The following is a 65,338-nucleotide window of genomic DNA, read 5'->3' as shown; positions in this document are numbered from 1 at the left end:
GCTCTCAGGCTCCCAACCTCCCAGGAGCTCTCAGGGGCTCCCAGACTCTCAGCAGCTCTCAGGGGCTCCCAGACTCTCAGGAGCTCTCAGGGGCTCCCAGCCTCTCAGGAGCTCTCAGGGGCTCCCAGCCAGTAACTGACAACAGTCACACTCACTATTTTAATTCCAACACTTCACCTCTGTATTATTCACAGATCTTTCCGGCGCAGCCCGCCATGTTGTTTAGTGGTCTGCGTCCCGGCCACGCACTCGCGTCTTCCCCAGCGGCTTCATATCGCGGTATCTTGATAATAGTCAGAGAGAAATAACACAAACGTGGCTGCATCAATGAGAAAACCAATTTTCTCATTGATGCAGTCACGTTAGTGTGATTACTCTCTGTGCCTTGAAAGAGGAGCATCAGAGGGAGTATAAGTCCTAGATCACAGAGCCAGAGTGCGGGGGGGGGGGGGGATTGTGTGAAAATCATGGTCCGGGTTCAGTAGAAGCCTCAGGGAACCCTCGTGTGTTCAGTAGAACTCCAGGTTGTAGTCCTTATACCATGTTGTGGTCTAGTGGCTAGAGTGTGTGTGTGGGAACACCCACAGCATAGGTTTGAACTCTCATATCTTATCTTGAGATGATTTCGGGGCTTTAGTGTCCCCGCGGCCCGGTCCTCGACCAGGCCTCCACCCCCAGGAAGCAGCCCGTGACAGCTGACTAATACCCAGGTACCTATTTTACTGCTAGGTAACAGGGGCATAGGGTGACAAACTCTGCCCATTGTTTCTCGCCGGCGCCCGGGATCGAACCCGGGACCACAGGATCACAAATCCAACGTGCTGTCCGCTCGGCCGACCGGCTCCTCATCACGGCTCCTACGGATTTTCTCAATAATAATATTATTAATATTATTATTATTATTATCATCATCATACCAGCGTTTTATTATACCTAATAGTTTTGTCATCTTTCTTTTTTGTTGTTTGAGTGGTGTGGTGCAGTGTTACTGTTGAGTCCCTCGCAACAACACAACACCGCCCCATTGTATTGCCTTGAAACGTAAAACTTGAGTTAGGCAAGAGACTAATGACTGGTGTTGGGGGGATGCAGGATAAAGGTGCTTTCACTTGTGTTTGTCATATCGTAACAAGAGCCTCGTCAAATTAACTGGGAATTGTAAAAAGCTAAGGTTTAATTCATTACTGGTATGTGGAGACATTTAAACGTGGCAAGGTGAGCCCGTAGACTTATATGTTCGATAAATGACAGACTGTGTGACACAGTGGTTGCAAGGATCAGGTTGGGTTACCGTTACCTGTGGCAGGTGGCTGCAGGTGACGGGTCTCCCAATCCTGAGCACTCCAGTTGCAAACTCTGTGAGCAGGAACTACGGCACGATCTCCCGCACTACATCACCGAATGCCCAGTTATTAGACCTTTCAGACCAGTTGGCATGAGGTACCTGGAGCTTTGCAATTACTTTATTCACTCTCGTATTCTTGAAGATATCCTCACAGTATACCCAAAATTTGCCAGTGCAGGCTACTAAACACATGGCTCTGTATGACTAACCATCCTGCGAGATGGGGACTTGTATTACCACTGCTACCTTATTCAATCTTGTGTTGATGATATCCTCAAAATGCATCCGGAGTCTGCCAGTGCAGACCGCTTATCACTTCCCTCTGTATGACTAACCATCCTGTGTGATGGGGATTTTTAGCATCACCTAGTTAGCTTTTTTGACACACTGTACTCCACTTCATATAGTCTAGGGTAGCTGCACTAATGCAGATATACCTCATATCTTAATAAAAAAAAATGTCGTTATCTCAGTCTCAGTCCGCCTCAGTCCTTTTCAAGGGGGGTCAAAAGTAAACTTTGTTCACCCTTTGAGTTGGGTACACCCCAGGGTGGAGTGCTAAGTCCCACACTGTTCAATGTTCTGATGCACAAATTAACAATTGATATTCCCACACTACCTGACGAAGCCGTCATCTGTTATGCCGATGATAAATGCATTGTTGCAAATTCCCAAACTAGACTGCAAGCTCTACTTGATTCACTCGCTGCTAAAAGCATTGAATGTGGTCTTGTTATCTCTATAACTGAATCAGAGCTCTCTATCCCCAAGAGAAAACTCATGTCCCTATAGCTTTCAAGGTCAACAACCAGAACATTGAAACGTGTGGGCAGCACAAATACCTTGGAGTTGGTATTAACAGTGACATTGTAAATGATCTACACCGTAGGTTAAAAGAAAGACTAATACCATTGAGAACACTTACTGGTAAGAATATTGGTATCAATATTAAATATGCTAGACTATTCTATATGATGTTTGTTAGATCTCTCGTTGATTATAATGCTCTGCACTTAATTAATTTCCCCTCCTGTGTTGGACAAACTTGAAGTAGTACAGAATGAAGCTATGAGGATAATTCTTGGTGCTCCAAGATGCACAAGAAACATCAACATGAGGGAAGAACTGAAGCTTCCAACCATACTAGAGAGAATAATGCAAGTTAACACCACCTTTTGTCTTAAAGTCATGAGAGATCCTACATCTCCTGCATTATTCAGAGACAAATTATTTAGTGCTGTTAACACCCTATTGACTGGTGCCGACATACCAACTCACTCCTTTTATGATAAATGGCTGAGCAAAAATGCTTACAATCTCATTAAACTTAACATTCCTTTAAATGCAATCTACCTGTCTCTCATATTCCTCTTTATCTGTTCCCCACCATTCAAGTATCATACACACCTGTCACCAAGAAAGATAATGAGAATCTTGCTCAAAGCTTGCTTTGAATCTCAAAGCTGTCACCCTTGAAACTATTGCCTCCTCCATCGAGAGTTTAAGATCTCACGAGCACTGTGTGTACACCGACGGCTCAGTCCAATCCTCTACTGGACGGACTGCAGCAGCATGTAGGCTTTATAGAAATAATATTTGCACAAAGACTGTCAGTGTCAGGTTAAACAACTGCCTGACCTCCACACAAGCAGAACTAGCAGCATTACACCTAGCTACTAGTACATTAACAAACATTGGAGGAGGAATAATATTCTGTGATTCAAAGTCTGCTCTTCAAGCAATCTAAAACTTCTCCTGGAAGATCGACAGCATGAACCTCATACTCCCAATTATAAATGACCTAATCGTTGCACAGAGTAAAGGGTCTCTAATCTCCTTTGTATGGATACCTTCACACATAAATATAACCCATCATAATGAGACAGACATTGCAGCCAAACTAGCCTGTAGCAAAGATGAAGTTGAATTAGATCTAGGTATCCCCATCTCTGCTGTCAAAATTGTATTGGTCCAAACACTCAGGTCTGATAGGAGAGAAATTACTGACTCCCAACGACCTGAAAGCACCAGTATAAAAAGCTATCATTTGTTCAGATCTGAAACCATGTTTATGGGCAGCACAAAACGTGGACCAGACTGTGCGACACAGTGGTTGCCAGGATCAGGTTGGGTTACCGTTACCTGTGGCAGGTGGCTGCAGGTGACGGATCTCCCAATCCTGAGCACTCCAGGTGCAAACTCTGTGAGCAGGAACTACGGCATGATCTCCCACACTACATCACTGAATGCCTAGTTATTAGACCATTCAGACCCGTTGGCATGAGGTACCTGGAGCTCTGCAATTACTTTATTTACTCTCGTGTTGATGATGATATCCTCATAATGCACCTAGAGTCTGCCAGTGCTGGCTACTGAACACATGCCTCTGTATGACTAACCATCCTGTGTGATGGGGATTTTAGCATCAAGTAGCTAGCTTTTTGACACACTGTACTCCCCTTCATATAGTTTTAGGTACAACTGCATTTGTGCAGCTGCCCTAATGTGTTAATAATAATAATAATAATAATAATAATAATAATAATATTATATATATATATATATATATATATATATATATATATATATATATATATATATATATATATATATATATATATATATATATGTCGTACCTAATAGCCAGAACGCACATCTCAGCCTACTATGCAAAGCCCGATTTGCCTAATAAGCCAAGTTTTCATAAATTAATTGTTTTTCGACTACCTAACCTACCTAACCTAACCTAACTTTTTCGGCTACCTAACCTAACCTAACCTATAAAGATAGGTTTGGTTAGGTTAGGTAGGGTTGGTTAGGTTCGGTCATATATCTACGTTAATTTTAACTCCAATTATAAAAAATTGACCTCAAACATAATGAAATGGGTAGCTTTATCATTTCATAAGAAAAAAATTAGAGAAAATATATTAATTCATGAAAATTTGGTTTATTAGGCAAATCGGGCCTTGCATAGTAGGCTGAGAAGTGCGTTCTGGCTATTAGGTACGACATATATATATATATATATATATATATATATATATATATATATATATATATATATATATATATATATATATATATATATATATATATATATAACTGAAAACTCACACTCCCAGAAGTGACTCGAACCTATACTGCCAGGAGCAACGCAACTGGTGTGTACTATATGCAACTTCAGTTGCCCTCCACCAGTCAACCACCACCGCCCTCCACCAACCAACCACCACCACCCTCCACCAGTCAACCACCACCGCCCTCCACCAGTCAACCACCACCGCCCTCCACCAGTCAACCACCACCGCCCTCCACCAGTCAACCACCACCGCCCTCCACCAGTCAACCACCACCGCCCTCCACCAGTCAACCACCACCGCCCTCCACCAACCGCCCTCCACCAGTCAACCACCACCGCCCTCCACCAACCAACCACCACCGCCCTCCACCAGTCAACCACCATCGCCCTCCACTAGTCAACCACCACCGCCCTCCACCAGTCAACCACCACCGCCCTCCACCAACCAACCACCACCGCCCTCCACCAGTCAACCACCACCGCCCTCCACCAACCAACCACCACCGCCCTCCACCAGTCAACCACCACCGCCCTCCACCAGTCAACCACCACCGCCCTCCACCAACCAACCACCACCGCCCTCCACCAGTCAACCACCACCGCCCTCCACCAGTCAACCACCACCGCCCTCCACCAGTCAACCACCACCGCCCTCCACCAACCAACCACCACCGCCCTCCACCAGTCAACCACCACCGCCCTCCACCAGTCAACCACCACCGCCCTCCACCAGCCAACCACCGCCGCCCGCCACCAGCCAACCACCGCCGCCCTCCACCAGCCAACCAACCACCGCCCTCCACCAGCCAACCAACCATCACCCTCCACCAACCAACCACCACCGCCCTCCACCAGCCAACCAACCATCACCCTCCACCAACCAACCACCACCGCCCGCCACCAGCCAACCACCGCCGCCCTCCACCAGTCAACCACCACCGCCCTCCACCAGCCAACCAACCATCACCCTCCACCAACCAACCACCGCCGCCCTCCACCAGCCAACCAACCATCACCCTCCACCAGTGAACCACCACCGCCCTCCACCAGCCAACCAACCACCGCCCTCCACCAGCCAACCAACCACCGCCCTCCACCAGCGAACCAACCATCACCCTCCACCACCCAACCAACCACCACCGCCCTCCACCACCCAACCAACCACCACCGCCCGCCACCAGCCAACCAAACATCACCCTCCACCAACCAGCCAACCACCACCTCCCTCCACCAACCAACCACCACCGCCCTCCACCAGCCAACCACCACCAACCACCACCACCAACCACCACCGCCCTCCACCAACCAACCACCACCGCCCTCCACCAACCATCCACCACCGCCCGCCACCAACCAGCCAACCACCACCGCCCTCCACCAACCAACCACCACCGCCCTCCACCAGCCAATCACCACCGCCCTCCACCAGCTAACCACCACCACCCTCCACCAACCAACCACCACCGCCCGCCACCAACCAACCACCACCAACCACCACCGCCCTCCACCAGCCAACCACCACCACCCTCCACCAACCAACCACCACCGCCCTCCACCAGCCAACCACCACCAACCACCACCGCCCTCCACCAACCAACCACCACCGCCCGCCACCAACCAACCACCACCAACCACCACCACCAACCACCACCGCCCTCCACCAGCCAATCACCACCGCCCTCCACCAGCCAACCACCACCGCCGTCCACCAACCAACCACCACCGCCCTCCACCAGCCAACCACCACCGCCCTCCACCAGCCAACCACCACCGCCCTCCACCAGCCAACCACCACCGCCCTCCATCAGCCAACCACCACCGCCCTCCACCAACCAACCACCACCGCCCGCCACCAACCAACCACCACCAACCACCACCACCAACCACCACCGCCCTCCACCAGCCAATCACCACCGCCCTCCACCAGCCAACCACCACCACCCTCCACCAGCCAACCACCACCGCCCGCCACCAGCCAACCACCACCGCCCTCCACCAGCCAACCACCACCGCCCTCCACCAACCAACCACCACCGCCCGCCACTAACCAACCAACCACCACCACCCTCCACCAGCCAACCACCACCGCCCTCCACCAGCCAACCACCACCGCCCGCCACCAACCAACCACCACCGCCCTCCACCAGCCAACCACCACCGCCCTCCACCAGCCAACCACCACCGCCCTCCACCAGCCAACCACCACCGCCCTCCACCAACCAACTACCACCGCCCGCCACTAACCAACCAACCACCACCGCCCTCCACCAGCCAACCACCACCGCCCTCCACCAGCCAACCACCACCGCCCGCCACCAACCAACCACCACCGCCCGCCACCAACCAACCACCACCAACCACCACCACCAACCACCACCGCCCTCCACCAACCAACCACCACCACCAACCACCACCGCCCGCCACCAACCAACCACCACCACCAACCACCACCGCCCTCCACCAACCAACCACCACCGCCCGCCACCAGCCAACCACCACCGCCCTCCACCAACCAACCACCACCGCCCTCCACCAACCAACCAACCACCGCCCGCCACCAACCAACCAACCACCACCACCAACCACCACCGCCCACCACCGCCCTCCACCAACCAACCACCACCGCCTGCCACCAGCCAACCACCACCACCCTCCACCAACCAACCACCACCGCCCGCCACCAGCCAACCACCACCGCCCTCCACCAACCAACCACCACCGCCCGCCACCAGCCAACCACCACCGCCCTCCACCAACCAACCACCACCGCCCTCCACCAGCCAACCACCACCGCCCGCCACCAACCAACCACCACCGCCCGCCACCAACCAACCACCACCGCCCTCCACCAACCAACCACCACCGCCCGCCACCAGCCAACCACCACCGCCCTCCACCAGCCAACCACCACCGCCCGCCACCAGCCAACCACCACCGCCCGCCACCAACCAACCACCACCGCCCTCCACCAACCAACCACCACCGCCCGCCACCAACCAACCACCACCGCCCTCCACCAACCAACCACCACCGCCCTCCACCAGCCAACCACCACCGCCCGCCACCAGCCAACCACCACCGCCCGCCACCAGCCAACCACCACCGCCCTCCACCAACCAACCACCACCGCCCGCCACCAGCCAACCACCACCGCCCTCCACCAACCAACCACCACCGCCCGCCACCAGCCAACCACCACCGCCCTCCACCAACCAACCACCACCGCCCTCCACCAACCAACCACCACCGCCCGCCACCAACCAACCACCACCGCCCTCCACCAACCAACCACCACCGCCCTCCACCAACCAACCACCACCGCCCGCCACCAGCCAACCACCACCGCCCGCCACCAACCAACCACCACCACCCTCCACCAGCCAACCACCACCGCCCGCCACCAGCCAACCACCACCGCCCGCCACCAGCCAACCACCACCACCCTCCACCAACCAACCACCACCGCCCGCCACCAGCCAACCACCACCACCCTCCACCAACCAACCACCACCGCCCGCCACCAGCCAACCACCACCGCCCTCCACCAACCAACCACCACCGCCCACCACCACCTCTTCACGACCCGCCCATAAGAAACTATCATCACCTGAGGAGCCAAAAAGGAAGTACTTTAAGTCTAAAACTAACTTTTAGGACGGGAGCAAAGGCCAGCGGGGAAAGTCCGGACCACCCGCTGCCAGTCCGCACTAAGTCTTAATTGGCTACACCATCAATACCCCCTCGGAGACGCTGAGAGGGAGAGAGAGGGGAGGGAAGAGGCTGAGGGAAGAGAGAGTAGAGTAACTGATGGGAGAGAAAGGGAGAGAATAGAGGGCAGAGGGGTGCAAGGAGTGGATGAAACATGGATGAATGACACGAGGGGGGGGGGGGGTGGTTTACGCCACCACTATGCTCCTCTAGCTGCCCCCTTTCCTGCCTATTCCTCTCCCCCTCTCCCATTAACCCATCCTTGTGCCCCTTTTCCTCTAAATAAGCTCATCCTCACCCTTGGCGATCCGTCCGATTTCCTGAAGTGATCTCTCGTCTCCTTCGTGGCTTATGTCTCCTTCTCTTGTCCTCCTCTCTCTCTCTCTCTCTCTCTCTCTCTCGACCTCTCTCTACCTCTCCCTCTCTCTTCCTCTCCCTCTCTCCCACTTCCCACTCTCTACCTCACCCTCTCTCCCACGTATCTCTCTCTCTCCCTCTCCCTCTCTCCCACGTATCCCTCTCTCTCCCTCTCCCCCACCACTTCCACACCATTACCCCCCCCCCTCCTGTTGTTCAGATAGTACACCGTGTAACTATGGGGCCCCTCTGCCACACCATTACCTCCCCCCCCCCCCTCCTGTTGTTCAGACAGTACACCGTGTAACTATGGGGCCCCTCTGCCACACCATTACCCCCCCCTCCTGTTGTTCAGATAGTACACCGTGTAACTATGGGGCCCCTCTGCCACACCATTACCTCCCCCCCCCCTCCTGTTGTTCAGACAGTACACCGTGTAACTATGGGGCCCCTCTGCCACACCATTACCCCCCCCCCTCCTGTTGTTCAGACAGTACACCGTGTAACTATGGGGCCCCTCTGCCACACCATTACCCCCCCCCCTCCTGTTGTTCAGATAGTACACCGTGTAACTATGGGGCCCCTCTGCCACACCATTACCTCCCCCCCCCCTCCTGTTGTTCAGACAGTACACCGTGTAACTATGGGGCCCCTCTGCCACACCATTACCTCCCCCCCCCCCTCCTGTTGTTCAGACAGTACACCGTGTAACTATGGGGCCCCTCTGCCACACCATTACCCCCCCCCCCTCCTGTTGTTCAGACAGTACACCGTGTAACTATGGGGCCCCTCTGCCACACCATTACCTCCCCCCCCCTCCTGTTGTTCAGACAGTACACCGTGTAACTATGGGGCCCCTCTGCCACACCATTACCCCCCCCCCCCTCCTGTTGTTCAGACAGTACACCGTGTAACTATGGGGCCCCTCTGCCACACCATTACCCCCCCCCCCTCCTGTTGTTCAGACAGTACACCGTGTAACTATGGGGCCCCTCTGCCACACCATTACCCCCCCCCCCCTCCTGTTGTTCAGACAGTACACCGTGTAACTATGGGGCCCCTCTGCCACACCATTACCCCCCCCCCCCCCCTCCTGTTGTTCAGATAGTACACCGTGTAACTATGGGGCCCCTCTGCCACACCATTACCCCCCCCCCCCCCTCCTGTTGTTCAGATAGTACACCGTGTAACTATGGGGCCCCTCTGCCACACCATGACGTAATGGCCACTAAGGCAGCAGACTCTGGTGATACTCGGTAATATTCACGTGACACACCACGGAAAAATAAAGTCCAAAAACAAACTTAAATATTCCTAGGCCTAGTAGAGTAAATATATGTACTTTACTAGGCCTCAGATAGCGTGCACGAGGCCCAGGGAAGGTCAGGTTATCTTGAGGTTATCTTGAGATGATTTCGGGGCTTTAGTGTCCCGCGGCCCAGTCCTCGACCAGGCCTCCACCCCCAGGAAGCAGCCCGTGACAGCTGACTAACACCCAGGTACCTATTTTACTGCTAGGTAACAGGGGCATAGGGTGAAACTCTACCCAGTGTTTCTCGCCGGTGACTGGGATCGAACCCAGGACCACAGGATCACAAGTCCAGTATGCTGTCCGCTCGGCCGACCGGCTCCCTCTGCAGCGGTTAGATTTTATAAGAAACATAACTTATATTACCCCGGTTTGTTCAAATTCAATAGTCCGAAATTGTACTTTGTATTCTGCATTACCTGTCACCAATGTCCACACGTCAACACCACCACTCCCTCAGCACAGTGGTGGGGCCTCCAGGGGCCATATTGTGCCCCGGGAGGTGTGGTTAAGGTGAGAGACACAGACAACGGTTAAGGTGAGAGACAAGGGTTAAGGTGAGAGACAAGGGTTAAGGTGAGAGACAAGGGTTAAGGTGAGAGACAAGGGTTAAGGTGAGAGACAAGGGTTAAGGAGAGAGACAGAGACAAAGGTTAAGGTGAGAGACAAGGGTTAAGGTGAGAGACAAGGGTTAAGGTGAGAGACAAGGGTTAAGGTGAGAGACAAGGGTTAAGGTGAGAGACAAGGGTTAAGGTGAGAGACAAGGGTTAAGGTGAGAGACAAGGGTTAAGGTGAGAGACAAGGGTTAAGGTGAGAGACAAGGGTTAAGGTGAGAGACAGAGACAAAGGTTAAGGTGAGAGACAAGGGTTAAGGTGAGAGACAAGGGTTAAGGTGAGAGACAGAGACAAGGGTTAAGGTGAGAGACAAGGGTTAAGGTGAGAGACAGAGACAAGGGTTAAGGTGAGAGACAGAGACAAGGGTTAAGGTGAGAGACAAGGGTTAAGGTGAGAGACAGAGACAAGGGTTAAGGTGAGAGACAGAGACAAGGGTTAAGGTGAGAGACAGAGACAAGGGTTAAGGTGAGAGACAGAGACAAGGGTTAAGGTGAGAGACAAGGGTTAAGGTGAGAGACAAGGGTTAAGGTGAGAGACAAGGGTTAAGGTGAGAGACAAGGGTTAAGGTGAGAGACAAGGGTTAAGGTGAGAGACAAGGGTTAAGGTGAGAGACAAGGGTTAAGGTGAGAGACAGAGACAAGGGTTAAGGTGAGAGACAGAGACAAGGGTTAAGGTGAGAGACAGAGACAAGGGTTAAGGTGAGAGACAGAGACAAGGGTTAAGGTGAGAGACAAGGGTTAAGGTGAGAGACAAGGGTTAAGGTGAGAGACAAGGGTTAAGGTGAGAGACAAGGGTTAAGGTGAGAGACAAGGGTTAAGGTGAGAGACAGAGACAAGGGTTAAGGTGAGAGACAGAGACAAGGGTTAAGGTGAGAGACAAAGGTACAGGTGAGAGACAGAGACAAAGGTACAGGTGAGAGACAGAGACAAAGGTACAGGTGAGAGACAGAGACAAAGGTACAGGTGAGAGACAGAGACAAAGGTACAGGTGAGAGACAGAGACAAAGGTACAGGTGAGAGACAGAGACAAAGGTACAGGTGAGAGAGGGAGACAAAGGTACAGGTGAGAGAGGGAGACAAAGGTACAGGTGAGAGAGGGAGACAAAGGTGTTTACAGAACTAAACCACAATGAGCGTGTAGTGTCCGTCCCCGACCGGCCAGACAAACCTGTAACGTGATCAAGGTGACTGTTATGTCTCTACTGTAAGCTAGTACACACCACGACCCAGATTCACGAAGCAGTTACGCAAACACTTACGAACCTGTACATCTTTTCTCAACCTTTGGCGGCTTTGTTTCCAATTATTAAACAGTTAATGAGCACCGAAGCACCAGGAGGCTGTTTATAACAATAACAACAGTTGATTGACAAGTTTTTATGCTTGTAAACTGTTTAATAAATGTAACCAAAGCCGTCAAAGCTTGAGGAAAGATGTACACGTTCGTAAGTGCTTGCGTAACTGCTTCGTGAATCTGGCCCCATGTGTGCCCGGACAATATGTAGCAAGAATGACTGCTCAACAGTATCCGGTGTAGTCCAGTGTGTGACGAGAGACAACAATGGATCAATCCATAGTTGGAAAACTGAAAGGGAAGTGAAGGGAACTATCAGGAGAAGCACTAAGCCATTACGACTATATAGCACTTGGAAGGGGTCAGGATAACGATTTGGGATGGGATGGGTGGGGGGGGAAGGAGGAATGGTGTCCAACCACTTGGACGGTCGGGGATTGAACGCAGACCTGCATGAAGCGAGACCGTCGCTCTACCGTCCAGCCCAAGTGATATGGTTGTAAAACTGAAAGCAAACTCATATTAAATGGAGTCAAATCAAACAAATATTGTGGTTAGTGTGACGTGGATCCACTGTTGTACCGGCCCTGTTGGTATTCAACAGGACAGAAAGTACTGATGCTGAACGTTAGGATCATAGTCCAGTCGGCAGCGTGTGCCGCTGGCAAGTCCAGGGACGCGTGTTCGAACCTATTGTACAGCCCCAATATTGTTCTGAGAGATGCAGCACGCGCCTGCGCGCGCGAGCATTAACAAACACACTGGCGACCCTCTAACACCAGCACGGTCCTTCAACCACTAACACCACACTAAGATCACGGTGTTAGAGCCTCTAACACCAGTCCTTCAACCACTAACACCACACTAAGATCACGGTGTTAGAGCCTCTAACACCAGTCCTTCAACCACTAACACCACACTAAGATCACGGTGTTAGAGCCTCTAACACCAGTCCTTCAACCACTAACACCACACTAAGATCATGGTGTTAGCGCCTCTAACACCAGTCCTTCAACCACTAACACCACACTAAGATCACGGTGTTAGAGCCTCTAACACCTGTCCTTCAACCACTAACACCACACTAAGATCACGGTGTTAGAGCCTCTAACACCAGTCCTTCAACCACTAACACCACACTAAGATCATGGTGTTAGAGCCTCTAACACCTGTCCTTCAACCACTAACACCACACTAAGATCACGGTGTTAGAGCCTCTAACACCTGTCCTTCAACCACTAACACCACACTAAGATCATGGTGTTAGAGCCTCTAACACCTGTCCTTCAACCACTAACACCACACTTAGATTAAGAGAAAGGACAAATCATCACAAACGTCTCAGAGACGTTCGTGATGATTTGCAGACACTGCATATCATAGTTGCTCTATTTAGGTCCAGTCTCTTCAAGGGAAAGTCTTCAGGGTCCGCACTCTCCAAGAGACAGCCTTGAGGGCCACCTTCTTCAAGAGACAGCCTTGAGGGCCACCTTCTCCAAGAGACAGCCTTGAGGGCACCTTCTCCAAGAGACAGCCTTGAAGGCCACTCTCCAAGAGACAGCCTTGAGGGCCACCTTCTTCAAGAGACAGCCTTGAGGGCCACCTTCTCCAAGAGACAGCCTTGAGGGCCACTTCTCCAAGAGACAGCCTTGAGGGCCACCTTCTCCAAGAGACAGCCTTGAGGGCCACCTTCTCCAAGAGACAGCCTTGAGGGCCACCTTCTCCAAGAGACAGCCTTGAGGGCCACCTTCTCCAAGAGACAGCCTTGAGGGCCACCTTCTCCAAGAGACAGCCTTGAGGGCCACCTTCTCCAAGAGACAGCCTTGAGGGCCACTTCTCCAAGAGACAGCCTTGAGGGCCACCTTCTCCAAGAGACAGCCTTGAGGGCCACCTTCTCCAAGAGACAGCCTTGAGGGCCACCTTCTCCAAGAGACAGCCTTGAGGGCCACCTTCTCCAAGAGACAGCCTTGAGGGCCACCTTCTCCAAGAGACAGCCTTGAGGGCCACCTTCTCCAAGAGACAGCCTTGAGGGCCACCTTCTCCAAGAGACAGCCTTGAGGGCCACCTTCTCCAAGAGAAGAGTTGTGTGCGAACATACTGTTGGGCTGCTCCCTCCTGGTACTGGAGCGTGTAGTTGTTGAGAGGAAGGGGGCGCCGTGCCCCTCCAAGGGAAGGGGGGACCAACCAGGGGCCTCGACCCCATCTCGCCCCCTTCAAGGGAATGACTCGCTGCAACACCCTAAAGTCACACCTGAAGGGTCATCACATCCGGTTACAAGATAAGAGGAAGCAGACAGGTGATACCTCAGACACGACAACAAAGCGTACACCCAACAGTTTACAAAGGTCAATTTACCCGAATGTAAACCAACGTTAATGCCAATCATGCCAACTTTGACCGAGATGAGGGGGGCATCTTAGGTCGAGATGAGGGGGGCAGAACTCATAACTATTTCCAGGGAATCAGATCATTACACTCCAGTTTCTGTAAATGAATGTAAATTATACAAATTTACATCTAGAAAATAAAATAAAAACCCCATTAGGTATTAGGGTATGGGGTCATAATGAGCGTGAGGCGTCAGAAGTGGTTGGGGAGGTGGGCAGACATTATGGTATAACCTGGTGGACACAACCCCGCACTTCTCTCTATTACACTATTTTTTCCACCACAGACGTAGCCACACATTTACAATGCTAACCAGCATATATACATTTTCTTCAGTCCAATAAAAAAATAAATAAAATTAATAAATTTATTACATTATTGTTGTTCCAACTGTTAAAGTGTTCTGTAGGAGTTCATGCTTGAGCAATGATGTTACTGGTATATACAGAACAGTGACATACTTTGGTAATGATGTTACTGGTATATACAGAACAGTGACATACTTTGGTAATGATGTCACTGGTATATACAGAACAGTGACATACTTTGGTAATGATGTTACTGGTATATACAGAACAGTGACATACTTTGGTAATGATGTCAGTTGCGTCAAGAGAACAGTGACAGACTTGAGCAATAATGTCAGTGTCATCACTCTTAGTCTGTCTGCTATCCTTTAGCCAGCAAATAGACCTTACCATTGCGTCTGACACTTGGGTGGGTGAACACACCCCCTCACGGGCCGCGCCAAGCAACAGCTTATTGGACCAGGATATGACGAGTCAGGCGTGGCCTAGGGCCGGCACTAGCGAGTAGTCAACATCCCAGAACCAGTTCCCGGTATACTCCAGGTATACTGATGGTATACTACTGTTATACTGATGATATACTCCAGGTATACTCCATCGTCACAGGAGGGAGGGGAGGGGGGGGGGAGGGTCAACGGATCACACCAGACACAATGATGGAGCGGAGAGGAAGAGTCAAGTTCAGCCCCGCCCTCTAGGCGGGGTGCAGGCAACACACACACACACACACACACACACACACACACACACACACACACACACACACACACACACACACACTCACACTCACTCACTCACTCACACTCACTCACTCACTCACATATACTCATACACATACATATATACATACACACTCTTACTCGCACACTCTTACACACACTCTCTTACACACACACACACACACACACACACACACACACACACACACACACACACACACACACACACACACACAACGACGATTGGATTGGATTCACTCACCTATTGTGTTAGCAGGACGGTAAGATACTTGGAACCCCTGTGGGTAAGGTTGCATTATGGCAATGACTAAAGGTCAGGAAGGGGGTCTAGGTCCAACAGTATTATGATTGAGGAAGAAGATAGGTTTGTGGAGAAGATGATTGGGAAATTTGTAGACAAGAGGGATGTTTGGATAGGTGATCTAATCCAGGGGATTAAAAGTGAAGTCTTTAATAAGATACAGGACGAGGTTCAAAGACTCAAACAAGAGTTTATGGATTATATTCAAGAGGAAATCAGGAAGAGCAGGGTAGAATGGCAAGGAGAAATATCTAGGCTTACTAATGAATTTGGCAGGAATAAGGGAAGCTTGGCAGGGGAAGGGGGAGTAGTAGTAGGTGGAGTAGCGGGTGTGGGAGGGGTGGGGGTCAGCCATTGAGAGGGCCACCAGCATGACCCTGAACTGAGAAAGAGGACAATCATAATCCATGGATTACTTGAAGTCAGGGCACCATCGAGGCAGGAAAGGATGGAGATTGAGGATTTGGAGCTACAGGGGATCTTGAGAGACATGAGAGCCCAGATGGCAGGGAATGAGGTGCAAGTCCACAGACGCATTGGGCCATACAACTGTAACAGGAAACGACCTGTCCTGGTACAGTTCACTAACGAAGAGGCAGTGGATTACATACTGCATCACAAACACTTACTCAGAGGTAGCGAAAATTACTACAACGTATATATTGACAAATTCATGTCGAAGGAGGAGCAGATAGCCCACAGAGCAAGCAAACAACAATACAACTCTTCCCATTTGAGCGTAGCTACACACCCCAATGCTAATCCACCCCATGCTAACCAGCTCACACTTGCTTCTCAGGTCACCCCTTCCCCAAATCAGCCGCCCCTGCTTATCTCCCCAACACATCCCTTGACCCCTCTGACCCCACTGGAGTCAAATTCATCCCACATTCCAAGGACCCCCTCATCACCTCAACCCCCAAAACCCGTCCAGCCCTCATCCCCTCAACCCCCAAAACCCACCCAGCCCTCATCCCCTCAACCCCCAAAACCCATCCAGCCCTCATCCCCTCAACCCCAAGAACCCACCCAGCCCTCATCCCCTCAACACCCAAAGCCTACCCAGCCCTCACCCCTCCTCATCCCCTCTCCTTCCATGTGACCCCCCACCCTTGCGAGGGGGGTGGGAGGTTCCCCCCACCCCCTCTATCCTTCCCCCTCCCAACCTCTCAACCTCTATCTGACTCCCAACCTTACGCTATCTCCCAACCCCTCTATGCCCTCCCTAATCTTCAGACCCAGTATGCCCTTCCTACTCCAGACCTACCTACCCAGGCCCTACCCCAGACCCTCCTACCTACCTTCCTAGAAGCCCAGCCCCCAGTAGCCCCCCAAGCACCCTTCCTGATCTCTTTCACCCCCCGGACCCCCCCAGACACCCCCCGGATCCCCCCGGACATCCCCCGGACCCTCCCCGCCCCCAGTCATCCCCCAGACACCCCCCAGATCCCCCCTGCCCCCAGTCACCCCCCAGACATCCCCCAGATCCCCCCAGACCCCCAGAGAAAGGGAGAACTCTGGTACAAGAGTTTCCATGAAGAATCTCAAGGTTTGGTACACCAATGCTGATGGGGTATCTAATAAAGCAGAAGAGATAAAAGAAAGAGTGAGTGAAGCAGATCCTGACATAGTTGCAATTGTGGAAACTAAAATTAATGACATGATCTCAGATGCAATCTTTCCTGAAGGGTACCAGGTGATACGAAAAGAGAGGACACAGAGACAGGGAGGGGGAGTAGCACTCCTAATAAAGCGGAAATGGAAGTTTGAAGACCTGGGAAATCGAGTTACCAATGAGTGCACAAGCTTCATACATGGAACTTCATACATTGTGATCTTGGTAATCTACAATCCCCCACCAAACAGTAGAAGACCCAGGCAGGAGTATGATGACAACAACAAAGCATGTATAGATGAACTGCAGAAGGCAGCAACACTAGCCCACAGAATGAGAGCGAAGCTGCTGATCATGGGGGACCTAAATCATGGAGAGATAAATTGGGAATCAAGGAATCCCCATGGAGGGGACGAAACGTGGGGAGCAAAATTAGTAGATGTTATAGACAGGAATTTCCTGACACAACATGTGAAGAAAGACACAAGGGAAAGAGGAGGAGATGCACCGAGCCTATTAGACCTGATTTTCACCCAGAATGTAGAAGATATTGAGAATTTAGAGCATGAAATACCTCTAGGGGCCAGTGACCATTGTGTCCTAGTCTTTGACTACATGATGGAATTCAAACTTATGACCATGGGACAAGAGATCTGGGAAAGGAGAGCTGACTACAGGAAAGGGGTCTATATGAAGATAAGGGACTATCTGGGTGAAGTGCAGTGGGAGGAAGAAATTAGAGGAAAAACAGTCCAAGATATGATGGACCTAGTCATACAGAAATGCCAGGAGGCCGAAGAGAGATTTATACCAACGGTAAAGGGAAAAAATAAGAAGGAATATAATAACCCATGGTTTAATAGACAGTGTCAGGAAGCAAAAATGGCCAGCAGGCGGGAGTGGAGGAAGTACAGAAGACAAAGAACAGAGGACAACAGAAGCAGATACAACAGAGCTAGGAACGATTACATTAACATAAGACGAACATCGGAAAGGGACTATGAGAACGATATTGCAATCAAAGCGAAAAAACAACCTAAGTTACTACACAGTCATATAAGAAGAAAAATGTCGGTGAATGACCAAGTGACAAGACTAAGGAAGACAGAGGGGGCATATACTGAAAGTGACAAGGAAATCTGCGAGGCACTGACTGCCAGTTTCCATGGAGTTTTCACTACCGAGCCTGAGCAGCTCCCATTGTTGGAAGGGGTTACCCTAGATGAAAGACTATCAGATATAGAGGTGACAGCAGAGGAGGTAATGGAACAGTTGACAACTCTAGATGCAACTAAAGCAGTTGGACCAGACAAAGTATCACCGTGGATACTAAAAGAAGCAGCACAGGCCCTCAGCGTGCCTCTGGCAATGATCATTAATGAGTCACTTATGTCAGGAGAATTGCCCAGTTGCTGGAAGAAGGCAAATGTCGTGCCGATCTTCAAGAAAGGTGATAGGGAGGAGGCACTTAACTATAGACCTGTATCACTGACAAGCATCCCCTGTAAAATACTGGAAAGAATAATTAGGCTACGACTGGTTGCACACCTGGAGAACATTAGGTTTGTGAACAAACATCAACATGGGTTCTGGACAGGGAAATCGTGCCTAACAAACCTTCTGGAATTCTATGATAAAATAACGAGGATAAGACAGGACAGAGATGGTTGGGCAGACTGCATATTTCTGGACTGCCAAAAAGCCTTTGATACAGTACCGCACATGAGACTGCTGTTCAAGCTCGAGAGGCAGGCGGGGGTGGGGGGAAAGGTCCTAGCATGGATAAGGAACTACCTAACAGGAAGGAGCCAAAGAGTTACGGTAAGGGGCGAGAAGTCGGACTGGCGAACAGTAACAAGTGGAGTACCACAAGGATCGGTGCTGGGACCAATTCTATTTCTTGTATATGTTAACGACATGTTTACAGGCGTAGAGTCCTACATGTCGATGTTTGCGGATGATGCAAAGTTGATGAGAAGAGTTGTGACAGATGAGGATTACAGGATCCTCCAAGAGGACCTGAACAGATTGCAGAGATGGTCAGAGAAATGGCTACTAGAATTCAACACGAGCAAATGTAAAGTTATGGAAATGGGACTAGGAGATAGGAGACCAAAGGGACAGTACACAATGAAGGGGAACAGCCTACCTGTAACGACGCGTGAAAGAGACCTGGGGGTGGACGTAACACCTAATCTATCTCCTGAGGCACATATTAATAGGATAACGACAGCAGCGTACTCTACACTGGCAAAAGTTAGAACATCATTCAGAAACCTAAGTAAGGAGGCATTTAGGGCGCTTTACACTGCCTACGTAAGGCCAGTCTTAGAGTATGCCGCCTCATCATGGAGTCCCCATCTGAAGAAGCATATAATGAAAATGGAAAAGGTTCAGAGGTTTGCAACGAAACTCGTCCCAGAGCTACGAGGGATGGGGTATGAGGAGCGCCTGAGGGAACTGTGCCTTACGACACTAGAAAGAAGAAGGGAGAGGGGGGACATGATAGGAACGTATAAGATACTCAGAGGGATTGACAGAGTGGACATAGACGAAATGTTCACACGGAATAGTAACAGAACGAGGGGACATGGATGGAAGCTAGAAACTCAGACGAGTCACAGAGATGTTAGGAAGTTTTCTTTTAGCGTGAGAGTAGTGGGGAAATGGAATGCACTTCAGGAACAGGTTGTGGAAGCAAATACTATTCATAATTTTAAAACCAGGTATGATAGGGAAATGGGACAGGAGTCATTGCTGTAAACAACCGATGCTCGAAAGGCGGGATCCAAGAGTCAATGCTCGATCCTGCAGACACAACTAGGTAAGTACAACTAGGTGAGTACACACACACATACACACACACACACACACACACACACACACACACACACACACACACACACACACACACACACACACACACACACACACACACACACACACACACTCCGGGCATAGGACCAGATTCACGAAGCAGTTACGCAAGCACTTACGAACCTGTACATCTTTTCTCAATCTTTGGCGGCTTTGTTTACAATTATTAAACAGTTAATGAGCTCCGAAGCACCAGGGGGCTGTTTATAACAATAACAACAGTTGATTGGCAAGTTTTCATGCTTGTAAACTGTTTAATAAATGTAACCAAAGCCATTAAAGATTGAGGAAAAATGTACACGATCGTAAGTGCTTGCGTAACTGCTTCGTGAATCTGGCCCATGGCCACCATCAGGGCCATACACCCAGGGCATGGCCACCATTAGGGCCACACCCAGGGCATGGCCACCATCAGGGCTACACCCAGGGCATGGCCCACCATCAGGGCCACACCCAGGGCATGGCCACCATTAGGGCCACACCCAGGGCATGGCCACCATCAGGGCTACACCCAGGGCATGGCCCACCATCAGGGCCACACCCAGGGCATGGCCACCATCAGGGCTACACCCAGGGCATGGCCACCATTAGGGGCCACACGCAGGGCATGGCCCACCATCAGGGCCACACCCAGGGCATGGCCACCATTAGGGCCACACCCAGGGCATGGCCACCATCAGGGCTACACCCCGGGCATGGCCCACCATCAGGGCCACACCCAGGGCATGGCCCACCATCAGGGCTACACACCCCGGGCATGGCCCACCATCAGGACCACACCCCGGGCATGGCCACCATCAGGGCCACACCCCGGGCATGGCCACCATTAGGGCCACACCCCGGGCATGGCCACCATCAGGGCCACACCCCGGGCATGGCCACCATCAGGGCCACACCCAGGGCATGGCCACCATCAGGGTCGCACCCCGGGCATGGCCACCATCAGGGCCACACCCCGGGCATGGCCACCATTAGGGCCACACCCCGGTCATGGACACCATCAGGGGCCACACCCCGGGCATGGCCACCATAAGGGCCACACCAAGGGCTTGGCCACCATTAGGGCCACACCCCGGTCATGGCCACCATCAGGGCCACACCCTGGGCATGGGGACCATCAGGGCCACACCCCGGGCATGGCCACCATTAGGGCCACCCCGATCATGGTCACCACCAGGGCCACACCCAGGGCATGACCACCATCAGGGCCACACACCCCGGGCATGGCCACCATCAGGGCCACACCCCGGGCATGGCCACAATCAGGATCACACACCCCGGGCATGGCCACCATCAGGGCCACACCCCGGGCATGGCCACCATCAGGGCCACACCCCGGGCATGGCCAGCATCAGGATCACACACCCCGGGCTTGGCCACCATCAGGGCCACACCCCGGGCTTTGCCACCATCAGGGCCACACACTCAGAGCATGGCCACCATGAGGGCCACACCCAGGGCATGTCCACCATCAGGGCCACACCCAGGGCATGGCCACCATCAGGGGCCACACCCAGGGCATGGCCACCATCAGGGGCCACACCCCGGCCATGGCCACCATCAGGGGCCACACCCCGGGCATGGCCACCATCAGGGGCCACACCCCGGCCATGGCCACCATCAGGGGCCACACCCCGGCCATGGCCACCATCAGGGGCCACACCCCGGCCATGGCCACCATCAGGGGCCACACCCCGGGCATGGCCACCATCAGGGGCCACACCCCGGCCATGGCCACCATCAGGGCCACACACTCAGAGCATGGCCACCATGAGGGCCACACCCAGGGCATGGCCACCATCAGGGCCACACCCAGGGCATGGCCACCATCAGGGCCACACCCCGGGCATGGCCACCATCAGGGGCCACACCCAGGGCATGGCCACCATCAGGGGCCACACCCCGGCCATGGCCACCATGAGGGCCACACACTCAGAGCATGGCCACCATGAGGGCCACACCCAGGGCATGGCCACCATCAGGGCCACACCCAGGGCATGGCCACCATCAGGGCCACACCCCGGGCATGGCCACCATCAGGGGCCACACCCAGGGCATGGCCACCATCAGGGGACACACCCCGGCCATGGCCACCATCAGGGGCCACACCCCGGCCATGGCCACCATCAGGGGCCACACCCCGGCCATGGCCACCATCAGGGGCCACACCCCGGCCATGGCCACCATCAGGGGCACACCCAGGGCATGGCCACCATCAGGGTCGCACCCCGGGCATGGCCACCATCAGGGCCACACCCCGGGCATGGCCACCATTAGGGCCACACCCCGGTCATGGCCACCATCAGGGGCCACACCCCGGGCATGGCCACCATAAGGGCTACACCAAGGGCTTGGCCACCATTAGGGCCACACCCCGGTCATGGCCACCATCAGGGCCACACCCTGGGCATGGGCACCATCAGGGCCACACCCCGGGCATGGCCACCATTAGGGCCACCCCCGATCATGGTCACCACCAGGGCCACACCCAGGGCATGACCACCATCAGGGCCACACACCCCGGGCATGGCCACCATCAGGGCCACACCCCGGGCATGGCCACAATCAGGATCACACACCCCGGGCATGGCCACCATCAGGGCCACACCCCGGGCATGGCCACCATCAGGGCCACACCCCGGGCATGGCCAGCATCAGGATCACACACCCCGGGCATGGCCACCATCAGGGCCACACCCCGGGCATTGCCACCATCAGGGCCACACACTCAGAGCATGGCCACCATGAGGGCCACACCCAGGGCATGTCCACCATCAGGGCCACACCCAGGGCATGGCCACCATCAGGGGCCACACCCAGGGCATGGCCACCATCAGGGGCCACACCCCGGCCATGGCCACCATCAGGGGCCACACCCCGGGCATGGCCACCATCAGGGGCCACACCCCGGCCATGGCCACCATCAGGGGCCACACCCCGGCCATGGCCACCATCAGGGGCCACACCCCGGCCATGGCCACCATCAGGGGCCACACCCCGGCCATGGCCACCATCAGGGGCCACACCCCGGCCATGGCCACCATCAGGGGCCACACCCCGGCCATGGCCACCATCAGGGGCCACACCCCGGCCATGGCCACCATCAGGGCCACACACTCAGAGCATGGCCACCATGAGGGGCCACACCCAGGGCATGGCCACCATCAGGGCCACACCCAGGGCATGGCCACCATCAGGGCCACACCCCGGGCATGGCCACCATCAGGGGCCACACCCAGGGCATGGCCACCATCAGGGGCCACACCCCGGCCATGGCCACCATCAGGGCCACACACTCAGAGCATGGCCACCATGAGGGCCACACCCAGGGCATGGCCACCATCAGGGCCACACCCAGGGCATGGCCACCATCAGGGCCACACCCCGGGCATGGCCACCATCAGGGGCCACACCCAGGGCATGGCCACCATCAGGGGCCACACCCCGGCCATGGCCACCATCAGGGGCCACACCCCGGCCATGGCCACCATCAGGGGCCACACCCCGGCCATGGCCACCATCAGGGGCCACACCCCGGCCATGGCCACCATCAGGGGCCACACCCCTGCCATGGCCACCATCAGGGGCCACACCCCGGCCATGGCCACCATCAGTGCCACACACTCAGAGCATGGCCACCATCAGGGGCCACACCCAGGGCATGGCCACCATCAGGGGCCACACCCCGGGCATGGCCACCATCAGGGGCCACACCCAGGGCATGGCCACCATCAGGGGCCACACCCCGGCCATGGCCACCATCAGGGGCCACACCCCGGCCATGGCCACCATCAGGGGCCACACCCCGGCCATGGCCACCATCAGGGGCCACACCCCGGCCATGGCCACCATCAGGGGCCACACCCCTGCCATGGCCACCATCAGGGGCCACACCCCGGCCATGGCCACCATCAGTGCCACACACTCAGAGCATGGCCACCATCAGGGGCCACACCCAGGGCATGGCCACCATCAGGGGCCACACCCCGGCCATGGCCACCATCAGGGGCCACACCCCGGCCATGGCCACCATCAGGGGCCACACCCCGGCCATGGCCACCATCAGGGGCCACACCCCGGGCATGGCCACCATCAGGGGCCACACCCCGGCCATGGCCACCATCAGGGGCCACAATGGTGTCACAATAAAAGCTCTGCTGATAATAGCTGGTTATTTAGACCAGGTAAAAATCACCGATGGGTTAGCCGTCTTCCCCCAACTTTAATTGACGCGGAAAGTTTTCCTGTGGAGCGGGGACCAGCTCCCAGGCCCCGCCGCATACTGGGGACACTCGCCTCTACAGGCCCCGCCGCATACTGGGGACACTCGCCTCTACAGGCCCCGCCGCATACTGGGGACACTCGCCTCTACAGGCCCCGCCGCATACTGGGGACACTCGCCTCTACAGGCCCCGCCGCATACTGGGGACACTCGCCTCTACAGGCCCCGCCGCATACTGGGGACACTCGCCTCTACAGGCCCCGCCGCATACTGGGGACACTCGCCTCTACAGGCCCCGCCGCATACTGGGGACACTCGCCTCTACAGGCCCCGCCGCATACTGGGGACACTCGCCTCTACAGGCCCCGCCGCATACTGGGGACACTCGCCTGTACAGGCCCCGCCGCATACTGGGGACACTCGCCTCTACAGGCCCCGCCGCATACTGGGGACACTCGCCTCTACAGGCCCCGCCGCATACTGGGGACACTCGCCTGTACAGGCCCCGCCGCATACTGGGGACACTCGCCTCTACAGGCCCCGCCGCATACTTGGGACACTCGCCTCTACAGGCCCCGCCGCATACTGGAGACACTCGCCTCTACAGGCCCCGCCGCATACTGGGGACACTCGCCTCTACAGGCCCCGCCGCATACTGGGGACACTCGCCTGTACAGGCCCCGCCGCATACTGGGGACACTCGCCTGTACAGGCCCCGCCGCATACTGGGGACACTCGCCTCTACAGGCCCCGCCGCATACTGGGGACACTCGCCTCTACAGGCCCCGCCGCATACTGGGGACACTCGCCTGTACAGGCCCCGCCGCATACTGGGGACACTCGCCTGTACAGGCCCCGCCGCATACTGGGGACACTCGCCTCTACAGGCCCCGCCGCATACTGAGGACACTCGCCTGTACAGGCCCCGCCGCATACTGGGGACACTCGCCTCTACAGGCGCCGCCGCATACTGGGGACTCTCGCCTGTACAGGCCCCGCCGCATTCTGGGGACACTCGCCTGTACAGGCCCGCCGCATACTGGGGACACTCGCCTGTACAGGCCCCGCCGCATACTGGGGACACTCGCCTGTACAGGCCCCGCCGCATACTGGGGACACTCGCCTCTACAGGCCCCGCCGCATACTGGGGACACTCGCCTGTACAAGCCCCGCCGCATACTGGGGACACTCGCCTCTACAGGCCCCGCCGCATACTGAGGACACTCGCCTCTACAGGCCCCGCCGCATACTGGGGACACTCGCCTCTACAGGCCCCGCCGCATACTGGGGACACTCGCCTCTACAGGCCCCGCCGCATACTGGGGACACTCGCCTGTACAGGCCCCGCCGCATACTGGGAACACTCGCCTGTACAGGCCCCGCCGCATACTGGGGACACTCGCCTCTACAGGCCCCGCCGCATACTGGGGACACTCGCCTCTACAGGCCCCGCCGCATACTGGGGACACTCGCCTGTACAGGCCCCGCCGCATACTGGAGACACTCGTCTCTACAGGCCCCGCCGCATACTGGGGACACTCGCCTCTACAGGCCCCGCCGCATACTGGGGACACTCGCCTCTACAGGCCCCGCCGCATACTGGGGACACTCGCCTCTACAGGCCCCGCCGCATACTGGGGACACTCGCCTCTACAGGCCCCGCCGCATACTGGGGACATTCGCCTCAACAGGACTCGCCGCATACTGGGGACACTCGCCTCTACAGGACCCGCCGCATACTGGGGACACTCGCCTCTACAGGACCCGCCGCATACTGGGGACACTCGCCTCTACAGGCCCCGCCGCATACTGGGAACACTCGCCTCTACAGGACAGGCCACATCAACATGCTGAACGCGGCCACATCAACATAGTGAACGCGGCCACATCGACATACTGAACGCGGCCACATCAACATAGTGAACGCGGCCACATCAACATACTGAACGCGGCCACATCAACATACTGAACGCGGCCACATCAACATACTGAACGCGGCCACATCAACATACTGAACGCGGCCACATCAACATAGTGAACGCGGCCACACCAACATGCTGAACGCGGCCACATCAACATGCTGAACGCGGCCACATCAACATACTGAACGCGGCCACATCAACATACTGAACGCGGCCACATCAACATGCTGAACGCGCCCACATCAACATGCTGAACGCGGCCACATCAACATACTGAACGCGGCCACATCAACATACTAAACGCGGCCACATCAACATACTGAACGCGGCCACATCAACATACTGAACGCGGCCACATCAACATACTAAACGCGGCCACATCAACATACTGAACGCGGCCACATCAACATACTGAACGCGGCCACATCAACATACTGAACGCGGCCACATCAACATGCTGAGTGCATGATACAACTTTTATCTTAAGTAAGAGCCAACGTTGAACACAAAACGTGATCAAAGAGTTGAGCCAAGTTTTATATGTATGCATAAAGGCGCAGTTCTTCTGAAGCCTCAACATAAAGAGCCCGGCCGAGGCCATGTTGTGGAGCGGCCATGAGAGCCGCCAAGACGGCCTTGAGAGCCGCCAAGACGGCCATGAGGGCCGCAAAGACGGCCATGAGAGCCGCCAAGACGGCCATGAGAGCCGCCTAGACGGCCATGAGAGCCGCCTAGACGGCCATGAGAGCCGCCAAGACGGCCATGAGAGCCGCCAAGACGGCCATGAGAGCCGCCAAGACGGCCATGAGAGCCGCCTAGACGGCCATGAGAGCCGCCAAGACGGCCATGAGGGCCGCAAGGACGGCCATGAGGGCCGCCAAGACGGCCATGAGAGCCGCCAAGACGGCCATGAGAACCACCAAGACGGCCATGAGAGCCGCCAAGACGGCCATGAGAGCCGCCAAGACGGCCATAAGGGCCACTACACCTCACAAGACGATGTGAGTACTTAAATCTTACAAGTATCAAGCAAGAGGAATCCTCGCGGTGTCTGGATCCCAACTGGAGGAAAAGTTAGAAACGAACAAGACACACACCCAAGGATGTCACCATCTTGGGTGTAGATCAAGAGTAACGAACAAGACACACACCCAAGGATGTCACCATCTTGGGTGTAGATCAAGAGTAACGAACAAGACATACACCCAAGGATGTCACCATCATGGGTGTAGATCAAGAGTAACGAGCAAGACACACACCCAAGGATGTCACCATCTTGGGTGTAGATCAAGAGTAACGAACAAGACACACACCCAAGGATGTCACCATCATGGGTGTAGATCAAGAGTAACGAACAAGACACACACCCAAGGATGCCACCATCATGGGTGTAGATCAAGAGTAACGAACAAGACACACACCCAAGGATGCCACCATAGTGGGTGTAGATCAAGAGTAACGAACAAGACATACACCCAAGGATGCCACCATCATGGGTGTAGATCAAGAGTAACGAACAAGACACACACCCAAGGATGCCACCATCATGGGTGTAGATCAAGAGTAACGAACAAGACACACACCCAAGGATGCCACCATCATGGGTGTAGATCAAGAGTAACGAACAAGACATACACCCAAGGATGCCACCATCATGGGTGTAGATCAAGAGTAACGAACAAGACACACACCCAAGGATGCCACCATCATGGGTGTAGATCAAGAGTAACGAACAAGACACACACCCAAGGATGCCACCATCATGGGTGTAGATCAAGAGTAACGAACAAGACACACACCCAAGGATGCCACCATCATGGGTGTAGATCAAGAGTAACGAACAAGACACACACCCAAGGATGCCACCATCATGGGTGTAGATCAAGAGTAACGAACAAGACACACACCCAAGGATGCCACCATCATGGGTGTAGATCAAGAGTAACGAACAAGACACACACCCAAGGATGCCACCATCATGGGTGTAGATCAAGAGTAACGAACAAGACATACACCCAAGGATGCCACCATAGTGGGTGTAGATCAAGAGTAACGAACAAGACACACACCCAAGGATGTCACCATCTTGGGTGTAGATCAAGAGTAACGAACAAGACACACACCCAAGGATGTCACCATCATGGGTGTAGATCAAGAGTAACGAACAAGACACACACCCAAGGATGCCACCATCATGGGTGTAGATCAAGAGTAACGAACAAGACATACACCCAAGGATGCCACCATAGTGGGTGTAGATCAAGAGTAACGAACAAGACACACACCCAAGGATGTCACCATCTTGGGTGTAGATCAAGAGTAACGAACAAGACACACACCCAAGGATGTCACCATCATGGGTGTAGATCAAGAGTAACGAACAAGACACACACCCAAGGATGCCACCATCATGGGTGTAGATCAAGAACACTGTTATTGTGGCGGCGGCGGCGAGGCTAGCGCGTCTACCATACTTCAACACTACCATCTTCAAGAAAGAACACAGGGGACCGATATTGTAGAATGTAGCAAGATAAATAAACATTTGAAGGCATATATAAGGGAACGTAACAGTCACTCTCGTCCCGTGGGCTGTGTTGACGATCTATAAGTTGCTCTAGTGGACGCCATCACAGGCTCGTCCTTTGTGCTTAACAGCGTGAGGCTTGTTAACTCTGCGTGCACCCGCTTCGACTCCCTCGGTATAGTTAGGGTGGTGATGGGCCTAGTGATTGGCCACCATTCCTTCCCTCAGTCCTCATATCCCAGCTCTACGTCCTCATATCCCAGCTCCTCGTCCTCATATCCCAGCTCCTCGTCCTCATATCCCAGCTGCTCGTCTTCATATCCCAGCTACTCGTCCTCATATCCCAGCTCTACGTCCTCATATCCCAGCTCCTCGTCCTCATATCCCAGCTCCTCGTCCTCATATCCCAGCTCCTCGTCCTCATATCCCAGCTCCACGTCCTCATATCCCAGCTCCTCGTCCTCATATCCCAGCTCCACGTCCTCATATTACAGCTGCGCGTCCTCATATCCCAGCTCCACGTCCTCATATCCCAGCTCCTCGTCCTCATATCCCAGCTCCACGTCCTCATATTACAGCTCCACGTCCTCATATCTTAGCTCCTCGTCCTCATATCCCAGCTCCACGTCCTCATATCCCAGCTGCTCGTCCTCATATTCCAGCTCCTCGTCCTCATATCCCAGCTCCACGTCCTCATATTCCAGCTTTGCCCCCTTATATCCCAGCTCCGCGTCCTCATATCCCAGCTCCTCGTCCTCATATCCCAGCTGCTCGTCCTCATATCCCCGCTCCTCGTCCTCATATCCCAGCTCCACGTCCTCATATTCCAGCTCCTCGTTCTCATATCCCAGCTCCTCGTCCTCATATCCCAGTTCCTCGTCCTCAAATCCCAGCTCTTCCCCCTCATATCCCAGCTCCTCGTCCTCATATCCCAGCTCCTCGTCCTCATATCCCAGCTCCTCGTCCTCATATCCCAGCTCCACGTCCTCATATCCCAGCTCCGCGTCCTCATATCCCAGCTCTTCCCCCTCATATCCCAGCTCCGCGTCCTCATATCCCAGCTCTGCCCCCTCATATCCCAGCTCCTCGTCCTCATATCTTGATAAATGGCAAGGTTGTGTGTTGTTCCACAAGAAGCTGGACTTCAGCCGACGCCACTGGCGGAAGGGGTCTCCGTGGTGGGACTGTAGAAGACCACACACTCCCTGGAGTCCGTCACGAGTCCATCCCGCTAAACTAACGGATTATTGATATATATTTCTGAGGGCAATATGCGAGGCCCCGCAGCAAGACCCCGCGTCTGTTACAACAATATCAACAACGCAACGCGGTATTATTTTCAACCACAAACCGGCCGGTGACTAGCCGGACGGAGCTTGACACAACACATAAGGAACAATACCAGTATGGATTAGTGAACACTGGACGAGAGGTAATTCCCGGTATTATTTAAAGGGATCGATGGCCATTATGAGTATGAAAACTGCATGTCAACCCCGCCATGGAGAATCAATGACTGCTCTTGCACAATACAATACTGAAGTGGTGAGAATCAATGCGTAATTACAGTCGTTATATCAGTATGTTGAGGGGAATCTACGGACGCCTTAACGATACGTCGGGACCTCTAATTGTCGTCGTAAAATACGAGGCGTTATTGGTTTAGTTGATTGGTCTCTTAGACCACCTCACGCCCCTTCCTCACTCTCCCCCCCCCCCCACCCCCCCCACCCCCGCGCCTCCCATATACTACGTCGCTTTTTGAAGGAATTAATCGCGTTAAAATGCGACGCATTTGTAAAAACTAAAGCACCGTAATTATTGACGTTTCGAAAAAAAGTTGATTTTTTTTTTTACGGAGAAAGACATGGGGGAGAAAGACTTGGTGAGCCGGCTAGGACACTATCTCCCACATGGCCAGACCACGCCAACATCACCCACATGGCCAGACCTCGCCAACATCACCCACATGACCAGACCACGCCAACATCACCCACATGGCCAGACCACGCCAACATCACCCACATGGCCAGACCACGCCAACATCACCCACATGGCCAGACCACGCCAACATCACCCACATGGCCAGACCACGCCAACATCACCCACATGGCCAGACCACGCCAACATCACCCACATGGCCAGACCACGCCAACATCACCCACATGGCCAGACCACGCCAACATCACCCACATGGCCAGACCACGCCAACATCTCCCACATGGCCAGACCTCGCCAACATCACCCACATGGCCAGACCACGCCAACATCACCCACATGGCCAGACCACGCCAACATCACCCACATGGCATCAATCACAAACAAATACATAACAATCTTCAATTATTGTAAAAGTGACTTTATATATGCGTCACAGTACACTGCGTCACAGTACACTGCGTCACAGTACGCTGCGTCACAGTACACTGCGTCACAGTACACTGCGTCACAGTACACTGCGTCACAGTTCACTGCGTCACAGTACACTGCGTCACAGTTCACTGCGTCACAGTACACTGCGTCACAGTACACACTGCGTCACAGTACACTGCGTCACAGTACACACTGCGTCACAGTACACTGCGTCACAGTTCACTGCGTCACAGTACACACTGCGTCACAGTACACTGCGTCACAGTTCCCTGCGTCACAGTACACACTGCGTCACAGTACACTGCGTCACAGTACACTGCGTCACAGTACACTGCGTCACAGTTCAATGCGTCACAGTACACACTGCGTCACAGTACACACTGCGTCACAGTACACACTGCGTCACAGTTCACTGCGTCACAGTTCACTGCGTCACAGTACACACTGCGTCACAGTACACTGCGTCACAGTTCACTGCGTCACAGTACACACTGCGTCACAGTACACTGCGTTACAGTTCACTGCGTCACAGTTCACTGCGTCACAGTACACGGCGTTACAGTACACTGCGTCACAGTTCACTGCGTCACAGTACACACTGCGTCACAGTTCCCTGCGTCACAGTACACACTGCGTCATAGTACACTGCGTCACAGTTCCCTGCGTCACAGTACACACTGCGTCACAGTACACACTGAGTTACAGTTCACTGCGTCACAGTACACACTGCGTCACAGTACACTGCGTCACAGTACACACTGCGTCACAGTACACACTGCGTCACAGTTCACTGCGTCACAGTACACACTGCGTCACAGTTCACTGCGTCACAGTACACACTGCGTCACAGTACACTGCGTCACAGTTCCCTGCGTCACAGTACACACTGCGTCACAGTACACTGCGTCACAGTTCACTGCGTCACAGTACACACTGCGTCATAGTTCACTGCGTCACAGTTCACTGCGTCACAGTACACACTGCGTCACAGTACACACTGCGTCACAGTACACACTGCGTCACAGTACACACTGCGTCACAGTACACTGCGTCACAGTACACACTGCGTCATAGTTCACTGCGTCACAGTACACTGCGTCATGGTACACTGCATAATAGTACACTGGGTCATTTATATATCTAGTGTGGACTGCGTCATAGTACATAGTACAAAGGCAAAACTGCGTCATATATATATGACTTAGTTTTGCCTTTGACGCAGATGATGTCTACAATGGGATCAAAGAGGAGCACAGCTTGCTGGCACCAAGAGTCGAGTAGGTCAAGCAGCTTTGTACTCCCGCCGTGGGAGAGTGTGAACGATTAAATGTGGCTACTCCCAGGTGTGTGAGGGCTGCCACATGGGGCTACTCCCAGGTGTGTGAGGGCTGCCACATGGGGCAACTCTCAGGTGTGTGAAGGCTGCCACATGGGGCAACTCCCAGGTGTGTGAAGGCTGCCACATGGGGCTACTCCCAGGTGTGTGAGGGGCTGTCACTAGGGGCTACTCCCAGGTGTGTGAAGGCTGCCACATGGGGCTACTCCCAGGTGTGTGAGGGCTGCCACATGGGGCTATTCCCAGGTGTGTGAGGGCTGCCACATGGGGCTACTCCCAGGTGTGTGAGGGCTGCCACATGGGGCTACTCCCAGGTGTGTGAGGGCTGCCACATGGGGCTACTCCCAGGTGTGTGAAGGCTGCCACATGGGGCTACTCCCAGGTGTGTGGGGGCTGCCACTAGGGGCTACTCCCAGGTGTGTGGGGGCTGCCACATGGGGCTACTCCCAGGTGTGTGAAGGCTGCCACATGGGGCTACTCCCAGGTGTGTGGGGGCTGCCACACAAGGCTACTCCCAGGTGTGTGAGGGCTGCCACATGGGGCTACTCCCAGGTGTGTGGGGACTGCCACTAGGGGCTACTCCCAGGTGTGTGGGGGCTGCCACATGGGGCTACTCCCAGGTGTGTGAGGGCTGCCACATGGGGCTACTCCCAGGTGTGTGGGGGCTGCTACATGGGGCTACTCCCAGGTGTGTGGGGGCTGCTACATGGGGCTACTCCTAGGTGTGTGAGGGCTGCCACATGGTGCTACTCCCAGGTGTGTGAGGGCTGCCACTAGGGGTTACTCCCAGGTGTGTGAGGGCTGCCACATGGGGCTACTCCCAGGTGTGTGAGGGCTGCCATATGGGGCTACTCCCAGGTGTGTGAGGGCTGCCACATGGGGCTACTCCTAGGTGTGTGAGGGCTGCCACACAAGGCTACTCCCAGGTGTGTGAGGGCTGCCACATGGGGCTACTCCCAGGTGTGTGAGGGCTGCCATATGGGGCTACTCCCAGGTGTGTGAGGGCTGCCACATGGGGCTACTCCCAGATGTGTGAGGGCTGCCACATGGGGCTACTCCCAGGTGTGTGAAGGCTGCCACATGGGGCTACTCCCAGGTGTGTGAGGGCTGCCACATGGGGCTACTCCCAGGTGTGTGAGGGCTGCCACATGGGGCTACTCCCACGTGTGTGAGGGCTGACACATGGAGCTACTTCCAGGTGTGTGAGGGCTGCCACATGGGGCTACTCCCAGGTGTGTGAGGGCTGCCACATGGGGCTACTCCCAGGTGTGTGAGGGCTGCCACATGGGGCTACTCCCAGGTGTGTGAGGGCTGCCACATGGGGCTACTCCCACGTGTGTGAGGGCTGACACATGGAGCTACTTCCAGGTGTGTGAGGGCTGCCACATGGGGCTACTCCCAGATGTGTGAGGGCTGCCACATGGGGCTACTCCCAGGTGTGTGAAGGCTGCCACATGGGGCTACTCCCAGGTGTGTGAGGGCTGCCACATGGGGCTACTCCCAGGTGTGTGAGGGCTGCCACATGGGGCTACTCCCAGGTGTGTGAGGGCTGCCACTACTCCATATAATTGTGTAGGTCAACAGATAATGATATAGGCTTACATATAATAGCAAAGTAAGTAAGTAATTATCAAAAGAAGGCACCAAACCGGGAAGGCTGTGTAGCACCATCAAACGTGCGGGATAATCAGAGGGCGCTAAATATCACCAAGGATATACGAGAACAGAAACGCATAAGGCGAACGATATCAAAAGTATCCGAGTCACCAAGAATTTTATCGAGAGACAAGCGACCGCGAGGGACGGTCTGGAAGCAAGACACACGCTCGTCCCGGAAGTCAGGACATTCAAGAAGGACATGCACGACCGTAAGAGGGACAATGCAATTTGGACAATAAGGAGCAGGGCGGCGCTCCATCAAGTGACCATGAGTTAAGTGAGTATGGCCAATACGCAACCTTGCCAGAGCCGTTTCCCATCGCCGGTTACGGTGGTAGGAGGACGGCCACGAGGACACAAAACACTTAAGAGTACGCAGTTTGTTACCAACAACTGAAGACCAACAAGCCTGCCAACGGGTAAGGACGGAGGAATGGATAACTGGGTAAAAGTCGGAATAAGGAATACCTTTACGAGAGACGGGACAAGAGCGGACAGCTTCCCTGGGGGCAGCATCCACACGCTCATTTAAAGACATTTATCAGCTCCCCAAGAAGTATGGGACAAGACCCGAAAGAGGGTAGTGGCCTTAGCGCACTCAACACGGAGGTAAGCGATATGGGGCGACCAAGACAAACGAGTGTCAAAAATCAACCCCAAAAGATTAGTGGAATCCTTGTACACAAGGGGGTGACCATAAAGTGACAAAGAAGGACGTAGAACGACACGCTTCCGAGTAAATGTCATAGCACAAGTCTTAGACGTAGAGAACCTGAAGCCATGATCGGTGGCCCAAGACGACACGGCATCAATCGCAAGTTGCAGCCGGCGTTGAAGGAGAAGCGAATCATCACCCTGACAGTAAAGAGTAAGATCGTCGACATAGAGAGCGGAGAAGGAAAAGAGGAAAGAAGACCTTGAGGGCAACCAAAAAAATAGTGTTCAGAACACTACCCTGGGGCATACCTTTGTATTGCTGAAAAGAGGAAGAGAGAGCGGTACCAAGCCTCACCCCGAAAGGAATGACGAGAGAGGAAGCTGCTGAGAAAGAGAGGGAGCCGACCACGAAGGCCAAAAGAATGAAATTGGGATAGAATATGATATCGCCAAGTGGTGTCGTAAGCCTTTTCCAGGTCAAAATGGACGGCAACAACGGAGGTCTTCGCAGCAAAAGCAGTATGAATATAGACCTCCAAGTTCACCAGGACATCTGTCGTGCTGCGGCACTTGCGGAAACCAAATTGAGAAGGGGAGAAGAGGTGATGGTGTTCCAGGAACAACATCAGACGAACGTTAACCATACGTTCAAGGAGTTTGCAGACACAACTTGTGAGGGCAATAGGGCGAAAGTCCTTCGGGGATGTTCCCAGAGACCGTGACTTGCGAACAGGGAGAACAACAGCATCGAGCCAGTCCTCAGGGACTGACGTCTACTCCCAGATCCAATTATACAGAGTCAATAAATACTGAGACGTGCACGGAGGGAGATGGCAAAGCATCTCATAATGAATGCCATCAGAGCCCGCCACCGTAAAACCGCAGAGGGCCAGGGCAGACCAACGTTCAGAGAGAGAGAAGGGATCGTTATAGGGAAGTCAAAGATGAGTGCAGAAATCGAAAGGACGCCCCCACACAAAGGACAGAGAGAGACAGTACCAAAGCAGCAGAAGGCACCATGCCCAAACCTCCTGCACTTATTACAGAGCCGAGGAGAAGGAATGTACTCCTGGACAGAGCACCTGGCACCAGCAAGAATGACAGAGGGTGGAAGGGTCATACCATCAAAGGTAATCTTCACAACCCGAAGGGGTTGACAGCGACGACCACGAGGGGGACGAGTAAACGAGTGTACCTGGAGGACAGAATGGCCCTGGGCTTCGAGGATATGACGAATATCTTCGTGGCAGTCCTGGAGATTCCGAACACCGGTCGCAACATGGGGTGGGAGGAGAATAGTGCCAACACTGGCATTCAACCGAGCGTTCTTGGAAACCCGGACAGAAATCTCGCCAAGGCAGGACAAGGCGGCCAAGCGGGAGGCAGCATCCTGAGGAGCAGCAACGACACGTGTACCGAGACAGGTGGGGTGGAAAGTAACAGATGCATCTACGGAATCAACAAGGTGCCTATGGAGGGAGAAATCGTCAGGAGGCGCAGAATCAAGAGGGAGGAGATCAAAGTATTTGGCCCACGAAGCGGGACCAAACAAGACTTGATACGCATCAGTACGGGAAAGAATCGAGGGAATGCGGCCTTTCGAGGACGGCGTTGAGAACCCCCAGAGAGGGGTTAAAAGGCGCAGTAGTCACAACTAGAGACTGAGCCGTGCCAGGGCACGAGGTAGTCAAAGATGGACCTATCATGTGTGTGACACTTGACGGAAGACAATGAGTGTCAGGTCATCCTCTCTTCACACACTTTGGACACTTAACACACACACTCTTCCTTCTCGTTATTGTCTGGTGTGTTCTCTTGTGTTCTTTGTAGTGAACAATGAACTGTGTTATCAGTTCTTCAGTACTGATCCGGGCTGAGCATAAGAAAGGGGGGGGGGGGGGGGGGAGACATGCCTTAGTTGTATATTAACATCATTCCCGTTGATGGGGACAGGAAGACTGCGTGTAGGCATATTTAACCGCCCCCCACCCCGCGCACCCTCCGTTCTTGACCAACTACTAACGCTCCTCAGGATGCAGCCCACAACAGTTACCTAACTCCCGGGTACCTATTTTACTACAGAGGCACTTGGAAATGAGAGGAAAGGAGGAAGGGAAGTATCAGGAGAAAGCTGTTACGACTATATAGCACTGGGAAGGGGTCAGGATAAGGATTTGGAATGGGACGGCGGGAAGGAATGGTGCCCAACCACTTGAACGGTTAGGGATTGAATGCTGACCTGCATGACCGGAGGCCGTCGCTCTTCCGTTCACTCCAAGTTCACCGTGCTACGACAGTCCCCGTGGCTGCCGCAGTGGTAACACTCTCTCAAAAAAACGCATCGCGAGTGCTTTGATCTGGGTTCGTATACTGGCCAGGAAGGATTGACTGGGCGCCAATCCTAAACTAAAGCCTCTGTTCATCCAGCAGTGAATGGGTACCTGGTTTTTAAACGATTTGGGGGGTCGTATTGTGGGCATAATTAGGATTAAGGACCTGCCCGAAACTCCATGCTGGCTAATGGCTGTACAAGACTGTAACAACTCTTGTATATTCAAGTAAATAACAAATAAAATAATACAAATTGTTTGAGGAGAGGAAAGGAACGAGAGGAAACTTGGCCAACAGTTTCTCTCCTGCCTGGGGGATTGAACCCGGGTCCGACAGTTGTGTGTCGAGGACGTAGCCCACCGGGCTACAGCAGAGGCAGCTCGAGCAATATAATCGGTGAAACAATGCACAATTCCAGGAGCGTCCAGTGGAGCAAAAATGAGCGTGCGCGCCATTACTGAGGATGAAACATTACCTGGCCAGACAACCTCGCCTCTGGCCTCCCTCCCACTATTGCACTCCCTCATCTATTCAGCGTCGGACAACAGTCACTCACCACTCACTTTTGACAGGTATATGAATCATGGATTCCGTCGGGTCGTCAAAAGGGGAGGCGGAGGTTTGGCGGGGGCGGGCGGGGGCTTGGCGGGGGCGGGTGGCGGGGGCGGCAGCCTCGTGGGAAGGGCCAGGTGGCCAGCTGTGGTGCCAACTAATGCTGGACAAAGCTCTCCGCCAACCATTTTTCATTCCCTTTTCCACTCCGTCAGGGAGATAACGATCAAACTAGAGTTTATTGTATTGAATTGTTGCTTGCGTCTGGCGTGACGCTCGTGATGCCAAATGTGATTATCTATATCTAAATGAGGTGATATGAAGATACTTTTTCAGCATGAGGTACTGGCAACACTGCTCCCGGTGGCAGATAATGCGCTTATTGGTGAACACGAGAGAGACCTGTTTAACACTGCTGCCCCCCTTGTGGGGCCCCTGGTGTCACGCCCCCCTCCTTGTGGGGCCCCTGGTGTCACGCCCCCCCCTTGTGGGGCCCCTGCTGTCACGCCCCCCTCCTTGTGGGCCCCTGGTGTCACGCCCCCCTCCTTGTGGGCCCCTGGTGTCACGCCCCCCTCCTTGTGGGGCCCCTGGTGTCACGCCCCCCTCCTTGTGGGCCCCTGGTGTCACGCCCCCCTCCTTGTGGGCCCCTGGTGTCACGCCCCCCCCCCTTGTGGGCCCCTGGTGTCACGCCCCCCTCCTTGTGGGGCCCCTGGTGTCACGCCCCCCCCCCTTGTGGGCCCCTGGTGTCACGCCCCCCCCCTTGTGGGGCCCCTGGTGTCACGCCCCCCCCCTTGTGGGCCCCTGGTGTCACGCCCCCCTACTTGTGGGCCCATGGTGTCACGCCCCCCTCCTTGTGGGCCCCTGGTGTCACGCCCCCCCTCCTTGTGGGCCCCTGGTGTCACGCCCCCCTCCTTGTGGGCCCCTGGTGTCACGCCCCCCTCCTTGTGGGCCCCTGGTGTCACGCCCCCCTCCTTGTGGGCCCCTGGTGTCACGCCCCCCTCCTTGTGGGCCCCTGGTGTCACGCCCCCCTCCTTGTGGGCCCCTGGTGTCACGCCCCCCTCCTTGTGGGCCCCTGGTGTCACGCCCCCCCCCTTGTGGGCCCCTGGTGTCACGCCCCCTCCTTGTGAGGCCCCTGGTGTCACGCCCCCTCCTTGTGGGCCCCTGGTGTCACGCCCCCCCCTTGTGGGCCCCTGGTGTCACGCCCCCCCCCTTGTGGGGCCCCTGGTGTCACGCCCCCCCCCCCTTGTGGGGCCCCCTGGTGTCACGCCCCCCCCCCTTGTGGGGCCCCTGGTGTCACGCCCCCCTCCTTGTGGGCCCCTGGTGTCACGCCCCCCTCCTTGTGGGCCCCTGGTGTCACGCCCCCCTCCTTGTGGGCCCCTGATGTCGCGCCCCCCCCCCTTGTGGGCCCCTGGTGTCACGTCCCCCCCTTGTGGGCCCCTGGTGTCACGCCCCCCTCCTTGTGGGCCCCTGGTGTCAAGCCCCCTTCTTATGGGCCCCTGGTGTCACGCCCCCTTCTTGTGGGCCCCTGGTGTCACGCCCCCCTCCTTGTGGGCCCCTGGTGTCACGCCCCCCTCCTTGTGGGGCCCCTGGTGTCACGCCCCCCTCCTTGTGGGTCCCTGGTGTCACGCTTCCTCCTTGTGGGGCCCCTGGTGTCACGCCCCCTCCTTGTGGGGGCCCCTGGTGTCACGCCCCCTCCTTGTGGGCCCCTGGTGTCACGCCCCCCTCCTTGTGGGGCCCCTGGTGTCACGCCCCCCTCCTTGTGGGCCCCTGGTGTCACGCCCCCCTTCTTGTGGTCCCCTGGTGTCACGCCCCCCTCCTTGTGGGCCCCTGGTGTCACGCCCCCCTCCTTGTGGGCCCCTGGTGTCACGCCCCCCTTCTTGTGGTCCTCTGGTGTCACGCCCCCTCCTTGTGGGGGCCCCTGGTGTCACGCCCCCCTCCTTGTGGTCCCCTGGTGTCACGCCCCCCTCCTTGTGGGCCCCTGGTGTCACGCCCCCCTCCTTGTGGGCCCCTGGTGTCACGCTCCCCTTCTTGTGGTCCCCTGGTGTCACGCCCCCCTCCTTGTGGGCCCCTGGTGTCACGCCCCCCTTCTTGTGGTCCCCTGGTGTCACGCCCCCTTCTTGTGGGCCCCTGGTGTTACGCCCCCTTCTTGTAGGCCCCTGGTGTCACGCCTCCCTCCTTGTGGGCCCCTGGTGTCACACCCCCCTCCTTGTGGGGCCCCTGGTGTCACGCCCCCTCCTTGTGGGCCCCTGGTGTCACGCCCCTCTCCTTGTGGGGCCCTAGTGTCACGTCCCCCCTCCTTGTGGGGCCCCTGGTGTCATGCCCCCCTCCTTATGGGCCCCTGGTGTCACGCCCCCCTCCTTGTGGGGCCCTAGTGTCACGCCCCCCTCCTTGTGGGGCCCCTGGTGTCACGCCCCCCTCCTTGTGGGCCCCTGGTGTCACGCCCCCCTCCTTGTGGGCCCCTGGTGTCACGCCCCCTCCTTGTGGGCCCCTGGTGTCACGCCCCCCTCCTTGTGGGGTCCCTGGTGTCACGCCCCCTCCTTGTGGGGCCCTAGTGTCACGCCCCCTCCTTGTGGGCCCCTGGTGTCACGCCCCCCCTCCTTGTGGGCCCCTGGTGTCACGCCCCCCTCCTTGTGGGGCCCCTGGTGTCACGCCCTTCTCCTTGTGGGCCCCTGGTGTCACGCCCCTCTCCTTGTGGGCCCCTGGTGTCACGCCCCCCTCCTTGTGGGGCCCCTGGTGTCACGCCCCCCTCCTTGTGGGCCCCTGGTGTCACGCCCCCCTCCTTGTGGGGCCCCTGGTGTCACGCCCCCCTCCTTGTGGGCCCCTGGTGTCACGCCCCCTCCTTGTGGGCCCCTGGTGTCACGCCCCCTCCTTGTGGGCCCCTGGTGTCACGCCCCCCTCCTTGTGGGCCCCTGGTGTCATGCACCCTCCTTGTGGGCCCCTGGTATCACGCCCCCCTCCTTGTGGGCCCCTGGTATCACGCCCCCCTCCTTGTGGGCCCCTGGTGTCACGCCCCCCTCCTTGTGGGCCCCTGGTGTCACGCCCCCCTCCTTGTGGGGCCCCTGGTGTCACGCCCCCCTCCTTGTGGGCCCCTGGTGTCACCAACACCGGCCACCCACCAACCACAGGTCAGAGAACTTTCGAGATTCTGTGACAAATTCTCGCTCAATCAACAGATTACAGAACCAACTAGGAACGACCACACTAGACTTGTTATTCACAAACAATGATGAACTAATCAGAGACATCACAGTCTCAGATACTTCATACTCAGACCATAAGCTCACAGAAGTGCGAACTAGCATAAATAACGGTAGTAGGTCTAAGAGACCCAACAAGCGAGAAGGAATATTCAATCAATTCAATTTCAACAATAAGAGGATCGACTGGGAAAAAATAAATGTAGACCTTGCAACCATTCAATGGGAGACGGTCTTAAGCGACAAAACTCCCACACAGGGAATAGCTCAACTGACAGCTGAAGCTTACAAGGTGTGCTTGAAGCACGTGCCTGTGAGAAGGGGCAGAAAGAGGACCACTCTAGAAAGAGAACGGAGACGACTGTACAGGAGAAGGAAAAAATAACGGAAATGCTTCGGCAGACACAACTATCACAAGCAAGGAAAACAAGCCTAAGCAGGGAGATTGAGGAAATAGAACAAACGTTGAAGCGATCATATGAGTCTGAGGAAATGGAATTGGAACAGAAAGCTATACAAGAGATAAAGAAAAATCCGAAATATTTTTTCACATACGCAAAATCAAAATCCAAAACCTCGACCCGTATTGGACCGTTAATTACAAATGAAGGTACGTACACAGAGGACAACAAAGAGATTAGTGAAATTCTAAGAAGCCAGTATGAGGCTATGTTTAGCACACCAATAAACAACATGAAAGTTGATGACCCAGACAGCTTCTTTATGAATGACATTCAAGCTGCAGATAATATAACGGATATTAACACGAACTCGGAAGACTTTGAAAGAGAAATTGATAATATGCCCAAGCACTCAGCTCCTGGGCCGGACTCATGGAATTCAATATTCATAAAGAAATGTAAAGTACCAGTAGCGAGAGCACTCAGCGTAATATGGAGAAAGAGCCTGGATACGGGGGAGATACCAGCAGCACTTAAATCTGCAGATATAGCTCCGTTGCACAAGGGGGGGGAAATAAAGCCTTGGCAAAAAATTATAGGCCAGTTGCACTAACATCACACATAATAAAAGTGTTTGAAAGAGTGATTAGGAATCAAATTTTTAGTTTTATTGAAAACAATGAATTGCACAATCCAGGACAACATGGATTTAGAGCGGGAAGATCCTGTCTGTCACAGTTACTCAACCACTATGACAAAATCACAGAAGCCCTAGAAGAAAAGCAAAATTCAGATGTTGTATACACAGACTTTGCAAAGGCGTTCGACAAATGTGACCATGGGGTGATAGCGCACAAAATGAGGTCAATGGGAATAACTGGAAAAGTAGGACGCTGGATACTCAATTTCCTGTCGAACAGAACACAAAGAGTAACAGTCAATCAAATAAAATAGAGTCCAAGCGATGTTAAAAGCTCTGTACCTCAAGATACAGTCCTTGCACCGCTACTGTTCCATATTCTCATATCAGATATAGACAAAAATACACGTCACAGCTTCGTGTCATCCTTCGCAGATGACACAAAAATCAGCATGAAAATTACCTCTGCTGAAGACATTGAAAAACTACAAGCAGATGTCAACAAAGTTTTCGATTGGGCAGCAGAAAATAACATGATGTTTAACAATGATAAATTTCAGGTACTCAGGTACGGCAAAAATGAGGATCTGAAACATAATACAGGGTACAAAACACAATCGAATCTTCCCATAGTAGAAAAACAGCATGTCAAGGATTTGGGAATAATGATGTCCGACGATCTAACGTTTAGGGAACATAATCAAGCAAATATTGCGTCAGCCAGAAAAATGATCTGATGGATTACGAGAACTTTCAAATCCAGGGATCCCATCACAATGGTTGTACTCTTCAAGTCACTTGTGTTGTCCGTCTTGAGTACTGCTCAGTACTCACTTCCCCCTTCAGAGCAGGAGAGATTGCTGAAATAGAGGGAATACAGAGAACATATACGGCACGCATAGACGAGATAAAGCACCTAAATTATTGGGATCGTCTCAAAGCTCTCCAAATGTACTCTCTAGAAAGGAGACGAGAGAGATACCAAATAATATACACATGGAAAATACTGGAGGGACAGGTCCCAAATTCACACAGTAAAATAACAACGTACTGGAGTGAAGGATATGGAAGAAAATGCAAGATTGAACCAGTGAAGAGCAGAGGTGCCATAGGCACAATCAGAGAACACTGTATAAACATCAGGGGTCCGCGGTTGTTCAACGTCCTCCCAGCGACTGGAAGAAATATTGCCGGAACAACCGTGGACATCTTCAAGAGAAAACTGGACTGTTTTCTAAGAGAAGTTCCGGACCAGCCGGGCTGTGGTGGGTATGTGGGCCTGCGGGCCGCTCCAAGCAACAGCCTGGTGGACCAAACTCTCACAAGTCAAGCCTGGCCTCGGGCCGGGCTTGGGGAGTAGAACAACTCCCAGAACCCCATCAACCAGGTACCCACCAACACCGGCCACCCACCAACACCGGCCACCCACCAACACCGGCCACCCACCAACACCGGCCCCCCACCAACACCGGCCACCCACCAACACCGGCCATCCACCAACACCGGCCACCCACCAACACCGGCCACCCACCCACCAACACCGGCCACCCACCAACACCACCCACCCACCAACACCGGCCACCCACCAACACCGGCCACCCATCAACACCGGCCACCCACCAACACCGGCCACCCACCAACACCGGCCACCCACCAACACCGGCCACCCACCCACCAACACCGGCCACCCACCCACCAACACCGGCCACCCACCAACACCGGCCACCCACCAACACCGGCCACCCACCCACCAACACCGGCCACCCACCAACACCGGCCACCCACCAACACCGGCCACCCACCAACACCGGCCACTCACCCACCAACACCGGCCACCCACCAACACCGGCCACCCACCAACACCGACCACCCACCCACCAACACCGGCCACCCACCCACCAACACCGGCCACCCACCCACCAACACCGGCCACCCACCAACACCGGCCACCCACCAACACCGGCCACCCACCAACACCGACCACCCACCCACCAACACCGGCCACCCACCAACACCGGCCACCCACCCACCAACACCGGCCACCCACCCACCAACACCGGCCACCCACCAACACCGGCCACCCACCAACACCGGCCACCCACCAACACCGACCACCCACCCACCAACACCGGCCACCCACCAACACCGGCCACCCACCAACACCGGCCACCCACCCACCAACACCGGCCACCCACCAACACCGGCCACCCACCCACCAACACCACCCACCCACCAACACCGGCCACCCACCAACACCGGCCACCCACCAACACCGGCCACCTACCAACACCGGTCACCCACCCACACCGGCCACCCACCCACCAACACCGGCCACCCACCAACACCGGCCACCCACCAACACCGACCACCCACCCACCAACACCGGCCACCCACCAACACCGGCCACCCACCAACACCGCCCACCCACCAACACCGGACACCCACCAACACCTGCCACCCACCAACACCGGACACCCACCAACACCGGCCACCTACCAACACCGGCCCCCCACCAACACCGGCCACCCACCAACACCGGCCCCCCACGGCCACTCACCCACCAACACCGGCCACCAGCTCGCAATTCCCACTCATAACTCTCCTCACTGCCCCTACCTGACCCCCCCCCCCTCGCCACCACACACACTAAGCGAGCACATTAACCACACACTGACACACACACACACACACATGAGCAACGGTCACAGTAAACCCGGATAAAGTTAACAACGGTGTCAAAGGTGCCATCTTCACGTGTGGGTTGAGCCCTCACTCGTTAATATATTGGAGCGGCGGCTTGTGTGAGGTGACCCCTCACAGTGGTGCTCGAGGGGTCAGGTGTGTGAGGTGACCCTTCACAGTGATCCTCGAGGGGTCAGGTGTGTGAGGTGACCCCTCACAGTGGTGCTCGAGGGGTCAGGTGTGTGAGGTGACCCCTCACAGTGATCCTCGAGGTGTCAGGTGTGTGAGGTGACCCCTCACAGTGGTCCTCGAGGGGTCAGGTGTGTGAGGTGACCCCTCACAGTGATCCTCGAGGGGTCAGGTGTGTGAGGTGACCCCTCACAGTGGTCCTCGAGGGGTCAGGTGTGTGAGGTGACCCCTCACAGTGGTGCTCGAGGCGTCAGGTGTGTGAGGTGACCCCTCACAGTGGTGCTCGAGGGGTCAGGTGTGTGAGGTGAACCCTCACAGTGGTCCTCGAGGCGTCAGGTGTGTGAGGTGACCCCTCACAGTGGTCCTCGAGGGGTCAGGTGTGTGAGGTGACCCCTCACAGTGGTCCTCGAGGGGTCAGGTGTGTGAGGTGACCCCTCACAGTGGTCCTCGAGGGGTCAGGTGTGTGAGGTGACCCCTCACAGTGGTCCTCGAGGGGTCAGGTGTGTGAGGTGACCCCTCACAGTGATCCTCGAGGGGTCAGGTGTGTGAGGTGACCCCTCACAGTGGTCCTCGAGGGGTCAGGTGTGTGAGGTGACCCCTCACAGTGGTCGCCTCACCCTGTCGAAACGAAATTATAGAGGTGGACACCTGAGGGTGAACACCTGAGGGAGAACACCTGAGGGTGAACACCTGAGGGAGAACACCTGAGGGTGAACACCTGAGGGAGAACACCTGAGGGAGAACACCTGAGGGTGAACACCTGAGGGAGAACACCTGAGGGTGAACGCCTGAGGGAGAACACCTGAGGGTGGACACCTGAGGGTGAACACCTGAGGGTGAACACCTGAGGGTGAACACCTGAGGGAGAACACCTGAGGGTGAACACCTGAGGGAGAACACCTGAGGGTGAACACCTGAGGGAGAACACCTGAGGGTGGACACCTGAGGGTGAACACCTGAAAGAGAACACCTGAGGGTGGACACCTGAGGGTGAACACCTGAGGGAGAACACCTGAGGGTGAACACCTGAGGGAGAACACCTGAGGGTGAACACCTGAGGGAGAACACCTGAGGGAGAACACCTGAGGGTGAACACCTGAGGGTGAACACCTGAGGGAGAACACCTGAGGGTGGACACCTGAGGGTGAACACCTGAGGGTGAACACCTGAGAGTGAACACCTGAGAGTGAACACCTGAGGGAGAACACCTGAGGGTGAACACCTCAGGGTGAACACCTGAGGGTGAACACCTGAGGGAGAACACCTGAGGGTGAACACCTGAGAGTGAACACCTGAGAGTGAACACCTGAGGGAGAACACCCGAGGGTGAACACCTGAGGGTGAACACCTGAGGGTGAACACCTGAGGGAGAACACCTGAGGGTGAACACCTGAGGGAGAACACCTGAGGGTGGACACCTGAGGGTGAACACCTGAAAGAGAACACCTGAGGGTGGACACCTGAGGGTGAACACCTGAGGGTGAACACCTGAGGGAGAACACCTGAGGGTGAACACCTGAGGGAGAACACCTGAGGGAGAACACCTGAGGGTGAACACCTGAGGGTGAACACCTGAGGGAGAACACCTGAGGGTGGACACCTAAGGGTGAACACCTGAGGGTGAACACCTGAGGGAGAACACCTGAGGGTGAACACCTGAGGGAGAACACCTGAGGGTGGACACCTGAGGGTGAACACCTGAGGGAGAACACCTGAGGGTGGACACCTGAGGGTGAACACCTGAGGGAGAACACCTGAGGGTGGACACCTGAGAGTGAACACCTGAGGGTGGACACCTGAGAGTGAACACCTGAGAGTGAACACCTGAGGGTGGACACCTGAGGGTGAACACCTGAGGGAGAACACCTGAGGGTGAACACCTGAGAGTGAACACCTGAGAGTGAACACCTGAGAGTGAACACCTGAGGGTGGACACCTGAGGGTGAACACCTGAGGGAGAACACCTGAGGGTGAACACCTGAGAGTGAACACCTGAGAGTGAACACCTGAGAGTGAACACCTGAGAGTGAACACCTGAGAGTGAACACCTGAGAGTGAACACCTGAGGGTGGACACCTGAGGGTGAACACCTGAGGGAGAACACCTGAGGGTGAACACCTGAGAGTGAACACCTGAGAGTGAACACCTGAGAGTGAACACCTGAGAGTGAACACCTGAGGGTGAACACCTGAGGGAGAACACCTGAGGGTGAACACCTGAGAGTGAACACCTGAGAGTGAACACCTGAGAGTGAACACCTGAGAGTGAACACCTGAGAGTGAACACCTGAGAGTGAACACCTGAGGGTGGACACCTGAGGGTGAACACCTGAGGGAGAACACCTGAGGGTGAACACCTGAGAGTGAACACCTGAGAGTGAACACCTGAGAGTGAACACCTGAGGGTGAACACCTGAGGGAGAACACCTGAGGGTGAACACCTGAGGGTGAACACCTGAGAGTGAACACCTGAGAGTGAACACCTGAGGGTGGACACCTGAGGGTGAACACCTGAGGGAGAACACCTGAGGGTGAACACCTGAGGGAGAACACCTGAGGGTGGACACCTGAGAGTGAACACCTGAGGGTGAACACCTGAGGGTGAACACCTGAGGGAGAACACCTGAGGGTGAACACCTGAGGGTGAACACCTGAAAGAGAACACCTGAGGGTGGACACCTGAGAGTGAACACCTGAGAGTGAACACCTGAGGTAGAACACCTGAGGGAGAACACCTGAGGGTGGACACCTGAGGGTGAACACCTGAGGGAGAACACCTGAGGGTGGACACCTGAGGGTGGACACCTGAGGGAGAACACCTGAGGGTGAACACCTGAGGGAGAACACCTGAGGGAGAACACCTGAGGGAGAACACCTGAGAGTGAACACCTGAGAGTGAACACCTGAGGGAGAACACCTGAGGGTGAACACCTGAGGGTGAACACCTGAGGGTAAACACCTGAGGGAGAACACCTGAGGGTGAACACCTGAGGGTGGACACCTGAGGGTGAACACCTGAGGGAGAACACCTGAGGGTGGACACCTGAGGGTGAACACCTGAGGTAGAACACCTGAGGGTGGACACCTGAGAGTGAACACCTGAGGGTGAACACCTGAGGGTGAACACCTGAGGGAGAACACCTGAGGGTGGACACCTGAGGGTGAACACCTGAGGGAGAACACCTGAGGGTGGACACCTGAGGGTGAACACCTGAGGGAGAACACCTGAGGGTGAACACCTGAGGGAGAACACCTGAGGGTGGACACCTGAGGGAGAACACCTGAGGGTGAACACCTGAGGGAGAACACCTGAGGGTGAACACCTGAGGGTGGACACCTGAGGGTGAACACCTGAGGGAGAACACCTGAGGGTGGACACCTGAGAGTGAACACCTGAGGTAGAACACCTGAGGGTGGACACCTGAGAGTGAACACCTGAGGGTGAACACCTGAGGGTGAACACCTGAGGGAGAACACCTGAGGGTGGACACCTGAGGGTGAACACCTGAGGGAGAACACCTGAGGGTGGACACCTGAGGGAGAACACCTGAGGGTGAACACCTGAGGGAGAACACCTGAGGGTGAACACCTGAGGGAGAACACCTGAGGGTGAACACCTGAGGGAGAACACCTGAGGGTGAACACCTGAGGGAGAACACCTGAGGGTGAACACCTGAGGGAGAACACCTGAGGGTGAACACCTGAGGGTGGACACCTGAGGGTGAACACCTGAGGTAGAACACCTGAGGGTGGACACCTGAGGGTGAACACCTGAGGGTGAACACCTGAGGGAGAACACCTGAGGGTGAACACCTGAGGGAGAACACCTGAGGGTGGACACCTGAGGGTGAACACCTGAGGGTGGACACCTGAGGGTGAACACCTGAGGGTGGACACCTGAGAGTGAACACCTGAGGGTGAACACCTGAGGGTGAACACCTGAGAGTGAACACCTGAGGGTGAACACCTGAGGGTGAACACCTGAGGGAGAACACCTGAGGGTGAACACCTGAGGGAGAACACCTGAGGGTGGACACCTGAGGGTGGACACCTGAGAGCGAACACCTGAGAGTGAACACCTGAGGGAGAACACCTGAGGGTGAACACCTGAGGGTGAACACCTGAGGGAGAACTCCTGAGGGTGAACACCTGAGGGAGAACACCTGAGGGTGAACACCTGAGGGAGAACACCTGAGGGTGGACACCTGAGGGAGAACACCTGAGGGTGGACACCTGAGGGTGGACACCTGAGGGTGAACACCTGAGGGAGAACACCTGAGGGTGGACACCTGAGGGTGGACACCTGAGAGTGAACACCTGAGAGTGAACACCTGAGGGAGAACACCTGAGGGTGATCACCTGAGGGTGAACACCTGAGGGAGAACACCTGAGGGTGAACACCTGAGGGAGAACACCTGAGGGTGAACACCTGAGGGAGAACACCTGAGGGTGATCACCAGAGGGTGAACACCTGAGGGTGAACACCTGAGGGAGAACACCTGAGGGTGGACACCTGAGGGTGAACACCTGAGGTAGAACACCTGAGGGTGGACACCTGAGAGTGAACACCTGAGAGTGAACACCTGAGGGTGAACACCTGAGGTAGAACACCTGAGGGTGGACACCTGAGAGTGAACACCTGAGGGTGAACACCTGAGGGAGAACACCTGAGGGAGAACACCTGAGGGTGAACACCTGAGGGAAAACACCTGAGGGTGAACACCTGAGAGTGAACACCTGAGGGAGAACACCTGAGGGTGGACACCTGAGGGAGAACACCTGAGGGTGGACACCTGAGGGAGAACACCTGAGGGAGAACACCTGAGGGTGAACACCTGAGGGTGAACACCTGAGGGTGGACACCTGAGGGAGAACACCTGAGGGTGAACACCTGAGAGTGAACACCTGAGAGTGAACACCTGAGGGAGAACACCTGAGGGTGAACACCTGAGGGAGAACACCTGAGGGAGAACACCTGAGGGTGAACACCTGAGAGTGAACACCTGAGATTGAACACCTGAGGGAGAACACCTGAGAGTGAACACCTGAGGGTGAACACCTGAGAGTGAACACCTGAGGGTGAACACCTGAGGGTGAACACCTGAGGGTGAACACCTGAGAGTGAACACCTGAGGGTGAACACCTGAGGGTGAACACATGAGAGTGAACACCTGAGGGAGAACACCTGAGGGAGAACACCTTAGAGTGAACACCTGAGGGTGAACACCTGGTGGTGAACACCTGAGAGTGAACACCTGAGGGTAAACACCTGAGGGTGAACACCTGAGAGTGAACACCTGAGGGAGAACACCTGAGGGTGGACACCTGAGGGTGAACACCTGAGGGTGGACACCTGAGGGTGGACACCTGAGGGTGGACACCTGAGGGTGGACACCTGAGGGTGAACACCTGAGGGTGAACACCTGAGGGAGAACACCTGAGGGTGGACACCTGAGGGAGAACACCTGAGGGTGGACACCTGAGGGTGAACACCTGAGGGTGAACACCTGAGGGTGGACACCTGAGGGAGAACACCTGAGGGTGAACACCTGAGGGTGGACACCTGAGGGTGAACACCTGAGGGTGAAGACCTGAGGGTGAACACCTGAGGGTGGACACCTGAGGGTGAACACCTGAGGGTGGACACCTGAGGGAGAACACCTGAGGGTGAACACCTGAGGGTGGACACCTGAGGGTGAACACCTGAGGGTGGACACCTGAGGGTGGACACCTGAGGGTGAACACCTGAGGGTGAACACCTGAGGGTGAAGACCTGAGGGTGAACACCTGAGGGAGAACACCTGAGGGTGGACACCTGAGGGTGGACACCTGAGGGTGAACACCTGAGGGTGGACACCTGAGGGTGGACACCTGAGGGTGAACACCTGAGGGTGGACACCTGAGGGTGGACACCTGAGGGTGGACACCTGAGGGTGAACACCTGAGGGTGAACACCTGAGGGTGAACACCTGAGAGTGAACACCTGAGGGTGGACACCTGAGGGTGGACACCTGAGGGTGAACACCTGAGGGTGGACACCTGAGGGTGGACACCTGAGGGTGAACACCTGAGGGAGAACACCTGAGGGAGAACACCTGAGGGTGAACACCTGAGGGAGAACACCTGAGGGAGAACACCTGAGGGTGAACACCTGAGGGTGAACACCTGAGTGTGAACACCTGAGGGTGAACACCTGAGGGTGAACACCTGAGGGAGAACACCTGAGGGTGGACACCTGAGGGTGGACACCTGAGGGTGAACACCTGAGGGTGGACACCTGAGGGTGGACACCTGAGGGTGGACACCTGAGGGTGAACACCTGAGGGTGAAGACCTGAGGGTGAACACCTGAGGGAGAACACCTGAGGGTGAACACCTGAGGGAGAACACCTGAGGGTGAACACCTGAGAGTGAACACCTGAGGGTGAAGACCTGAGGGTGAACACCTGAGGGTGGACACCTGAGGGTGAACACCTGAGGGTGGACACCTGAGGGTGGACACCTGAGGGTGGACACCTGAGGGTGATCACCTGAGGGTGAAGACCTGAGGGTGAAGACCTGAGGGAGAACACCTGAGGGTGAACACCTGAGAGTGAACACCTGAGGGTGAACACCTGAGGGAGAACACCTGAGGGTGAACACCTGAGGGTGAAGACCTGAGGGTGAACACCTGAGGGAGAACACCTGAGGGTGAACACCTGAGAGTGAACACCTGAGGGTGAACACCTGAGGGAGAACACCTGAGGGTGAACACCTGAGGGAGAACACCTGAGGGTGAACACCTGAGGGAGAACACCTGAGGGTGAACACCTGAGAGTGAACACCTGAGGGTGAACACCTGAGGGTGGACACCTGAGGGTGAACACCTGAGGGTGGACACCTGAGGGTGGACACCTGAGGGTGGACACCTGAGGGTGAACACCTGAGGGTGAACACCTGAGGGTGAACACCTGAGGGTGAACACCTGAGGGTGGACACCTGAGGGTGGACACCTGAGGGTGAACACCTGAGGGTGAACACCTGAGGGAGAACACCTGAGGGAGAACACCTGAGGGTGAACACCTGAGGGTGAACACCTGAAGGTGAACACCTGAGGGTGAACACCTGAGGGAGAACACCTGAGGGTGAACACCTGAGGGTGAACACCTGAGGGAGAACACCTGAGGGTGAACACCTGAGGGTGAACACCTGAGGGAGAACACCTGAGGGTGAACACCTGAGGGTGAACACCTGAGGGAGAACACCTGAGGGTGAACACCTGAGGGTGAACACCTGAGGGTGAACACCTGAGGGTGGACACCTGAGGGTGAACACCTGAGGGAGAACACCTGAGGGTGAACACCTGAGGGTGAACACCTGAGGGTGGACACCTGAGGGTGAACACCTGAGGGTGGACACCTGAGGGTGAACACCTGAGGGTGAAGACCTGAGGGTGAACACCTGAGGGTGGACACCTGAGGGTGGACACCTGAGGGTGGACACCTGAGGGTGGACACCTGAGGGTGAACACCTGAGGGTGGACACCTGAGGGAGAACACCTGAGGGTGAACACCTGAGGGAGAACACCTGAGGGTGAACACCTGAGGGAGAACACCTGAGAGTGAACACCTGAGGGTGAACACCTGAGGGTGGACACCTGAGGGTGAACACCTGAGGGAGAACACCTGAGAGTGAACACCTGAGGAAGGAGCGTGAGTAACGAGCCACAGTCACGACACACGTGCACGATAACAGTGACAATAAATCAGGGCCCGGCGGTTATAACAGATAACCATCTTACCAAGGAGAGGCGTAAACCTCTTACCTGCGCTACTGTCTGGTTCCTGCCACCATCTGCAGTGGCGGCCGCCCACCCTGCCGCCCGCCCCGCCCACGGTGCACCCTCTACCCCCCACCATCTGCAGTGGCGGCCGCCCACCCTGCCGCCCGCCCCGCCCACGGTGCACCCTCTACCCCCCACCATCTGCAGTGGCGGCCGCCCACCCTGCCGCCCGCCCCGCCCACGGTGCACCCTCTACCCCCCACCATCTGCAGTGGCGGCCGCCCACCCTGCCGCCCGCCCCGCCCACGGTGCACCCTCTACCCCCCACCATCTGCAGTGGCGGCCGCCCACCCTGCCGCCCGCCCCGCCCACGGTGCACCCTCTACCCCCCTTCATACGGGCTACGGTACGGAGGCACCCCGTACCCCCTTCATACGGGCTACGGTACGGAGCACCCCGTACCGCAGCCCTTAACAGTACTCGTTAAGTGTACGAGCCGTCGTCTCACAGTGGACCTTGGATATGCGGCCCGCGCCTGCCCCGCCTAACAAGGTCAATCGGATGTGTGGAATGTTAACAAGAGTTGATAAGGCACAAAGGCCGCCTCGGGTGATGAGAGCGTCAAGGTGTCATGGGAGACAACGCTGGAGAGAAGGGAGAGTGGAACGTAGTAAGGATTATATGAGAGAATGCGGGAAATAGAATAATAGAGAATAGGGGCTTCCAGCGATAAAAATTGGTAAGGGACAATAAATGCCGTTTTGTTCCATTTCAAAATGGCTCTTGCTCCGTCGGCATATATGTTCCGAGGGCATTTATGTTTCGTGGGCATATATATGCTCCTTGGGCATGTATGCTCCGGGTACGCATTATAAGATGGAATCAATATGTAGTAAATATTTCCTGTACCAATAATGGTTGTGTAGATGTGGCCTGGCTCCGTGTGTTATTACACCACCACACACTGGCCACACTCCAGGTGTTGACACACAGTGTGCTCTCCTGGTCCACACTGGCCACACTCCAGGTGTTGACACACAGTGTGCTCTCCTGGTCCACACTGGTCACACTCCGGGTGTTGACCCCCACAGTGTGCTCTCCTGGTCCACACTGGCCACACTCCAGGTGTTGACACACAGTGTGCTCTCCTGGTCCACACTGGTCACACTCCGGGTGTTGACCCCCACAGTGTGCTCTCCTGGTCCACACTGGCCACACTCCAGGTGTTGACACACAGTGTGCTCTCCTGCTCCACACTGGCCACACTCCAGGTGTTGACACACAGTGTGCTCTCCTGCTCCACACTGGCCACACTCCAGGTGTTGACACACAGTGTGCTCTCCTGCTCCACACTGGCCACACTCCAGATGTTGACACACAGTGTGCTCTCCTGGTCCACACTGGTCACACTCCAGGTGTTGACACACAGTGTGCTCTCCTGGTCCACACTGGTCACACTCCAGGTGTTGACACACAGTGTGCTCTCCTGGTCCACACTGGCCACACTCCAGGTGTTGACACACAGTGTGCTCTCCTGGTCCACACTGGTCACACTCCAGGTGTTGACACACAGTGTGCTCTCCTGGTCCACACTGGCCACACTCCAGGTGTTGACACACAGTGTGCTCTCCTGGTCCACACTGGTCACACTCCAGGTGTTGACACACAGTGTGCTCTCCTGGTCCACACTGGCCACACTCCAGGTGTTGACACACAGTGTGCTCTCCTGGTCCACACTGGTCACACTCCAGGTGTTGACACACAGTGTGCTCTCCTGCTCCACACTGGCCACACTCCAGGTGTTGACACACAGTGTGCTCTCCTGGTCCACACTGGCCACACTCCAGGTGTTGACCTACAGTGTGCTCTCCTGGTCCACACTGGTCACACTCCAGGTGTTGACACACAGTGTGCTCTCCTGGTCCACACTGGCCACACTCCAGGTGTTGACACACAGTGTGCTCTCCTGGTCCACACTGGTCACACTCCAGGTGTTGACACACAGTGTGCTCTCCTGCTCCACACTGGCCACACTCCAGGTGTTGACACAGTGTGCTCTCCTGGTCCACACTGGCCACACTCCAGGTGTTGACCTACAGTGTGCTCTCCTGGTCCACACTGGCCACACTCCAGGTGTTGACCCCCACAGTGTGCTCTCCTGGTCCACACTGGTCACACTCCAGGTGTTGACACACAGTGTGCTCTCCTGGTCCACACTGGCCACACTCCAGGTGTTGACACACAGTGTGCTCTCCTGGTCCACACTGGCCACACTCCAGGTGTTGACCTACAGTGTGCTCTCCTGGTCCACACTGGCCACACTCCAGGTGTTGACCCCCACAGTGTGCTCTCCTGGTCCACACTGGCCACACTCCAGGTGTTGACACACAGTGTGCTCTCCTGGTCCACACTGGCCACACTCCAGGTGTTGACCTACAGTGTGCTCTCCTGGTCCACACTGGCCACACTCCAGGTGTTGACCCCCACAGTGTGCTCTCCTGGTCCACACTGGTCACACTCCAGGTGTTGACACACAGTGTGCTCTCCTGGTCCACACTGGCCACACTCCAGGTGTTGACACACAGTGTGCTCTCCTGGTCCACACTGGCCACACTCCAGGTGTTGACCTACAGTGTGCTCTCCTGGTCCACACTGGCCACACTCCAGGTGTTGACCCCCACAGTGTGCTCTCCTGGTCCACACTGGCCACACTCCAGGTGTTGACACACAGTGTGCTCTCCTGGTCAACACTGGCCACACTCCAGGTGTTGACACACAGTGTGCTCTCCTGGTCCACACAGGTCACACTCCAGGTGTTAACACACAGTGTGCTCTCCTGGTCCACACAGGCCACACTCCAGGTGTTGACACACAGTGTGCTCTCCTGGTCCACACTGGCCACACTCCAGGTGTTGACACACAGTGTGCTCTCCTGGTCCACACTGGCCACACTCCAGGTGTTGACCTACAGTGTGCTCTCCTGGTCCACACTGGCCACACTCCAGGTGTTGACCCCCACAGTGTGCTCTCCTGGTCCACACTGGCCACACTCCAGGTGTTGACCCCCACAGTGTGCTCTCCTGGTCCACACTGGCCACACTCCAGGTGTTGACACACAGTGTGCTCTCCTGGTCCACACTGGCCACACTCCAGGTGTTGACCTACAGTGTGCTCTCCTGGTCCACACTGGCCACACTCCAGGTGTTGACCTACAGTGTGCTCTCCTGGTCCACACTGGCCACACTCCAGGTGTTGACACACAGTGTGCTCTCCTGGTCCACACTGGCCACACTCCAGGTGTTGACACACAGTGTGCTCTTCTGGGCCACACTGGCCACACTCCAGGTGTTGACCTACAGTGTGCTCTCCTGGTCCACACTGGCCACACTCCAGGTGTTGACCTACAGTGTGCTCTCCTGGTCCACACTGGCCACACTCCAGGTGTTGACCCCCACAGTGTGCTCTCCTGGTCCACACTGGCCACACTCCAGGTGTTGACACACAGTGTGCTCTCCTGGTCCACACTGGCCACACTCCAGGTGTTGACACCCACAGTGTGCTCTCCTGGTCCACACTGGCCACACTCCAGGTGTTGACCCCCACAGTGTGCTCTCCTGGTCCACACTGGCCACACTCCAGGTGTTGACCCCCACAGTGTGCTCTCCTGGTCCACACTGGCCACACTCCAGGTGTTGACCTACAGTGTGCTCTCCTGGTCCACACTGGCCACACTCCAGGTGTTGACCCCCACAGTGTGCTCTCCTGGTCCACACTGGCCACACTCCAGGTGTTGACACACAGTGTGCTCTCCTGGTCCACACTGGCCACACTCCAGGTGTTGACCTACAGTGTGCTCTCCTGGTCCACACTGGCCACACTCCAGGTGTTGACCCCCACAGTGTGCTCTCCTGGTCCACACTTGCCACACTCCAGGTGTTGACAAACAGTGTGCTCTCCTGGTCCACACTGGCCACACTCCAGGTGTTGACACACAGTGTGCTCTCCTGGTCCACACTGGTCACACTCCAGGTTGTTGACACCACAGTGTGCTCTCCTGGTCCACACTGGCCACACTCCAGGTGTTGACACACAGTGTGCTCTCCTGGTCCACACTGGCCACACTCCAGGTGTTGACTACAGTGTGCTCTCCTGGTCCACACTGGCCACACTCCAGGTGTTGACCCCCACAGTGTGCTCTCCTGGTCCACACTGGCCACACTCCAGGTGTTGACACACAGTGTGCTCTCCTGGTCCGCACTGGCCACACTCCAGGTGTTGACACACAGTGTGCTCTCCTGGTCCACACTGGTCACACTCCAGGTGTTGACACACAGTGTGCTCTCCTGGTCCACACTGGCCACACTCCAGGTGTTGACAACAGTGTGCTCTCCTGGTCCACACTGGCCACACTCCAGGTGTTGACACACAGTGTGCTCTCCTGGTCCACACTGGCCACACTCCAGGTGTTGACCTACAGTGTGCTCTCCTGGTCCACACTGGCCCACACTCCAGGTGTTGACCTACAGTGTGCTCTCCTGGTCCACACTGGCCACACTCCAGGTGTTGACCCCCACAGTGTGCTCTCCTGGTCCACACTGGCCACACTCCAGGTGTTGACACACAGTGTGCTCTCCTCCGGTCCACACTGGTCCACACTCCAGGTGTTGACACACACAGTGTGCTCTCCTGGTCCACACTGGCCACACTCCAGGTGTTGACCCCCACAGTGTGCTCTCCTGGTCCACACTGGCCACCACTCCAGGTGTTGACCCCCACAGTGTGCTCTCCTGGTCCACACTGGCCACACTCCAGGTGTGACCCTACAGTGTGCTCTCCTGGTCCACACTGGCCACACTCAGGTGTGACACCACAGTGTGCTCTCCTGGTCCACACTGGTCACACTCCAGGTGTTGACACACAGTGGCTCTCCTGGTCCACACTGGCCACACTCCAGGTGTTGACTACAGTGTGCTCTCCTGGTCCACACTGGCCACACTCAGGTGTGACCCCCACAGTGTGCTCTCCTTGGTCCCACACTGCCACACTCCAGGTGTTGACAACACAGTGTGCTCTCCTGGTCCACACTGGCCACACTCCAGGTGTTGCACACAGTGTGCTCTCCTGCGTCCACACTGGTCCACACTCCAGGTGTTGACACACAGTGTGCTCTCCTGGTCCACACTGGCCACACTCCAGGTGTTGACACACAGTGTGCTCTCCTGGTCCACACTGGTCACACTCCAGGTGTGTGGACACTACAGTGTGCTCTCCTGGTCCACACTGGCCACACTCCAGGTGTTGACCCCCACAGTGTGCTCTCCTGGTCCACACTGGCCACACTCCAGGTGTTGACACCACAGTGTGCTCTCCTGGTCCACACTGGCCACACTCCAGGTGTTGACGCCACAGTGTGCTCTCCTGGTCCTACACTGGTCACACTCCAGGTGTTGACACACAGTGTGCTCTCCTGGTCCACACTGGCCACACTCCAGGTGTTGACACACAGTGTGCTCTCCTGGTCCACACTGGCCACACTCCAGGTGTTGACACACAGTGTGCTCTCCTGGTCCACACTGGCCACACTCCAGGTGTTGACACACAAGTGTGCTTCTCCTGGTCCACACTGGCCACACTCCAGGTGTTGACCTACAGTGTGCTCTCCTGGTCCACACTGGCCACACTCCAGGTGTTGACCCCCACAGTGTGCTCTCTGGTCCACACTGGCCACACTCCAGGTGTTGACCCCCACAGTGTGCTCTCCTGGTCCACACTGGCTCACACTCCAGGTGTTGACACACAGTGTGCTCTCCTGGTTCCACACTGGCCACACTCCAGGTGTTGACCTACAGTGTGCTCTCCTGGTCCACACTGGCCACACTCCAGGTGTTGACCCCTACAGTGTGCTCTCCTGGTCACACTGGCCACACTCCAGGTGTTGACCCCACTAGTGTGCTCTCCTGGTCCACACTGGCCACTACTCCAGGTGTTGACACACAGTGTGCTCTCCTGGTCCACACTGGCTCACACTCCAGGTGTTGACACACAGTGTGCTCTCCTGGTCCACACTGGCCACACTCCAGGTGTTGACACACAGTGTGCTCTCCTGGTCCACACTGGCCACACTCCAGGTGTTGACCCCACAGTGTGCTCTCCTGGTCCACACTGGCCACACTCCAGGTGTTGACCCCCACAGTGTGCTCTCCTGGTCCACACTGGCCACACTCCAGGTGTTGACCTACAGTGTGCTCTCCTGGTCCACACTGGCCACACTCCAGGGTGTTGACCCCCACAGTGTGCTCTCCTGGTCCACACTGGCCACACTCCAGGTGTTGACCACACAGTGTGCTCTCCTGGTCCACACTGGCCACACTTCCAGGTGTTGACACACAGTGTGCTCTCCTGGTCCACACTGGCCACACTCCAGGTGTTGACCTACAGTGTGCTCTCCTGGTCCACACTGGCCACACTCCAGGTGTTGACCTACAGTGTGCTCTATCCTGGTCCACACTGGCCACACTCCAGGTGTTGACCTACCAGGGTGCTCTCCTGGTCCACACTGGCCACACTCCAGGTGTTGACCCCACAGTGTGCTCTCCTGGTCCCACACTGGCCACACTCCAGGTGTTGACCACACAGTGTGCTCTCCTGGTCCACACTGGCCACACTCAGGTGTTGACCTACAGTGTGCTCTCCTGGTCCACACTGGCCACACTCCAGGTGTTGACCCCCCACAAGTGTGCTCTCCTGGTCCACACTGGCCACACTCCAGGTGTTGACCCCCACAGTGTGCTCTCCTGGTCCACACTGGCCACACTCCAGGTGTTGACACACAGTGTGCTCTCCTGGTCCACACTGGCCACACTCCAGGTGTTTGACCTACAGTGTGCTCTCCTGGTCCACACTGGCCACTACTCCAGGTGTTGACCTACAGTGTGCTCTCCTGGTCCACACCTGGCCACACTCCAGGTGTTGGACCCCCCACAGTGTGCTCTCCTGGTCCACACTGGCTCACACTCCAGGTGTTGACCCAACAGTGTGCTCCGCTCTCCTGTGTCCACACTGGCCGACACTCTACCAGGTGTTGACACTACAGTGTGCTTCTCCTGAGTCCACCACTGGTCCACACTCCAGGGTTGTTGACCCATGAAAGCAGGGTGGCTCTCCTGGTCCACACTGGCAACACTCCGAGGTGTTGATCTAAACAGTGGTGCTCCTCCTTGGTCCACACTTGGCCGACGACTCCAGGTGTTGACACACAGTGTGCCTCCTTCTCACTGGTCCACACTGGTCACGACTCCAGGTGTTGACAACACAGTGTGCTCTCCTGGTCCACACTGGCGCACACTCCAGGTGTTGACACACAGTGTGCTCTCCTGGTCCACACTGGCCACACTCCAGGTGTTGACCTACAGTGTGCTCTCCTGGTCCACACTGGCCAACTCCAGGTGTTGACCCCCACAGTGTGCTCTCCTGGGTCCACACTGGCCACACTCCAGGTGTTGACACCACAGTGTGCTCTCCTGGTCCACACTGGCCACACTCCAGGTGTTGACACACAGTGTGCTCTCCTGGTCCACACTGGTCACACCTCCAGGTGTTGACACACAGTGTGCTCTCCTGGTCCACACTGGCCACACTCCAGGTGTTGACACACAGTGTGCTCTCCTGGTCCACACTGGCCACACTCCAGGTGTTGACCCCCACAGTGTGCTCTCCTGGTCCACACTGGCCACACTCCAGGTGTTGACCCCCCACAGTGTGCTCTCCTGGTCCACACTGGCCACACTCCAGGTGTTGACCACACAGTGTGCTCTCCTGGTCCACACTGGCCACACTCCAGGTGTTGACCCCCACAGTGTGCTCTCCTGGTCCACACTGGCCACACTCCAGGTGTTGACCCCACAGTGTGCTCTCCTGGTCCACACTGGCCACACTCCAGGTGTTGACACACAGTGTGCTCTCCTGGTCCACACTGGCCACACTCCAGGTGTTGACCTACAGTGTGCTCTCCTGGTCCACACTGGCCACACTCCAGGTGTTGACCCCCACAGTGTGCTCTCCTGGTCCACACTGGCCACACTCCAGGTGTTGACACACAGTGTGCTCTCCTGGTCCACACTGGCCACACTCCAGGTGTTGACCTACAGTGTGCTCTCCTGGTCCACACTGGCCACACTCCAGGTGTTGACCCCCACAGTGTGCTCTCCTGGTCCACACTGGCCACACTCCAGGTGTTGACCCACACAGTGTGCTCTCCTGGTCCACACTGGCCACACTCCAGGTGTTGACCCCCACAGTGTGCTCTCCTGGTCCACACTGGCCACACTCCAGGTGTTGACCCCCACAGTGTGCTCTCCTGGTCCACACTGGCCACACTCCAGGTGTTGACACACAGTGTGCTCTCCTGATCCACACTGGCCACACTCCAGGTGTTGACACACAGTGTGCTCTCCTGGTCCACACTGGCCACACTCCAGGTGTTGACACACAGTGTGCTCTCCTGGTCCACACTGGCCACACCCCAGGTGTTGACACACAGTGTGCTCTCCTGGTCCACACTGGCCACACTCCAGGTGTTGACACACAGTGTGCTCTCCTGGTCCACACTGGCCACACTCCAGGTGTTGACACACAGTGTGCTCTCCTGGTCCACACTGGCCACACTCCAGGTGTTGACACCCAATGTGCTCTCCTGGTCCACACTGGCCACACTCCAGGTGTTGACCTACAGTGTGCTCTCCTGGTCCACACTGGCCACACTCCGGGTGTTGACCCCCACAGTGTGCTCTCCTGGTCCACACTGGCCACACTCCAGGTGTTGACCCCCACAGTGTGCTCTCCTGGTCCACACTGGCCACACTTCAGGTGTTGACACACAGTGTGCTCTCCTGGTCCACACTGGCCACACTCCAGGTGTTGACCTACAGTGTGCTCTCCTGGTCCACACTGGCCACACTCCAGGTGTTGACCTACAGTGTGCTCTCCTGGTCCACACTGGCCACACTCCAGGTGTTGACACACAGTGTGCTCTCCTGGTCCACACTGGCCACACTCCAGGTGTTGACACACAGTGTGCTCTCCTGGTCCACACTGGCCACACTCCAGGTGTTGACACACAGTGTGCTCTCCTGGTCCACACTGGCCACACTCCAGGTGTTGACCTACAGTGTGCTCTCCTGGTCCACACTGGCCACACTCCAGGTGTTGACCCCCACAGTGTGCTCTCCTGGTCCACACTGGCCACACTCCAGGTGTTGACCCCCACAGTGTGCTCTCCTGGTCCACACTGGCCACACTCCAGGTGTTGACACACAGTGTGCTCTCCTGGTCCACACTGGCCACACTCCAGGTGTTGACCTACAGTGTGCTCTCCTGGTCCACACTGGCCACACTCCAGGTGTTGACCTACAGTGTGCTCTCCTGGTCCACACTGGCCACACTCCAGGTGTTGACCCCCCACAGTGTGCTCTCCTGGTCCACACTGGCCACACTCCAGGTGTTGACCCCCCACAGTGTGCTCTCCTGGTCCACACTGGCCACACTTCAGGTGTTGACACACAGTGTGCTCTCCTGGTCCACACTGGCCACACTCCAGGTGTTGACCTACAGTGTGCTCTCCTGGTCCACACTGGCCACACTCCAGGTGTTGACCTACAGTGTGCTCTCCTGGTCCACACTGGCCACACTCCTGGTGTTGACACACAGTGTGCTCTCCTGGTCCACACTGGCCACACTCCAGGTGTTGACACACAGTGTGCTCTCCTGGTCCACACTGGCCACACTCCAGGTGTTGACACACAGTGTGCTCTCCTGGTCCACACTGGCCACACTCCAGGTGTTGACCTACAGTGTGCTCTCCTGGTCCACACTGGCCACACTCCAGGTGTTGACCCCCACAGTGTGCTCTCCTGGTCCACACTGGCCACACTCCAGGTGTTGACCCCCACAGTGTGCTCTCCTGGTCCACACTGGCCACACTCCAGGTGTTGACACACAGTGTGCTCTCCTGGTCCACACTGGCCACACTCCAGGTGTTGACCTACAGTGTGCTCTCCTGGTCCACACTGGCCACACTCCAGGTGTTGACCTACAGTGTGCTCTCCTGGTCCACACTGGCCACACTCCAGGTGTTGACCCCCACAGTTTGCTCTCCTGGTCCACACTGGCCACACTCCAGGTGTTGACCCCCCACAGTGTGCTCTCCTGGTCCACACTGGCCACACTCCAGGTGTTGACACCCACAGTGTGCTCTCCTGGTCCACACTGGCCACACTCCAGGTGTTGACCCCCACAGTGTGCTCTCCTGGTCCACACTGGCCACACTCCAGGTGTTGACCCCCACAGTGTGCTCTCCTGGTCCACACTGGTCACACTCCAGGTGTTGACCTACAGTGTGCTCTCCTGGTCCACACTGGCCACACTCCAGGTGTTGACCTACAGTGTGCTCTCCTGGTCCACACTGGCCACACTCCAGGTGTTGACCCCCACAGTGTGCTCTCCTGGTCCACACTGGCCACACTCCAGGTGTTGACACACAGTGTGCTCTCCTGGTCCACACTGGCCACACTCCAGGTGTTGACCTACAGTGTGCTCTCCTGGTCCACACTGGCCACACTCCAGGTGTTGACCCCCACAGTGTGCTCTCCTGGTCCACACTGGCCACACTCCAGGTGTTGACCCACACAGTGTGCTCTCCTGGTCCACACTGGCCACACTCCAGGTGTTGACCCCCACAGTGTGCTCTCCTGGTCCACACTGGCCACACTCCAGGTGTTGACCCCCACAGTGTGCTCTCCTGGTCCACACTGGCCACACTCCAGGTGTTGACCCCCACAGTGTGCTCTCCTGGTCCACACTGGCCACACTCCAGGTGTTGACACACAGTGTGCTCTCCTGGTCCACACTGGCCACACTCCAGGTGTTGACACACAGTGTGCTCTCCTGGTCCACACTGGCCACACTCCAGGTGTTGACACAGTGTGCTCTCCTGGTCCACACTGGCCACACTCCAGGTGTTGACACACAGTGTGCTCTCCTGGTCCACACTGGCCACACTCCAGGTGTTGACACACAGTGTGCTCTCCTGGTCCACACTGGCCACACTCCAGGTCTTGACACACAGTGTGCTCTCCTGGTCCACAATGGCCACACTCCAGGTGTTGACACACACAACACCTGGAGTGTGCCCACAGTGTGCTCTCCTGGTCTTGACACACAGTGTGCTCTCCTGGTCCACAATGGCCACACTCCAGGTGTTGACACACACAACACCTGGAGTGTGCCCACAGTGTGCTCTCCTGGTCCACACTGGCCATACTCCAGGTGTTGACACACAGTGTGCTCTCCTGGTCCACACTGGCCACACTCCAGGTGTTGACACACAGTGTGCTCTCCTGGTCCTCACTGGCCACACTCCAGGTGTTGACACACAGTGTGCTCTCCTGGTCCACACTGGCCACACTCCAGGTGTTGACACACAGTGTGCTCTCCTGGTCCACACTGGCCACACTCCAGGTGTTGACACACAGTGTGCTCTCCTGGTCCACACTGGCCACACTCCAGGTGTTGACACACAGTGTGCTCTCCTGGTCCACACTGGCCACACTCCAGGTGTTGACACACAGTGTGCTCTCCTGGTCCACACTGGCCACACTCCATGTTACGAACCCGACTCCATCGTCGGAGCCAGGAGTAGCGACGTCAACGCCATCTGTGAGTCTGCTCCCTAAACCCCCACAAAACGGATGACGCCATCTGGTGGTGGCGGTATGATACTTGCTAGCGACTAGATTCCTGCCTTGGTCAGCCCGAAGAGTCGCTGGTGCTGACCTCTGGTGAGGTGACGCCTAGAAAATCAGCGCCATCTATTGTGGGAGGCGTTGTATGTTAATGTCAGAGTCCGTAAGTGGTATTTCCTAGTGTCCCAAGTACTGGCCAGTTTACTGATGACGTGTCTGTATCCACAGAGGCGACGTAGGGCTGCAGTGGTACGATGACAATCAGTCTACCCAGGGTAGCCTATTATCTCTCTCTACTCCATTCTGCTTGACGTGGGCAGTGAGCCGCCGCCGAAGAGGAACTGAGTAGTATCTACTGTCTGCCTGTGAAGTGGCAGTGACAGAATTCGGAGTATCCCGGTACTGGCTAGAGGAAGAGACGACCGACAGTGAGGTGCTACGGAGGAGTGTAACTAGCTAGTTGCAAGAAGCTCCTGCCAGGGGTTCGATACCCTTGTATTCGTTCGTGTAGAGGCCCAGCAGCACGAGGCTGATGTTCTCTACCAGCACCAGGCTGGAGAGTGATTGTGGGCGTTCACAAGGAGCACCTAGTGAGACTGTTGATAGGCTGGCCCATGGCTAGGGTAGACTCGTGGGTGTTTCCCAGTACTGGTTGAGGACGGTACTGTGTGTTGAGGAAACACGGAAGTTGCCAAGGCTGCATTGCCTGAGCATCGAGGAGCGCTTAGTGTCCTATGAGAGCGACACAAGTGTATATATCAGTGTAGTAATAATTCGTTTATGATTCTATTTAAGGAGATGGGAAAGTGATATGTGAATATATTGATAACTAGCAGTACCCAGCCACGCGTTGCTGTGGCTCAGCAATGCATGTGTGTTGCTGAGCCACAGCAACCTTCCCTGTCCCTCAGTCCTCCCCATCATTTCCCCCTCACCCGTCTCCTCGGCCTCCCCACCATTCCCCACTCCACCATCCCTTCTTCCTTCCCTGTCCCTTTGTACTCTCCACCATTCTCCATTCCCCCATCCCCTCCATCCCAAACTTCCCCGTCCCCTCGTCCTTCTCCACCATTATCCCCTCGTCCTCCCCACCATCTCTCACTTCCGTCCCCTCGTCATCCCCACTCCCTCGTCCGATGCCTTCCCAAATGGTCTGATGTTACCATCAGAAAATTGGGAAAATCAAGTGATCTGATGTTCCCATCACTGATAA

At 55.9% G+C, this 65,338-nt stretch overlaps 3 protein-coding genes across 3 annotated transcripts; all 3 read left to right on the top strand.

Annotated features, from left to right (window-relative positions):
• The first annotated feature begins 22,732 nt into the window (after positions 1-22,732).
• On the top strand, positions 22,733-24,088 carry LOC123747944 (foot protein 1 variant 1-like). Its single transcript, XM_045730154.2, has one exon. It carries the CDS (start codon positions 22,733-22,735, stop codon positions 24,086-24,088), a length of 1,356 nt encoding a protein of 451 aa, XP_045586110.2.
• A 2,594-nt stretch (positions 24,089-26,682) lies between these two features.
• Positions 26,683-27,096, top strand: LOC123747943 (leucine zipper protein 4-like). Its single transcript, XM_045730153.1, has one exon. The coding sequence runs from the start codon at positions 26,683-26,685 to the stop codon at positions 27,094-27,096; it is 414 nt and encodes a 137-aa protein (XP_045586109.1).
• A 3,381-nt stretch (positions 27,097-30,477) lies between these two features.
• Positions 30,478-32,127, top strand: LOC138354387 (uncharacterized). Its single transcript, XM_069308567.1, has one exon. It carries the CDS (start codon positions 30,478-30,480, stop codon positions 32,125-32,127), a length of 1,650 nt encoding a protein of 549 aa, XP_069164668.1.
• Positions 32,128-65,338: the final 33,211 nt, after the last annotated feature.

This window comes from Procambarus clarkii, chromosome 62 (assembly GCF_040958095.1).
Source record: "Procambarus clarkii isolate CNS0578487 chromosome 62, FALCON_Pclarkii_2.0, whole genome shotgun sequence".
Taxonomy (NCBI): Eukaryota; Metazoa; Arthropoda; class Malacostraca; order Decapoda; family Cambaridae; genus Procambarus; species Procambarus clarkii.
Note: the sequence above shows the minus strand (reverse complement) of the source record. Positions and strands in the feature narration are given on the sequence as shown.

Excerpts from the sequence above, each read along its gene's own strand:
- LOC138354387 (XM_069308567.1), top strand. The coding sequence starts at position 30,478 with ATGGGGGAGAAAGACTTGGTGAGCCGGCTAGGACACTATCTCCCACAT.
- LOC123747943 (XM_045730153.1), top strand. The coding sequence starts at position 26,683 with ATGTTGTGGAGCGGCCATGAGAGCCGCCAAGACGGCCTTGAGAGCCGC.
- LOC123747944 (XM_045730154.2), top strand. The coding sequence starts at position 22,733 with ATGGCCACCATCAGGGGCCACACCCAGGGCATGGCCACCATCAGGGGC.